Source organism: Pseudoliparis swirei, chromosome 9 (genome assembly GCF_029220125.1).
Source record: "Pseudoliparis swirei isolate HS2019 ecotype Mariana Trench chromosome 9, NWPU_hadal_v1, whole genome shotgun sequence".
NCBI lineage: Eukaryota > Metazoa > Chordata > Actinopteri > Perciformes > Liparidae > Pseudoliparis > Pseudoliparis swirei.
The window spans coordinates 24,815,767-24,887,855 of NC_079396.1; the positions used below are offsets into that span (position 1 = coordinate 24,815,767).

The following is a 72,089-nucleotide window of genomic DNA, read 5'->3' on the forward strand; positions in this document are numbered from 1 at the left end:
AGATGATCCTTTTCCACAATGAGAGCATTGGAATCATTTATCATGAGAATTTCTATTTCCTCCGCTTTGGAGACCAGACGTGCTAATGCACGTTTCCTGAGCTTCATCTGTTCATCAAGTTTATTTTCTAGGGCCTTTGTGGTCAACTTGATCCTTCTTTTAATGTCTAGCTCGACATTGCCTTCCATCCTGGTTTCATCCAAATCAGACATTTCAATTGGCTATTATTGTTAGACAAGTCTCTTATTATAGCAAGCTCTTGCAAACTTCTGAAATCCAGATCGACAGTCCTTTAACCTCAAAACATGTGAATGCTTTCCAGAAAAGATTCAGGGCTGTCTTTATTTCCAGAATAAACTCGAGCTTCTTCGTGGCTAGATATGACAAGCTAGCAATAGCACTTTTTCAAATGTCCTGTGTGGCCAATGTCTCGTAGCACATCTTATTTGTTCATTCAATGTTGTTCTTTGTGTACTCATCCATCATCGTAGAAGCCGACCGCATATCCGGTCTGCTGCACAGCGTTGTAGACGGCGCTAGCTAATCCTGTAGCTGGTTAGCTTCCTTCGTTAGCAGCACGGCGTTGTCACCGCCGCAGCTCGCTAGCTCCCGTCGTCCGCAGCACCGCCTTGTCATCGGCGCTTGCTGCCCTTTAGCTGGTTAGCTTCCTTCGTCGGCAACACGATGATCTTCTCTCGCCCTCGGCGACTGTTTTCTACTTAATGTAGCGGCTAAACTCCCTTCGTGTCATCGGTAGATGTTTCTTGACATTTCCATTAGTTTTACCACTCTTAAACGGAAAGAACGAGTCTACGCGTGTAATGTATTTCAACAACGGTAGAAAACAGTGAGTTCGCTCCGTTCTTTTTACTGAATTCTGGCACGTGAAACAAGTCCGCCCGTTGATATCAATGCGCGAGCTCAATACGTCACAACTCACCTGATTATTCTAAACAATGCAAATTATAACATACAATTATGCAATCACTATAACGAACAAATCTAAATATGAATCTAAATAATATAGTATCTAAATCTGAGTCTAAATTACAATTACAATTACAATATGGAAAATGGCACCAACAAGGCCTATCACAGCTCCGCATTGGGAACAAAGGGGGGTTCATTATCTAAAAGACATTTTTAACGAGACTGGCTTGTTATCTTTTACTGACTTACAAAACGCATTCAGTCTACCACGTTCCTCATTTTTCTTTTACCTTCAATTAAGACCAGCACTCAAGGCATATGGTGTCCCCTGGCAGGGAGCTTTGCCCATCCATCCTATCCGGAAATTATTTACAATGCAGCCAAAAACCAGCGGTATGGTCTCTAAGCTCTATCAGTTTTTGGTGACACCTGGCCGCCTCAGCCTTCCTATTGAGAGGGTCTGGGAACGTGATTGCCCAGACTTGGTCACTGATTTTGACTGGCATGATGTATGGTCTAACATCTCAGAAGTATCACGCAATCCAGACCATCAGCAAATTCACTCCAATTTCATTCATAGGACGTATCTCACCCCTGTGAAAATGCATCACATGAAAATAATTACCAGTCCTTTATGCACTTTCTGCCCACTAAACACTCAAGGTACACATCTTCACATGTTCTGGGATTGCTCCCCTGTTTGTCAGTTTTGGAACAATATTGCATCCAAGTTATCTGTCTTGATTAATGTGACTGTGCCTGTCACTCTCAGTGTTTTGATTCTAAATGTTTTTGATTCAGACTTTCAGCTCTCTAAAATCCAAATGCGTGTTGCATTTGCTGGACTTACAGCTGCTAAGAGAATGATTGCAACCCGTTGGAAACCACCTCATGACTTGTCTGTTCGAACATGGATGCTTTCCTTTTTGGATGTTGTATATATGGAGATCTCTACAGCTCGCATAAATGGAGCATCAGAAAAGACTTTGGACACTTGGGTCAACATTGCTGACTCTTTGAAAAATATGCTGTAGATGTGTGCTATCGCCCCTTACTTCTAATTGAACATGTCCTTGGTCCCTATCAATGTTATTTGTCTGTCTGTCTGTCTCTTGTGTTGTGTGTATATTTATGTGTCGTCCCCCTCTCTTTCCTCTCTGCTTTATGGTTCTGAGAGACTCCTTTGGTCTCAGCATATTGTTTGTAATTTGAAAGGGCACCATGTGTTGGTGTTCCGCCATCCTGTGTGATTATGCAAAATATAAACATTTGATCGCAAAAAAAAGTAAACCTAAATGTAAGCAGGTAAAACCTGTTAACAACTACTGATATATTATATTACTCACCTCATTGGCTGTAATGCTGGCTGTCTGAAGCCACCCTAAAATAGGCCTAACGCCACTGCAGCAGACGCTCTGCTGAAAGCACCTTATTTCTGGTTATCACTTTCAAATCTATTGTCCAGTATCATCCAGGAGGGGGCGCCAGAACCCCCCACTGGGTTGAGGAAGAGCTCTCTCTCTCTCTCTCTCACACACACACACACACACACACACACACACACACACACACACACACCTAGACACCCACACACACACACACTCACATCTACACACACATACACACTAACATCTTCACACACATACACACACTTACACTTACCTCTACACACACATACACACACTTACCTATACGCACTTATATCTACACACACATACACACACATACCTCTACACTCACATACACACACTTACATCTACACACACCTACACGCACTTACATCAACTCACACATACACACACATACCTCTACTCACTTACACACACTGACATCTTCACACACATACACACACGTACACTTACCTCTACACACACATACACACACTTACCTCTACACTTACCTACACACACTTACTTACACACACACACACACTCACACCTAGACACACACACACTTAGACACACACACACACACACAAGTCAAGAATGCACAATGAGGCAGGAGGCCAGGCCCAGGTCCGGGCCAAGGGCCGGGAGCCAGAACCGGCTCCAGACACAGCCAGGTCCGATGGACCCTGTGAGGCGAGAAGGCACAAAGACTCCGGGGAGGAAGCAGTTAGTAATGTGTGATGGAGAGATGTAAATTCATCCATAAGGAGAGAGAGAAGAGGAGAGAGGTGCTCAGTGTATCCTAGACGTCCCCCAGGAGCCGATCAGCCTCTAGCAGCATCTCTAGGTCTGGACCAGGTGAACCTGACTCAGCACTAACTAGAAGACCATCAAGAGGAAAGTCTTCAGGCTCCATGAGGGGACTGTGTCTGCCTCCAGGACTGAAGGTGGAGCTGGTTCCATCAAAGAGGAGGAGCTTGATACCTGAAGGCTCTGGCTCCCATCCTACTTTTTAAGACTCTAGGAACCACGAGTAGCCTCGCATTTAGTCATTACTTTACTTTCTTACTTACAGTGTGACATATCTCCCTGTGTGTGTTTAAAAAAAGATTAATAATAAATGAATAGTTAACACAGGTCATTTGGATCGTGGAGGTCTGGATCGTGGTCCATGCCGACTACCAACTATTCATACACTCTGTCAGATTCATTGATTGTGTTGTTACTGTGTTTTAATTTGTGTGTCATGATTCCTTCTGGTCACATGACATCTATTGTTCTCTCCATCCTGGAGAGGGATCCTCCTCTGTTGCTCTCCTGAAGGTTTCTTCCCTTTTTTTCCTATGAACGGGTTTTTGGGGAGTTTTTCCTGATCCGATGTGAGGTCAAAGGTCAGGGATGTCTGTGTACAGATTGTAAAGCCCTCTGAGGGAACATTTTAATTTGTGAAAATGGGCTGAACAAATAAACTGAATTGAATTATAGAAGTCAGACATGGCCTCAAAAACTGAACTACCACAGAGACGTGTAAATTAATTAAAACTCATACAGCTTCTCATCTTTTCCTGGTCCGATAATAATCCGAGTGCCGTGCAGCATTTACAGATTGAGGATTATAGATGTAATCCTGTTATAATCTGTGTTTCTCAGAGTGAGCACTTTCTTTCCAGACAAATTATTGTGGATAACTTTGAGCAAGAACATTTATGGAACAAAAAAGCACAAAAATCGTGAAGATTTTTATTATTATTATTATTATTATTATATTGAAGCCACCCTCCATTTCTAAATGGGTTTTGCTTTTGGTTCAATCCCTTGGATTGTTTGAGCTTCATGTGCATGATGTGAAAACCACAAACCACCGAGGAAACACTTCAGGGAGCTCAGAGACATCTTGTGATCCGGATGACATCACTTTGTTTTGTAGTCTTTGAAGAAAAAAATATATTTGCATGTTTAAACATTCTGGCTTTTTTATTTCATGGATAAACATTTGAGACACAAATTACCATTTAAAGCAGAGTATTTTATTATTATTTTTAGACCATCACAAAACTTCAGCTTCAGCTATGTCAAAAATACTGTGTTTATAATAATGTGTTTTAACATAAACTTAACTTTAAGCATGTAAATAAAGTACATTGAGGCTTTACATAAAGACACAATAAAAAAATAGATAATAATAGATAAAGACGAGTCAAAACAATAAAAACATTAAGCCAGGTACATCAGAATATTATAGTTAAATCATGAAGGAGTAATACTTTTACAATACCACCTCTTACGGAGGTCTCCACCGTCATGTCTCCCCGCGGTCTCTCTGGTGTGAACCGCTCAGCACTGTGCGTCCCTATCAAAACAACCCGGGATTTACCACAGAGAGGCACTTCTGATTGGCCAGTTCAGGGTCAGCTGACCGGAGCCATAGCCGGAAGTTGTGGAAGCAGCGATATCGACGTTGCAAGTATTTTGTCTTTAAACAGTTTCACATTGTCAATAATAACTAGCAAAAATTAACAGAAATAAAAGCCAAAAAAATTAAATAAAGAAACGTAAAGAAATAATCTAAACAAAATACATACACTATATATATATATATATAAAGGAATTTGTTTTTAAATAAATCTCTATTTATATTTAAATATATATAAAAAAATATAGATTTACGTATATACATACAAATATATATCATATAGGTTTAAGACTTGCAGCAACACAAGCAAGAACACTTCTTCAACCTTATCATGAACATCAACTCTGCTAACATCAATGTCTCATTTATTTCTGATAACCTCAACAATGCAATTGTGATTTCTTTTTAAATCACGGAGAAGAGGGAATCTTTTATAGAAAACTGAACGCTAATTTGTTTTTCCAGTATGAACAGCTGAGTGTCGTTTCAGATTGCCTGCTTGTCTGAATGTTTTACCACAAACTGAACAACTGAATAGTTTCTCACCTGTATGAACAATTGAGTGTCGTTTCAGAGTGCCTGCTAGTCTGAATGTTTTACCACAAACTGAACAACTGAATAGTTTCTCTCCTGTATGAACAGTTGAGTGTCGTTTTAGATCGCCTGCTTGTCTGAATGTTTTACCACAAACTGAACAACTGAATAGTTTCTCACCTCCTGTATGAACAGTTGAGTGTCGTTTCAGATAGCGTGCTCGGCTGAATGTTTTACCACAAACTGAACAACTGAATAGTTTCTCTTTCGTATGAACAGTTGAGTGTTGTTTCACATGGGATGCTTGTCTGAATGTTTTACCACAAACTGAACAACTGAATAGTTTCTCTCCTCCTGTATGAACAGTTGAGTGTTGTTTCAGAGGTTGCACTTGTCTGAATGTTTTACCACAAACTGAAGAACTGGTCACTCCTGTTTTGGCTCCAGAGTGTCTCTTCGGATGTCTCTTTTGGCCAAAGCTTCCAGCATATTGAGAAGAGCTAATTGATGCGTTTCCAGTCCCACAGTCCATGTCACCTACAGGGACTTCATTGTTTTCCAAAGGGTTTAAACGTGACTGAGGTTCCTGAGTCTCCTTCCAATCGTCACTGTTATCAGTCTCACATTCAGAGGATTGTGACGTCTCATCAGCAGTTGGTTGTAAAGGACTATCTGGATCTGATCTGGATCTGACTTCCTCTCCGTTTGCTTCTGTTTTCAAATGTTCTGCCTCTCTTTTGTCAGTTTTTATGGACTTTGAGAGCTGAGCTTCCTCATCATCATATTGACTCTTTACAGGGGTGAATGAGAACTTGATTCCAGCCTCCTCCAGCTTTTGAAGCTGCTCTCCCTCCTGACTGATCCTGAGTTCATCCTGCTCCTCTTTAATGTGTGGAGGCTCTGGGTCCTCCTGCTCCTCTTTAATGTGTGGAGGCTCTGGGTCCTCCTGCTCCTCTTTAATGTGTGGAGGCTCTGGGTCCTCCTGCTCCTCTTTAATGTGTGGAGGCTCTGGGTCCTCCTGGTCCTCTTTAATGTGTGGAGGCTCTGGGTCCTCCTGCTCCTCTTTAATGTGTGGAGGCTCTGGGTTCTCCTGGTCCTCCTGGTCCTCTTTAATGTTTGGAGGCTCTGGGTCCTCCTGCTCCTCTTTAATGTGTGGAGGCTCTGGGTTCTCCTGGTCCTCCTGCTCCTCTTTAATGTGTGGAGGTTCTGGGTTCTCCTGGTCCTCCTCTTTAATGTTTGGGGGCTCTGGGTTCTCCTGGTCCTCCTGCTCCTCTTTAATGTGTGGAGGTTCTGGGTCTTCCTGGTCCAGACTGGAGCTCCAGTCCTGCTGTTCAGGGGGAACCTCTTGTTTCATCACCAACTGCTGCTGGACGTCTGTGGAGAATAATAAAATACATTTATACATCTTAAGAATCTCATATTGAACTCTAATATTCAATAGGTTTATTAATGAATGAGGTCAGAGTTTTGAGGGAGAACATGAAAAAATCAGAAGTGAAATCATCTGAAAGTACAATATGTACCTCTGAGGTGTCGTACAGTAAAACGTTCATGTACCTCTGAGGTGTAGTGTTAGCGTCTATCAAAATTGGAGGTGTGGTAAAGTACGACCTTCTCTCGTTCTCTCCTTTCCAACGGGAGAATTTATTCTCTGATCACGAGTCAAATACAAGTTCGATGCGATAGCAATCACAGCGGAGTCCTCTCCGGTCGGCACTAGTTGAAAACCCAAAACAACTCGGCCTCCCTTTCCACGTACGGGCCTCCATGCCCCCACATGTGAAGTCATCCTGACCTCGGATCTGCTGCACCCCCCCACACCCCTTTCTCACAGGAGGGGGCCCTCGTCCCCCTCTCTCATTGTAACAACGTGATAACAAGTGTGTGTTGCGTTTGTGTGAGGCGAGTACCTAGCTTTGAGAGGCGGTCATAATATTTATTATCAGACACATATTCCACCTGCTATGTGATGTTATTCTGAATTTGCAGGAGCTTGAACACAATCGTCCCTTCAATAATTCAGTTTTATATCATCAATCCCCCTTTTTACATAATTCATTATGTAACTAAACACTAATATAAATCTAGAGGAATGGGTTCTATCAATACATAACTGTTACATCACATGTCATTTAGCAGACGCTTTTATCCAGAGAGACTTACAATAAGTGAATTCAACCACGAGTACAAACTCAGAACTAAGAATCAAGAAAGTAACATTTCTTCAAGAAGCCAAACTACAAAAAAACATAAGTAATACCATGAGTAATCTTTCTACCATTGGAATGCGTTCGTCATATTTAAGTTTAATTTACATACATAATTTGTATGTTTTGAAATTCTGATTGTGACGTCATTATTAAATAACCCAGAATATGATGATGGGTTCTCTTGAACACTGGAAGTGATTCATAGGATCAATGTTTTGGGGGAAATTGAGGCGCCATAACTCCTCAAATACACTCAGGAAGGACCAGCCTCACGTGGTGAACGGAAATGAAGATAAATGAAGTCGGGAGTGTTTCGTCTCTCCTGCTCTTGCTTGTTATTGAGAGAATTAACAGACCTTGAAGAGACTAATCTTTTCATCATTAAAGAAAGTTGTTTGTGGTCCTTCAGAAACATGAATCAGACCAAAGGACCAGCATTGCTGCACTCAACGCTGGTTCCTCTTCCCCCTGAAGAGCTCCTCCAGTTCAACCCTTTCATCACAGCTTCTGGAGCTAAATCAAAGAACGAGAAGAGAGGCTGCAGAACACAGATCAATACGTCAGTTTGACCACTTTACATGTCATTTAGCAGACGCCTTTATCCAAAGCGACTTACAATAAGTGCATTTCAACCTAGAGTACAAACTAAGAACAACAAGAATACAGAAAGTAACATTTCCTCAACATAGTCGAACTTCAAAAGTACCACAATAAGAGCTATTTAAGTGCCACTGAAGTGCTAATCTGTGTTTTAATCCAGATAGTCGGAAAAGATGTGTTTTTAGTTTCCGGCGGAAGCTGTAGAGACTTTCTGCTGTCCTGATGTCAGTGGGGAGCTCGTTCCACCAATCAGGAGCCAGGACAGCAAACAGTCTGGATGTAGAGTGATTAGCTCGAGGTGCAGGAGTCACAAGTCGGTTGGCTGTTGCCGAGCGGAGCGAACGTGCGGTGTGACCATATCCCGGATGAAGACGGGGCCCGATCCGTTCAGAGCACGGTCCGCCAGAACCAGTGTTTTGAAGCGGATGCGGCTCCACCGGTAACCAGTGAAGAGAGCGGAGGAGCGGAGTGGTGTGGGTGAACTTCAGGAGACTGAAGACCAGCAGCTGCATTCTGGATGAGCTGCAGAGGTCGGATGGCCTCAGCAGGTAGAGCTGCCAGGAGGGAGTTGCAGTAGTCGAGGCGTGAAATGACCAGAGCCTGGACCAGAACCTGTGCCGCCTTCTGAGTAAGAAGAGGACGTGTTCTCCTGATGTTGTGCAGCATGTACCTACAGGAACGCGTCGTCGCAGCGATGTTGGCCGTCAGGGAGAGTTGACTGTCTAGTGTCACCCCGAGGTTCCTGGCAGTCAGGGTAGGGGCCAACACAGAGCTGTTGAAGGTGGTAGTCAGGTCATGGGTGCGGGAGCCTTTCCCTGGAAGGAATAGTAGCTCGGTCTTGTCAGGGTTGATTTTCAGGTGGTGAGCAGACATCCACTGAGAGATGTCGGTCAGACAGGCAGAGATTCGTGCCGCCACCTGTGTTTCGGACGGTGGAAACGAGAAGATCAGTTGGGTGTCATCGGCATAGCTATGGTAGGAGAAGCCGTGCGAACGAATGACAGAGCCGAGAGAATTTGTGTACAGAGAAGAGGAGGGGACCCAGGACGGAGCCTTGAGGAACCCCAGTAGTGAGAGGACAAGGATCAGACACAGATCCTCTCCAAGTTACCCGGTAAGTGCGGTCGTTAAGGTAGGAAGAGAAAAGAGCGAGTGCAGTGCCTGAGATCCCCAGGTCCTGAAGAGAAGAGATAAGGATCTGGTGGTTCACGGTGTCAAATGCTGCAGAAAGGTCTAGAAGGACAGAGGAGAGAGAGGCTGCTCTAGCAGTGTGAAGCTGCTCAGAGACAGCAAGGAGGGCCGTCTCTGTCGAGTGGCCGGCCTTGAATCCAGACTGGTGAGGGTCAAGAAGGTTGTTACTGTGGAGATAGGAGGACACTTGGCTAAAGATAGCTCGCTCCAGAGTTTTGGAGAGAAAAGGAAGAAGAGACCGGTCTGTAGTTGCTGACTTCAGACGGGTCGAGCGTGGGTTTCTTCAGGAGAGGGTTGACTCTCGCCTCCTTCAGAGAGTTGGGGAAACAGCCAGTTGAGAGGGAGCCGTTAATAAGATGGGTGAGGAAGGTTAGAAGGTCAGGGGCAATAGCCTGGAGAATGGGAGACGGGGTCAAGGGCGCAGGTGGTCGGTCGAGCGGAGGTCACCAAGCTAAGAACTTGATTGGGAGACAAGGGGGTGAAAGAGGAAAGAGAGGGATGAAGAAGTTGGTGTTGGTGAAGTGATAGAAGATGGATTAGTAAAGGAGGAGCGTATGTCGTCTATCTTGTTTGTAAAGTAGTCGACAAAGTGGCTCGGCAAAAGGGTGGAAGGAGGAGGGGGACAGGGGGGATCAAGGAGGTTGGAAAAGATAGAGAAGAGTTTTTTGGGGTTAGAGAAGGAAGACTGAATTTTGGTCAGGTAGAAAGAGCTTTTGGCTGCAGAGATAGAGGCAGAGAAAGAAGAGAGAAGAGATTGATAGAAGAGCATGTCTTCCGCTTGATTCGATTTGCGCCATTCCCTTTATGGGAGTTTGATCACTTTACAGCAGTTTGACCACTTTACGGCAGTTTGATCACTTTACGGCAGTTACTTCGTTTTACGGCAGTTTGATAACTTTACAGCAGTTGGAACACTTTACGGACGGTTTGCTCCTCCAGAAGTTGTTCTGGCCGTTTTGAAGACCGTCCCAAGAGATCTCCAGGTGCAGATCCCGTCACCAGTTTGACTCGAGGACCGTGAGGTGTTTAAAGTTCCTCCCTGATGAATGAGATCAGAGGAGAGCTGGAAACCAATCAGATCCACCAAAAGTCTCGCTCACTGCAGCTGACGAGCTGGAAACGGACCAAATGTGACTTGAAGCCGTGAAACGAGCACGAAGACCGGGAACAATCGTGAAGCGGCACCAACCTGATGTGTGTAGCTCATGTTCTCCTAAACGAGAAACGATGTCCTCATACGCTGCTGTCAACGTGTCCAACAGCCCAAACGCCTCGTCGACGACCTCGTCCACGTGCTGCTTCACCAACGGCCTCAGCATTTCTCCTGGAGACAACTGTGTGTCACTTATTTAACAGTCTCAGAAATGAATAAGAAGCTAGGAAAATGTCTTATATCAGAAACAGAGTGGAAACATTAACAATATAAGCAATAAATATGAAGCTAAATAAGTGTAGTGTAACAGTAATATCAGTACAGAGTGGAAATATTTAACAAGTCTAAGCAATTAATATCAGGCTAAATAAATGTGAATTTGCAGGAGCTTGAACACAACAGTCCCTTCAATAAGTCAGTTTTATATTAGCAGTAGTACAGTAACAAGTACAATATGTACCTCTGAGGTAACGAGTACCTTTGTGATGTATCATAGTAAAAAGGTATGGACGTGTTTACGTACTGCAGTACCTGGAACTCTACCTCAGTACATGATGTGAATACTTCCTCCAGAACTGGTTCCATCAGTTTAACCTTCCTCTTGTGTAAGGGTCGGCACCGAACCGTTTTAGGTTTTAAATGCATAAAAGAACCACATAAATTTGTTTATTTGCATCAAGGCTTTTTGACTTTGTCAGGAACCTCTATTTCAACAAAATAAAAACATTTTGTTTCACTAAATTATAAAATGCTCTGGTTGAAATTATGACCATTGTGTTGTTAGGGTCGGTTTCGACCCGGTTATAAAAATAAGATTATAAATCAATAATTAGAGCCAAAACTGAAATCATAAGTGCACTGTCAGCCAACACAGTGACAGCCAGCTCCTCTCCCAATCATGTGAGCTTTAGGGGATTCTCATTTTGCATTGTTATCTACAGAATCTACAGATTTACACAGGCAAAGCTGAGTGGCATCCCCGAGAAAAACCAAGGAAAACGTGTGGTCCTCGATATGACTACTGGACTGCAGGGTCACAATATCACTTGTGACAATTTCTTTACCAGCCATGACTCAGGCCACCTGATTCTAAAAGAAAGGTGTGAGGTCTGCCCAAGCAGTAAGGACAGAAAGACACACGTATTGTGCTTCAACTGCAAGAAATATCTCTGCAAAGAACACACTAAAAGTGTCACTTTTTGCCACACATGCATCTAAACACACACATACAAGTTCTTGCACACAGAGACTTTTACTCTGATTTAGTTTGTATTCGTTTTGGAACTAGTTATTGATTTCTATTGGTTTGATTTGCTTGATTGGTTGTTTGTTTGACCTTGCAAATCTATTTTTTGTGTTATGACTTATTCTGCTTTTCATTTTGTGTTTGTATTAAAGTTCTATTGCTGAAAAAATACTTTAGCCTTTTTCTTGAAGTAAATATATATGGGTCGAAATTGACCCCAACACCATAGATGTTACTATAGTTAATAATATTTAAATTCAAAAATAAATAAAGCAAATATATTTCAGAGATGTGTTCTAATACCCCTCAGTAATAGTCAGGTAACACAACAACCCTTTATTTATTTATATGATTCTCTTGAGTTTCATTTTACCATTTTTAAAATTGAAATACGGTATACTGGCCCAGAGGCCCACTCCAAAAATATTTAAACCAATATTTTCATGAATAAGGAAGCCTAACAAGGTAACCAAGAGATGAGAAACAAATTGGATGATAGATAATTGTTGTTAGTGTATTTTACAGCTGATTTAAGACACGGGTCAAAACCGACCAGTTAACATAAGAGATGGTAACAGAAAGCTAGCACAGGAGGACGGTTAAAGTGATTAAGACCAGGGCTCTCAAGTTTTGAAGACAGGCAAGAGTGACATTTCCATCAGCAGCAGCAGCAGCTGATTGGCTATTGTGTAGCCCATTTCTTTGTTTTGATTGGCTGATAAGTGGCTCCTCACAGCAGAACTCCAGGGGAGCGCTTGATTCCTCCACGGTGAGGGCAGCGCGGCCAGCTCATGTTTGCGCGCTGCAGCACATTAAAACATTAAATAGCCGAGAGTTTTTCAGCGTGAGAAATACGATGTGTGGCGGGAGTGCGTGACTTAAGACCGAAATGCGTGAGTCTCACGCTCAATGCGTGACACTTGAGAGCCCTGAATTGTACATCATTAAGTGTTTGACCATTAACTAATAATAAACAAAACTGTATTCAAAACAAAGACATATTAACGCAAACATGTTAATATAAATGGTAACAGGGTATAACTCACGGATGAAGCCGATTTAGTGGACCTTAAGGCGTGGATTGCGCAGATTGTCAACAGATTACACTCCGTGAGCTCGTGTGCCAAAAGCGGACTTCCTGAATGTCACTTCTTCTTCTTCTTTTTGTTTTAGGCGGCTGGCATCCAAACTGGTGCATTACCGCCACCTACTGCCTTTCTTTGCGAACTAGAAATAGCAAGCCCTTTATCCCCTCAAAAATAAAATAAAATAAAATAAATTAAATTAAAATAAACTAAACTAAGAAGGGAGCCCTGTCAACTTCAGTGCCCTAAATTCTTCTATTCAACCCTGTCTCCTTCAGATACTGCAGCACCCTTCCTGCCCCCAAGGATAATGCATCCCTCAATTGCACCCCTCCTACTGCCAGCCTCCTCTTCAACCTGCCTCGCTCGTTTCCAAATTTCTGGCAATGCCACATGATATGATCCACCGTTTCTGCTGTCTTGCAGGACTCGCACAGTCCAGTTGGGTGTTTTTTAATTAAGTGCATTGTTTTGTTTAGCTTTGTATGTCCAATCCTGAGTCTACTCAATATGTTTTCTTCTCTAGTGCTAAATATTGTTGTCCTCCCCTTGTTAACATCCTTCTGAATAGTATACAGATGTCTTCCTGTGCCTCCTGCCTCCCAACTGTGCTGCCATTCCTTCATAATGTTTACCTTTATTATTGATTTAGCTTCTGATTTGCTAAATAAAATATCCTTCTTGTTCTGACATTCCAATGCTTGCTTTGCTAGTTTGTCTGCTGCTTCATTTCCCTTTACCCCTCTATGTGCCGGCACCCACATGAATGCTACCAAAATACCCATATGCTTAAGACGGAAAAGTGCTTCGTGTATTTCATTGATTAAGTCCTGCCTGCTGTTAGATGCGAGTGATTGTAATGACATTAATGTTGAACTGGAATCCGAACAAATGATGACCTTACTTATCTGAACCTCCTCCACCCACTGTAGTGCTGCTAGAATGGCCAATGTCTCGACTGTATACACCGACAGATGGTCTGACGATCTCCGTTTTACTTCATAACGAAAAGATGGGATGGTGACCGCAAAACCGGTTCTACCTGGACGAGGATCTTTCGATCCATCCGTGAATGCCGGAGTAAATGATTTATATGTCGTCTTTAGCCTATCCTCCACCATTCCTGCAATATTGTCAATGTTTTTAAGTGCTTGGGTTTTGTTCAGAGTGAGAAAAAATTGATCAACTAATACTGAGGAAAATAACCAAGGAGGTGTTACCGATAGCGACACGGTAGCAGTGGATTTGATCTGATTCAACCCCATCTCCCTTGCAAATTGTCCACTACTCCACGCAAAGCAGCCCCGTTTGTCCCTTTGGCTTTCCCAACACGGCATGAGCCCCTTTGTGGTTGGCTGCTTGTCCACGGAATGCCCTTCAGATTGGCCCAATAGCTCAACATTAACTGTTTACGTCTCAAATGCAGCGGCATCTCACCCACCTCCACCTGGAGAGCAGACACAGGACTTGTTCTCAAAGCCCCACAACAAAGTCTCAGAGCCTGAGATTGCACCACATCCAACTTTTTTAGTGACGTTTTTGCCGCAGTTCCAAACGCTATACACCCAGAATCAAAAACTGATCTCATCAGCGCAATATAAATATTCTTCATTGCAGGCCTGCTGGCTCCCCATTCCGACCCGGTTAGACACCTCATCACATTTAAAATAGTTTTACATTTCCTAACTATCATCTGAATCTGCTCATTCCATGTTAGCTTATCATCGAACCACACCCCTAGAAACCTCAAAACCTTCACTTGTTCAATAATTTGCCCATATAGCTTTAGCTGAGTAACCACTCCTCTCTTCCTAGTAAAGCAGATTGTTTTAGTTTTCCCCACAGAAAACTTGAATCCCCATGCATAAGACCATCTTTCTACTTCATTCACGGCCTCTTGTACCTTCCCTTTAATATGGTTTATGTTCTTCCCCCTCTTCCACAACGCTCCATCATCTGCGAATAGGGATCGTCCAATATCACTCTGAACTCGAAGGAACACATCATTTATCATGATGGAGAACAGTATTGGACTGATTACACGACCATGAGGTGTACCATTCTCCACCGGTATCTTCTCGATAGTGCTGTCCCAATTCTGACTTGGATAACTCTGTCAAGTAAAAAGTCTTTAATCCAATTGTATACTCTGCCCCTATTCCATAATATTCAACTTAATCATCAACCCTTCCTTCCAAACCATGTCATATGCCTTTTCCACATCAAAAAACACCGCCATCACTGACTCCTTATTTACCTGGGCTTTTTAGATTTCTGTCTCTAAACAAATAATTGGGTCCATAGTTCCTCTACCTTTCCGAAATCCACTTTGATGAGGTGTTATCATTCCCCTGGTCTCCATATAATAGCTTAATCTCTCGGTTATCATTCTCTCCATAATTTTACCGACATGAGAGGTTAGTGCTATGGGTCTATAATTTGTTGGATTTGATGAATCTTTGCCCGGTTTCCTGATTGGAATAATCACAGCTTCTTTCCATGATCTAGGAAGTCTCCGCATTTCCCAAATTTTATTATAAAATGATACCAATTTCGTCATTGCTAACCTACCTAAATGCTTCAGCATTATATAACATATTTCATCCTTCCCTGGTGATGTCAATCCGGCTCTTTCTATCACCCTTTTAACCTCTTCCAAAGTAAATGGGGCATCCATTGAACTATTAGTATTGTCTCTTCTTTCCAGAGCACCAGGATGAGCCGACCGTGTCCTTTCCCTCCCTAATTTACCCTCTCCTGTAAGGTTGCCAGAGCTGTGGATTTCTGTTAACGCTTTTGCCATCATCTCTGCCCTCTCCCCATCTGTCGCTGCCGATTCCTCCCTTTCCTCAGTACTGGATACTGCCATACTTTTCTGATTCCTCTCATGCTTCTGATCATCCCCAAATCTCTCCCACAGGTGTTGATCTCCCAATTCTACTCAGTAATTCCTCCAGCTTTCCTTTTGCTTTCCGAATGGTTCCCGTATTTTGCCTGCGCTTGTTTGTACTGGATCAGATTCTGGAAGTTATGTGTTCTTTTTAACAGCTTAAGAGCTTTGTTTCTTTCTTTCACTACTCTCCCACATTCCTCAGTCCACCAGGGGACCCCTTTCCTTTCATCCTTCCTTTACTTTTAGCTATTGCTTGTTTTGCTGCTTCCAGTATTGTAAATGTCATTTTTATATCAACCTCGTCAACATCTTCATTTAAGTCTATTTTATCCATTTCTTGCTCGCATATATATTTGAAAAGTTCCCATTTTGCCCTATTAAACACCCACTTACCTATCAACTCTCCTGTTCCTTACTCCTTTGTAATGCTATTTTACACTTTATTGGAAAATGATCACTGCCCACTGACGTTTCCTCTTCTACCTCCCACTCATATCCCTGCTAAACTCCTCGATACAATGGTTAAGTCTAAGCCGACATGTTCCCTGTGTGCACATCTAGTCCCTCTGCCATCGTTTAAACAAACCAAATTGTGTTCCTCTAGTAATTCTTCCATTACCTCCCCATTGAGATCTGTTCTTGCTCCACCCCATAATGTACTATGTGCATTAAAATCTCCACATACCACCACCTTGTTGCCACCTATCCTTTCAATTTGTGCCAATCTATTCACCTCTAATTTTTTACAGGGATTATAAAAATGTACAACTATGACCTCTCCTTCCCTTGCCCAGATCTCCACAGTTACATATTCGAGCTCGGTCCCTATCTTCACCTCTCTAAATGTGACGTCTTCACTAATAAATGTGGCACATCCTCCTCCCTGACCACCCTCCCTATCACACCTAACACACGCATATCCAGCTAGTCTGAAGTCCAAATTTGGTTTTAACCATGTTTCCTGTATGCATATGACATCTGGCTTACGAGGCATATCCCCAACATATTTTTTGAATTCTTGTCCATTTGCCAACAAACTCCGAGCATTCCATTGTAGAATTAACATGATGATGATTAATCCTGTGAGCATGATTCTTTGGTTAACTGCCCCTGTTTCCTAAGCTCTTCCTGTACCGCCATCCCAGTTATTCCGTGAATATTTAAGTATCTTGCTGCACTTTTTACTATTATTTCAATTTTCTCAGATCTCCTTTGCCTGGAATGTGCAGTTAACCACTTCTGCCATGAAAACACAAAGTTCTCTTATTTACTGCCATTATATTCTCATCTCCCCTTTGACTCTTAGTCGATAGTTGTTCACTTGGCTGTTGAGCCGGTTCCTTCCTTACTACATCTACCCTCTTTCCCCCACTTTCCTCTGAGCCCTTTGCTGCTTCTGCATACGATATATTCATTTTCACTTTCAGCTGCTGCACTACCACTGCCTTCTTTCTCACTTCACACCCACCATAGGCCACACTGTGTGCACCTCCACAATTTGCACATTTGAGCTCTGTCCCAGCCTCACATTTCCCATAGTCATATTCCCCTCCACATTTTCCACATCTTTGCTTCCCTTTACACGCTGCCGCAATATGGCCATACTTTTGGCATTTGAAACACCTCAAAGGTGGTGGGACATATGCTCTTACTCTATACCTTAAATACCCCACCGTAACTGAGTCAGGCAACACCCTTTCTTCAAAATCTAGCAGCACTGACAAACTGTCCCCCCTTTCTCCACCTCGTCTTGCCTGCAGACGTTTAATCCCTATAACTTTACCCCCTTTAATACTTGCTCTCAGTTCCTCCACGTTCTCTTCCACTGGGATACCGTATATCACGCCTCTAACAAAGGGCCCATCATTCAGCTTCTTCACGCTCTCAACCACTATATTGCACACTTTTTTCAGCTTCATTGCTTTCCCTCTCTGCCCCTCGTCCTTGCACTGGATCAACAATCCGCCATCAGCCAGCACCTTCGCCATCACAATCTCGCCAACTTTCTCCTTCAACCCGTGTGTCAGCGCCACCGGGCTTATTTTCCGAATGTCATTTCCGTCCTTGAATCTCACAATTATTTTGAACCCCTCCTTCTCTGCAATCCTCTCCTCATCCTCCTGCTTTTCTCTCTCCCGTCCCCACTACTACCAGATCTACTGCTACGACTCCTGGCTCGTTTCTTATTCCCCACTTCAGTCCAGCTATTATAATCCATATCCTCACTCCCACCCTCTCCATCACTATCGCCTCCCATCCTTAGTCCAGTCACAGGTCAGTGTATGTACACTCCGCTGAAACTAATCCTCCAAACTTTCTGTCATTTGTCACGCTTCCACGCATCTGCCGCGTGTTTTCCCGTGGCCACATCAGAGAGCTGATTGGCTCTTAGATCTGACAACAAGCACCACGTGTTGTCGAACATTGTTATTTACCGTTTGTTTGGCTGTAATACTGACGCTGGATAGTTGGCTGTTGGTCTCATGTAGTGCAACGAAGTGGCCCATTAGCCAATCAGAACGCTTGTACTGTTGTTGCCATACAATAATTCATCTTTATTCATAAAGAAAATGTAAGCTAGCTGTGTAATCCTGCCCAGAGGAAACGCAGGTCGAGGACAGCTTCACTAGTGTATTGCTGCTTATGCTTCAACTCACACAAAACATTGTTGGCAATGGGTGCACTTTTTTTGGTTTGAGCAGCTGCCCCCCAAAATGTTTGTGCACGTACCTACACACATGTGTAAGCAATAACCGATTTGTATGGTCTCTAAGCTCTATCAGTTTTTGGTGACACCTGGCCGCCTCAGCCTTCCTATTGAGAGGGTCTGGGAACGTGATTGCCCAGACTTGGTCACTGATTTTGACTGGCATGATGTATGGTCTAACATCTCAGAAGTATCACGCAATCCAGACCATCAGCAAATTCACTCCAATTTCATTCATAGGACGTATCTCACCCCTGTGAAAATGCATCACATGAAAATAATTACCAGTCCTTTATGCACTTTCTGCCCACTAAACACTCAAGGTACACATCTTCACATGTTCTGGGATTGCTCCCCTGTTTGTCAGTTTTGGAACAATATTGCATCCAAGTTATCTGTCTTGATTAATGTGACTGTGCCTGTCACTCTCAGTGTTTTGATTCTAAATGTTTTTGATTCAGACTTTCAGCTCTCTAAAATCCAAATGCGTGTTGCATTTGCTGGACTTACAGCTGCTAAGAGAATGATTGCAACCCGTTGGAAACCACCTCATGACTTGTCTGTTCGAACATGGATGCTTTCCTTTTTGGATGTTGTATATATGGAGATCTCTACAGCTCGCATAAATGGAGCATCAGAAAAGACTTTGGACACTTGGGTCAACATTGCTGACTCTTTGAAAAATATGCTGTAGATGTGTGCTATCGCCCCTTACTTCTAATTGAACATGTCCTTGGTCCCTATCAATGTTATTTGTCTGTCTGTCTGTCTCTTGTGTTGTGTGTATATTTATGTGTCGTCCCCCCCCCCCTCTTTCCTCTCTGCTTTATGGTTCTGAGAGACTCCTTTGGACTCAGCATATTGTTTGTAATTTGAAAGGGCACCATGTGTTGGTGTTCCGCCATCCTGTGTGATTATGCGAAATAAAAACATTTGATCGCAAAAAAAAGTAAACCTAAATGTAAGCAGGTAAAACCTGTTAACAACTACTGATATATTATATTACTCACCTCATTGGCTGTAATGCTGGCTGTCTGAAGCCCCCCTAAAATAGGCCTAACGCCACTGCAGCAGACGCTCTGCTGAAAGCACCTTATTTCTGGTTATCACTTTCAAATCTATTGTCCAGTATCATCCAGGAGGGGGCGCCAGAACCCCCCCACTGGGTTGAGGAAGAGCTCTCTCTCTCTCTCTCTCACACACACACACACACACACACACACACACACACACACACACACACCTAGACACCCCCCCCACACACACACACACTCACATCTACACACACATACACACTAACATCTTCACACACATACACACACTTACCTCTACACACACATACACACACTTACCTCTACACACTTATATCTACACACATACACACACATACCTCTACACACACATACACACACTTACATCTACACACACCTACATGCACTTACATCTACTCACACATACACACATACCTCTACACTCACTTACACACACTTACATCTTCACACACATACACACACGTACACTTACCTCTACACACACATACACACTTACCTCTACACTTACCTACACACACTTACTTACACACACACACACACTCACACCTAGACACACACACACTTACACTTAGACACACACACACACAAGTCAAGAATGCACAATGAGGCAGGAGGCCAGGCCCAGGTCCGGGAGCCAGAACCGGCTCCAGACACAGCCAGGTCCGATGGACCCTGTGAGGCGAGAAGGCACAAAGACTCCGGGGAGGAAGCAGTTAGTAATGTGTGATGGAGAGATGTAAATTCATCCATAAGGAGAGAGAGAAGAGGAGAGAGGTGCTCAGTGTATCCTAGACGTCCCCCAGGAGCCGATCAGAGTGAGAAAGACAATAAGGCAGGCAAAGAGGACATACTGGAGGAAGTTTTGTGAGACAGTTGGAAATACAACACCAGTAGGAGAAATATAATTAAAGCTGCAAGCAGCGATAAAGGGGTCCTTTTCCCGCCGTCGGGGTGCTGGCGGACGCCTCCCCCTCGGCCGAGCGCCCCCGGGCGTTCGGGCTTTTGACCGTTTCACACCTGATTTTACTTTGCTGTCGGTGGCGCTTTGACTCCAGTGAAAAAACTTGTTGATATCCTCAGGCCTTGAATTCTGAAGCATGAGAAGTTTGGAGTAGATTTGAGCGAGTCCAGGGTTGAGCAGGGCGCTGGAAAAAAACAAAACATGCATCATGTTTTTGGAAGTCTAGACCTTGTCATGTAAATTACAGGGAATGTGATTCAACGTGTCCTAGCTCCACAGGAAGCATCATCGAGGTCTTAGGTCTATTCTGGTATATTTTGAGAGCGATCTGAATAATCGGGAGGAGCAGTGTATAAAAGTAAAAACATGTAACTTCCTAGTGCCACTAGTTGGCGCTAAGTCCAGATCAAAAATTATCATATGGATGTCTTCAGGGTCATTATGTCATGATGTATGAGAAATATGGAGCAGATTCCATTATGTATGGCTGAGTCACAACAACGTCAATTTTCATGGCGAATGGCGTTTCTTTCCACAAAAAAAAATTAGCATATGGAAAAATTATCATATGGATGTCTTCAGGGTCATTATGTCATGATGTATGAGAAATATGGAGCAGATTCCATTATGTATGGCTGAGTTACAACAACGTCAATTTTCATGGCGAATGGCGTTTCTTTACGCAAAAAAAAATTAGCATAAAAAAAATTAGCATATGGATGTCTTCAGGGTCATTATGTCATGATGTATGAAAATATGGAGCAGATTCCATAATGTATGGCTGAGTTACAACAACGCAATTTTCATGGCGTTTTTTTTCCCAAAAAAAAAAATTAGCATATGGATGTCTTCAGGGTCATTATGTCATGATGTATGAGAAATATGGAGCAGATTCCATTATGTATGGCTGAGTTACAACAACGTCAATTTTCATGGCGAATGGCGTTTTTTTCCGCAAAAAAAAAATTAGCATATGGAAAAAATTAGCATATGGATGTCTTCAGGGTCATTATGTCATGATGTATGAAAATTGGAGCAGATTCCATTATGTATGGCTGAGTTAAACCGCAATTTTCATGGCGAATGGCTTTGTTTCTCCAAAAAAAATTAGCCTATGGCAAGATTAGCATATGGATGTCTTCGGGGTCATTATGTCATGATGTATGAGACATATGGAGCAGATTCCATTTTTATGGCTGAGTTACAACAACGTAAATTTTTCATGGCCAATGGCGTTTCTTTCCAGTTAGCATATGGAAAAATTAGCATATGGAATGTATCGGGTTTAATCTCTAGGAGGGTTAACTGTTGTAAAACCCCCAAAAAACATAAAAAAGGCATATTTTGAGGATTGATTATAGCGCCCCCAATGTTCAAACGTTATGAAAAATTAAGGTAGGTTAAAGGTGTCCCAAAGGGTACCAGTTTGGTGACGATAGTCCAAGTGACTTGGAAGTCAGGTGTCTTTACAACTAGGGGCACACCCCTTGGGTGTTCATTGGTCCATATCTTCTCGCAATGACATATTAACTATCTTCAAGATTTATGATGGCATTGAATCAATAATGAACCACAACAAGTTGTGTATGATTCGGACGGGGTTTGGAAAAGTTAGAAAAACAGTTTTAAAGAAATTCAAAATGGCGGAAAATCTTTGGCGGAGCTTAGGGTCTGAGAGGCTTTTTGTAGAGCTGGTCTATTTGACCTCTGGACCAAATCTCAAGTCAATCGGTCATCGGGGGAAAAAAACTATTGCTACTGAAAAAGAAAGTTTGTAGGGGGCGCTATAGAGCCATTTCTTTATGTACTAATACGAAAACTCAATAATATAAAAATTTTTACCAGTCTGCTTCTGCATGTGGAATTTAAGTCTGCTGGGGCGTAGGGGGGCGGACAGTCGGCTTTTAACACGACCAAGAATAATAATAATTAAAGCTGCAAGCAGCGATGACGGTCCTCTTCCTGCTTCCCGCGGGGGGCTGGCGGGCCGGCCCTCGGCCGAGGCGCCCCGGGGTTCGGGCGTTGACCCTTTCACGCGACACTGATTTTACTTTGCTAGTCGGTGGCGCTTTGACTCTGAGTGAAAAAGGCTTTTTATATCCTCAGGCCTTGAATTCTCGAAGCATGAGAAGTTTGGAGCAGATTTGAGCGAGTCCAGGGTTAGCAGCAGGGGCGCTGTGACAATGTGAACATATACATGCATCATGTGTATCCATGTGAAGTCTAGACCTTGTCATGTAAATTACATGTGAATGTGATTCAACGTCGCCGAGCTCCACAGGAAGCATCATCGAGGTCTTAGGTCTATTCTGGTATATTTTGGGAGGGATCTGAAAAATCTGCGGGGGGCAGTGTATAAAAGTAAAAAAAATGTTACTTCCTTGTGCCACTAGTTGGCGCTAAGTCCAGAAAAAAAATTTGCATATGGATGTCTTCAGGGTCATTATGTCATGATGTATGAGAAATATGGAGCAGATTCCATTATGTATGGCTGAGTTACAACAACGTCAATTTTCATGGCGAATGGCGTTTCTTTCCAGAAAATTAGCATATGGAAAAATTAGCATATGGATGTCTTCAGGGTCATTATGTCATGATGTATGAGAAAAATGGAGCAGATTCCATTATGTATGGCTGAGTTACAACAACGTCAATTTTCATGGCGAATGGCGTTTCTTTCCAGAAAAAAAATTAGCATATGGAAAAATTAGCATATGGATGTCTTCAGGGTCATTATGTCATGATGTATGAGAAATATGGAGCAGATTCCAAAGTATGGCTGAGTTACAAAGCGTCAATTTTCATGGCGAATGGCGTTTCTTTCCCGAAAAAAAAATTAGCATATGGAAAAAATTTGCATATGGATGTCTTCAGGGTCATTATGTCATGATGTATGGGAAAAATGGAGCAGATTCCATTATGTATGGCTGAGTTACAACAACGTCAATTTTCATGGCGAATGGCGTTTCTTTGGGGCCCAAACGCCCAAAATTTAATATTATTGAAATCTTTTAAGGATTTCAAGACAAAGGTCTCAAGACCATATAGGCCAAGTTTGAATGTATCGTTTAAGCTCTAGGGTAGTTAAGCCCTAAAATCATGAAAAGGCATATTTTGAGGGGTTGATTATAGCGCCCCCAATGTTCAAACGTTATGAAAAAAAATTTAAAGGGAGGTTAAAGGTGTCCTTGTGGAAAAGGCTACCAATTTGGTGATGATAGTCCAAGTGATTTGGGAAATTAGGTGTCTTTACAAATAAGGCCCCACCCTTGGATGTTCATTGGTCCATATCTTCTGAAAAAAATGACATATCAACAATCTTTCAAAGATTTTATGGCATTGAACCCAAAAATGAACCACAACAAGTCGTGTATGATTCGGGCAGCGTTTAAAGGGGTTAAAAAAAAGTTTTTTAAAAATTCAAAATGGCGGAAAATCTAAGTAGGCAGCTTAGGGCTAAAAGGATTTTTTAGAGCAGGTCAATTCTGACCTGTGGACCAAATCTCAAGTCATCGGTCATCGGGGAAAAATTTTGTTTTAAAACGAATTTTCTAGGGGCGCTAAGAGCCATTTCTTTTTACACTACGAAACCTCAATAATATAAAAAATTTTCCCCGGGCTGGTTGTACATGTGAAATTTTACTCTGCTGGGGCGCAGGGGCCCGTCGACGTTTTAAAAACACGGAAGAATAATAATAATTAAAGCTGCAAGCAGCGATGAAAGGGGCCTCTTCCTGCCGCACGCGGGGTGCTGGCGGACGCCCCCCTCCCCGGGGACGGCGTTGGGCGTTTGACCGTTACGCGACACTGATTTTACTTTGCGTCGGTGGGCGCTCAGTGAAAAAGGCTTTTTATATCCTCAGGCCTTGAATTCTACGGGGAAAAAGTTTGGAGCAGATTTGGGGGTCCAGGGTTAGCAGCAGGGGGCGCTGTGACAATGTGAACATATACATGCATCATGTGTATCCATGTGAAGTCTAGACCTTGTCCCTAAATTACATGTGAATGTGATTCAACGTGTCGCCCGAGCTCCACAGGAAGCATCATCGGGGCTTAGGTCTATTCTGGTATATTTTGGGGCGATCTGAATAATCTCGGGGCAGTGTATAAAAGTAAAAACATGTAACTTCCTAGTGCCACTAGTTGGCGCTAAGTCCAAAAAAAAATTAGCATATGGATGTCTTCGGGGTCACTATGTCATGATGTATAGAAATATGGAGCAGATTCCATTATGTATGGCTGAGTTACAACAACGCAATTTTCATGGCGAATGGCGTTTTTTCCAAAAAAAGAAATTAGCATAGGGAAAAAATTAGCATATGGATGTCTTCAGGATCATTATGTCATGATGTATGAGAAATATGGAGCAGATTCCATTATGTATGGCTGAGTTACAACAATGTCAATTTTCATGGCGAATGGCGTTTCTTTCCAGAAAAAAAAATTAGCATATGGAAATATTAGCATATGGATGTCTTCAGGGTCATTATGTCATGATGTATGAAAATATGGAGCAGATTCCATTATGTATGGCTGAGTTACAACAACGTCAATTTTCATGGCGAATGGCGTTTCTTTCCAAAAAAAAAATTAGCATATGGAAAAATTAGCATATGGATGTCATCAGGGTCATTATGTCATGATGTATGAGAAATATGGAGCAGATTCCATTATGTATGGCTGAGTTACAACACCGTCAATTTTCCTGGCGAGTGGCGTTTCTTTCCCGGTCCGCAAACGCATAGTTTAATATTTTGAAATCTTTCAAAGATTTTCAAGACAAAGGTCTCAGACCATACTGGCCAAGTTTGGAATGAATCGGGTTTAAGCACTAGGAGGAGTTAACGGTTTACAACCCCCAAAAAAATGAAAAAGGCCAAAAGGCATATTTTGAGGATTGATTGTAGCGCCCCCAATGTTCAAATATTATGAAAAAATCTCGTAGGTTAAGGTGTCTTTGTGGACATAGGCTACAAATTTGGTGAGGATAGTCCAAGTGATTTGGAAGTTAGGTGTCTTTACATATTGGCCACACCCTTGGATGTTCATTGGTCCATATCTTCTCTACGCAATGACATATTAACTATCTTTCGAAGATTTATGATGACATTGAATCAATAATGAACCACAACAAGTTGTGTATGATTCGGACCAAGCGTTTAGGAGAAGTTGGAAAAAAACTGTTTTTAAAGAAATTCAAAATGGCGGAAAATCTAAGTAGGCGGAGCTTAGGGGTCTGAGAGGCTTTTTTGTAGAGCAGGTCAATTCTGACCTGTGGACCAAATCTCAAGTCAATCGGTCATCGGGGGAAGAAAACTATTGCTACTGAAAAACGAAGTTTGTAGGGGGCGCTAGAGAGCCATTTCTTTATGTACTAATACGAAAACTCAATAATATGAAAATTTTCACCAGTCTGCTTCTGCATGTGGAATTTAAGTCTGCTGGGGCGTGGTGCGGACAGTCGCTTGTTTCGGAAATAAAATAATAATAATAACTCTTACAATAATAGGTTCCTTCGAAAGTCTAGGACCCTAATTAAAGCTGCAAGCAGCGATGACGGTCCTCTTCCTGCCGCACGCCGGGTGCTGGCGACGCCCCCTCGGCCGGGGCGCACGCCCGGCGTTCGGCGTTTGACCTTTTCACCCCGACACTGATTTTCCTTTGCTAGTCGGTGGCGCCTTGACCCCAGTGAAAAAGGCTTGTTGATATCCTCAGACCTTGAATTCTAGCATGAGAAGTTTGGAGCAGATTTGAGCGAGTCCAGGGTTGCCAGCAGGGGGCGCTGTGACAATTTGAACATATACATGCATCACGTGTATCCATGTGAAGTCTAGACCTTGTCATGTAAATTACACGCGAATGTGATTCAACGTGTCCTCGAGCTCCACAGGAAGCATCATCGAGGTCTTAGGTCTATTCTGGTATATTTTGAGGCGATCTGAATAATCTGAGGAGCAGTGTATAAAGTAAAAAACATGTAACTTCCTAGTGGCACTAGTTGGCGCTAAGTCCAGAAATAAAATTAGCATATGGATGTCTTCAGGGTCATTATGTCATGATGTATGAGAAATATGGAGCAGATTCTTTTATGTATGGCTGAGTTACAACAACGTCAGTTTTCATGGCGAATGGCGTTTCTTTCCCGAAAAAAAATTAGCATATGGAAAAATTAGCATATGGATGTCTTCAGGGTCATTATGTCATGATGTATGGGAAATATGGAGCAGATTCCATTATGTATGGCTGAGTTACAACAACGTCAATTTTCATGGCGAATGGCTTTTTTTCCGCACAAAAAATTAGCATATGGAAAAATTAGCATATGGATGTCTTCAGGGTCATTATGTCATGATGTATGAGAAATATGGAGCAGATTCCATTATGTATGGCTGAGTTACAACAACGTCAATTTTCATGGCGAATGGCGTTTCTTTCCAGAAAAAAATTAGCATATGGAAAAATTAGCATATGGATGTCTTCAGGGTCATTATGTCATGATGTATGAGAAATATGGAGCGGATTCCATTATGTATGGCTGAGTTACAACAACGCAATTTTCATGGCGAATCGTTTCTTTCCGAAAAAAATTAGCATATGGAAAAATTAGCATATGGATGTCTTCAGGGTCATTATGTCATGATGTATGAGAAATATGGAGCAGATTCCATTATGTATGGCTGAGTTACAACAACGTCAATTTTCATGGCGAATGGCGTTTCTTTGCCGGTCCGCAAACGCACAAAGTTTAATATTATTGAAATCTTTTTAAAGGGCCCTTTCAAGACAAAGGTCTCAAGACCATATAGGCCAAGTTTGGAATGTATCGGGTTTAAGCTCTAGGAGGTTAACTGTTTTACAACCCTAAAACATGAAAAAGGCCAAAAAAGGGCCCGCCCCCTTGAGCAGCATGCACGGTGCCACACTGATTGCCAGCCACTTCACAGGGTCGCTCACTATTAAAATCGATATGTAGTACTTTGCAGACTTACCTGGCTGACTGCCGTCTACCGCTGCCACTCACCTCGACCTTGCACTGCGGGATTAGAAAATTCCGGCAGAAACGAAACTTAACAAACATTAGTGGGCGTGTTCTTAATATTACTCCAATACGATTTACTCTGTTTTTTTTACTCCCATTCTAGTGGTCATCGGAAATAATTACACTCTGAACTGAATAAAAATTACTCTTTTAGAGGAAAAAAATATTAACTCTGGAAAAATTACTCTCATTTTTCCTGTGTGTGTGCGCGGCAGCGAGCAAACATTTCACGGTAGTTTCGCAAGGACGGCTTCTCATTGGCGGATGAACGTGAATCTTGGGCGCAAAATGTGCGCCCTGGCCAATGACATCGTTTCTTACTTCACGTGACTGGACTATTCGGCAAATCAGAGACCGGTAAGTTCCCTCAGCCAGAGAGCTCCACGGAGCTACGGGAGCAGGCTGCTAACGGAGCTGTTAGCTGGAGGCTCAGTGAGTAATGCGCTGTTTAGTTTCTCCTGTCTGTTGTTCCAAAGTCCTGGGACTGAAACTCTCTGGACTACAACGGGGTGAGGGATCTAAAGAGCTGCAGACAAATGTAAAGCACGAATCGTGAAGCTAACCCTGTTTGCAGAGCAGAGCAGCAGAAGGAGACCGAACTGGCATCGAAAACACAACGAAGAAGTTCTGAAAAACAGACACATTCCCTCCAGAATAATGGAAACAGGCTGGTTACAGACATGATTGACTTTAACCAGAGAGTTATGGAGAAGTTTGCCAACTTTAAAGAGAGGAGGCTACTTTTCTTTATAGTAGTGGGTCTACTCTGTCAAACACCCAATGTAACATGTGATCTCTTTCTGACTCTATTCTGCTCTGAACCTCTTTCATGTGAGGGTGAAACTCTTTTATTTTGTAAACCTCTGAAACCCAACCCAATGTTCCTTAAAGCTGCTCTGAACCTCTCATGCCCAAAGTCACAGTGTGTTGATAGTTGTTGTTGGACAGTGTTGAGCACGCTGTGTTCTTGAAATAAAGCTTTGTTTTTTACAATATTCTACTCAAAACCTCTTTTCTTCTCATTGCTGAGTGCTATTTAAACCGCGTCGCCCAACTGCAACCCCCCCCCAAAAAATTTCACCAGCCGCCACTGTTCACAACGCATGCAAATCTTTGGCCCGGATCAGAGGACCCCAACCCAATGGAAAAAGTTTCTCTCAGAAGGAACAAATAAGGAAGCACTTGCCGAATTCCTGTATGTTGCATGGAAAAATGCAGACCTTACAACAGTGGGCAAAAACCTCTGCTTGTACATAGCACATACAAACCAATGTCACTGTGTGACTTAAGGAGGGTGTACAGTCTGATCGTGTTGTTGAAGACCTGCAGTGTGATCATGAAGAATGTGACACAAGGGTGTTTTTACATGCACAACATGCTGCACGGGAGCGTAAAGCTGTCATCATCAAGAGCTCTGACGCTGATGTGGCAGTCATTGCTGTAAGTGTGCAGACAGATTTCCCATGCAGTTTATATGTTTTCACAGGGACTGGCAACAGGACACGTATCATTGACATTACCAAGGTGTCATCAGCTCTCGGAACCAGTGTGTGTTCAGCCTTGATCGGAATTCACACATTCTCTGGGTGTGACTCCACAAGTGCCTTTTATGGCAAAGGGGGAAAAAAAGACATTTTCTGTTGCATGTGAGAAAGGTGAGTACCTAAAGGCTTTTAAAAGTGTCGGTACTCACTTTAACTTGGAGCAGTCAACATTTGCACTTCTTTGCCAGTATGTGTGCCACTTATATGATCAGCCAGCTGCCGATAATGTAAATGAAGCTAGGTACAAGGCTTTCTGTATGGCATCATCAGCCTTGCCAGAAATATGCATTCCCCCAACTACTGATGCCCTCCAACAGCACTGCAAAAGGGCAAACTACCAGGCTGCAATAATGAGGTCCTGTCGCAAACAAAAAATAAGTGCTCCATCACCTGCTGGATATGGTTGGCAAACAGAGGATGGGACCTTGCACATCACCTGGATGACCAGAAATCCGGCCCCTGACAGTGTTTTGCATGTCATACACTGCGGCTGCAAAGGTGCCTGTGAGACAGGAAGATGTTCCTGTTTTTCTGCAGGATTGTGTTGCACAGACTTATGTCGTTGCTGTAATTGTGCCAACACCAAAGACACCGAGCAACTGGAAGACAACCGTCCTGACACTGACAGTGAGGACTAAGCGTCCTTAATGTTATTTCTTTTGTAGTTTTGTACAGTTTTATATATCAGTCATATTTTTCATAAAGATTGTTTCTATTGTTCATCAGTGTTGTTTTCATTTGTGGACGAATGAATGAATGAACGAACGAACAAATGGTCATTGGTATAAGTACAATTTCTGCCTTTTACTGCCAAAAGACTGTACTTCCTACTGAGGTAGGAAGTACAGTCTTTGCCTTGATTTCTTCAGTGTGTGCTGGGTGTTCACAGTCCATGTTAGATCGTCAGTAAGGTGTATTCCCAGGTATGTCAAACTTGATCTAAATGACTTAACATAAGCATAACATGATCGTATATTTGCCTCATTGTTCATATTGGACGCGGCTATGTATACAGCACTATTTAGAATCCATTTAGCCCACTTTTAAGGGTGTTTTCGTCTTTATCGCCAACGTTGAATGCAACCACGGGAGCCGCCATCTTGCCATTCTGTTGACAAAAAGCAGCTACCTCATTGGTGAAGACCGATCACGTGTCGAACCGTGCCACCACTGGCGACCAAGATCCGATGACGCTCTGGAGAAACTAGTTCGGCATAAAACATAGTCGCATCGAGAATCGAAGGCAAATTCAGCGACGGACTTTTTTTGGTAGGTTAGCACAACTCGTTCTTTTTTATGAGCTAACGATTGTGTAGATGCGCGACTGTGGAGCGGGTTGAAACGAAAACAGTGTTCACCTTACGGCCTATCAGTACATGATGTGAATACTTCCTCCAGAACTGGTTCCATCAGGTTAAAGTGATAAAGAAACAAAGAGAACCAACCTGCTCGTTGTAACTTCTGGGTTGAAAATGGCGTCCAGTAGTTTCCGTTGGCGCTCGCGCTCCTCTATTAAACTACAACGTTCCTCCTCGGACTTCGACGTTTCACATGTTCACGAACTCACGGAAAACCGTTGACTCCACTCGGGTCCGTCTACTTCCAGCTCGCGCTGCTATCAACGATAAGCCCCGTTGCATGCTGAGAAACCTCTTCTTCTTCTTCTTCTTCTTCTTCTTCTTCTTCTTCTTCTTCTTCTTCTTGTTTTTAGGCGGCTGGCATCCAAACTGGTGCATTACCGCCACCTACTGCCTTTCTTTGTGAACTAGAAATAGCAAGCCCTTTATCCCCTCAAAAAGAAAAGAAAAGAAATAAAAGTTAAATTAAAATAAACTAAACTAAGAAGGGAGCCCCGTCAACTTCAGTGCCCTAAATTCTTCTCTTCAACCCTGTCTCCTTCAGATACTGCAGCACCCTTCCTGCCCCCAAGGATAATGCATCCCTCAATTGCACCCCTCCTACTGCCAGCCTCCTCTTCAACCTGCCTCGCTCGTTTCCAAATGTCTGGCAATGCCACATGATATGATCCACCGTTTCTGCTGTCTTGCAGGACTCGCACAGTCCGGTTGGGTGTTTTTTAATTAAGTGCATTGTTTTGTTTAGCTTTGTATGTCCAATCCTGAGTCTACTCAATATGTTTTCTTCTCTAGTGCTAAATATTGTTGTCCTCCCCTTGTTAACATCCTTCTGAATAGTATACAGATGTCTTCCTGTGCCTCCTGCCTCCCAACTGTGCTGCCATTCCTTAATAATATTTACCTTTATTATTGATTTAGCTTCTGATTTGCTAAATAAAATATCCTTCTTGTTCTGACATTCCAATGCTTGCTTTGCTCGTTTGTCTGCTGCTTCATTTCCCTTTACCCCTCTATGTGCCGGCACCCACATGAATGCTACCAAAATACCCATATGCTTAAGACGGAAAAGTGCTTTGTGTATTTCATTGATTAAGTCCTGCCTGCTGTTAGATGTGAGTGATTGTAATGACATTAATGTTGAACTGGAATCCGAACAAATGATGATCTTACTTATCTGAACCTCCTCCACCCACTGTAGTGCTGCTAGAATGGCCAATGTCTCGACTGTATACACCGACAGATGGTCTGACGATCTCCGTTTTACTTCATAACGAAAAGATGGGATGGTGACCGCAAAACCGGTTCTACCTGGACGAGGATCTTTCGATCCATCCGTGAATGCCGGAGTAAATGATTTATATGTCGTCTTTAGCCTATCCTCCACCATTCCTGCAATATTGTCAATGTTTTTAAGTGCTTGGGTTTTGTTCAGAGTGAGAAAAAATTGATCAACTAATACTGAGGAAAATAACCAAGGAGGTGTTACCGATAGCGACACGGTAGCAGTGAATTTTATCTTATTCAACCCCATCTCCCTTGCAAATTGTCCACTACTCCACGCAAAGCAGCCCCGTTTGTCCCTTTGGCTTTCCCAACACGGCATGAGCCCCTTTGTGGTTGGCTGCTTGTCCACGGAATGCCCTTCAGATTGGCCCAATAGCTCAACATTAACTGTTTACGTCTCAAATGCAGCGGCATCTCACCCACCTCCACCTGGAGAGCAGACACAGGACTTGTTCTCAAAGCCCCACAACAAAGTCTCAGAGCCTGAGATTGCACCACATCCAACTTTTTTAGTGAAGTTTTTTTCGCAGTTCCAAACGCTATACACCCATAATCAAAACTGATCTCATCAGCAATATAAATATTCTTCATTGCAGGCCTGCTGGCTCCCATTCCGACCGGTTAGACACCTCATCACATTTAAAATATTTTTACATTTCCTAACTATCATCTGAATCTGCTCATTCCATGTTAGCTTATCATCGAACCACACCCCTAGAAACCTAAAAACCTTCACTTGTTCAATAATTTGCCCATACAGCTTTAGCTGAGTAACCACTCCTCTCTTCCTAGTAAAGCAGATTGTTTCAGTTTTCCCCACAGAAAACTTGAATCCCCATGCATAAGACCATCTTTCTACTTCATTCACGGCCTCTTGTACCTTCCCTTTAATATGGTTTATGTTCTTCCCCTCTTCACAACGCTCCATCATCTGCGAATAGGATCGTCCAATATCACTCTGAACTCGAAGGAACACATCATTTATCATGATGGAGAACAGTATTGGACTGATTACACTACCCTGAGGTGTACCATTCTCCACGGGTATCTCCTCGATAGTGCTGTCCCAATTCTGACTTGGATAACTCTGTCAAGTAAAAAGTCTTTAATCCAATTGTATACTCTGCCCCCTATTCCCATAATATTCAACTTAATCATCAACCCTTCCTTCCAAACCATGTCATATGCCTTTTCCACATCAAAAAACACCGCCATCACTGACTCCTTATTTACCTGGGCTTTTTAGATTTCTGTCTCTAAACAAATAATTGGGTCCATAGTTCCTCTACCTTTCCGAAATCCACTTTGATGAGGTGTTATCATTCCCCTGGTCTCCATATAATAGCTTAATCTCTCGGTTATCATTCTCTCCATAATTTTACCGACATGAGAGGTTAGTGCTATGGGTCTATAATTTGTTGGATTTGATGAATCTTTGCCCGGTTTCCTGATTGGAATAATCACAGCTTCTTTCCATGATCTAGGAAGTCTCCCCATTTCCCAAATTTTATTATAAAATGATACCAATTTCGTAATTGCTAACCTACCTAAATGCTTCAGCATTATATAACATATTTCATCCTTCCCTGGTGATGTCAATCCGGCTCTTTCTATCCCCCTTTTAACCTCTTCCAAAGTAAATGGGGCATCCATTGAACTATTAGTATTGTCTCTTCTTTCCAGAGCACCAGGATGAGCCGACCGTGTCCTTTCCCTCCCTAATTTACCCTCTCCTGTAAGGTTGCCAGAGCTGTGGATTTCTGTTAACGCTTTTGCCATCATCTCTGCCTCTCCCCATCTGTCGCTGCCGTTTCCTCCCTTTCTTCAGTACTGGATACTGCCATACTTTTCTGATTCCTCTCATGCTTCTGATCATCCCCAAATCTCTCCCACAGGTGTTGATCTCCCAATTCTACTACAGTAATTCCTCCAGCTTTCCTTTTTGCTTTCCGAATGGTTCCCGTACTCTTGCCTGCGCTTGCTTGTACTGGATCAGATTCTGGAAGTTATGTGTTCTTTTTAACAGCTTAAGAACTTTGTTTCTTTCTTTCACTACTCCCACATTCCTCTGTCCACCAGGGACCCCTTTCTTTTCATCCTTCCTTTACTTTTAGCTATTGCTTGTTTTGCTGCTTCCAGTATTGTAAATGTCATTTTTATATCAACCTCGTCAACATCTTCATTTAAGTCTATTTTATCCATTTCTTGCTCGCATATATATTTGAAAAGTTCCCATTTTGCCCTATTAAACACCCACTTACCTATCACCTCTCCCCGTTCCTTACTCCTTTGTAATGCTATTTTACACTTTATTGGAAAATGATCACTGCCCACTGACGTTTCCTCTTCTACCTCCCACTCGCATATCCCTGCTAAACTCCTCGATACAATGGTTAAGTCTAGCCGACATGTTCCCTGTGTGCACATCTAGTCCCTCTGCCATCGTTTAAACAAACCAAATTGTGTTCCTCTAGTAATTCTTCCATTACCTCCCCATTGAGATCTGTTCTTGCTCCACCCCATAATGTACTATGTGCATTAAAATCTCCACATACCACCACCTTGTTGCCACCTATCCTTTCAATTTGTGCCAATCTATTCACCTCTAATTTTTTACAGGGATTATAAAAATGTACAACTATGACCTCTCCTTCCCTTGCCCAGATCTCCACAGTTACATATTCGAGCTCGGTCCCTATCTTCACTTCTCTAAATGTGACGTCTTCACTAATAAATGTGGCACATCCTCCTCCCTGACCACCCTCCCTATCACACCTAACACACGCATATCCAGCTAGTCTGAAGTCCAAATTTGGTTTGAACCATGTTTCCTGTATGCATATGACATCTGGCTTACGAGGCATATCTCCAACATATTTTTTGAATTCTTGTCCATTTGCCAACAAACTCCGAGCATTCCATTGTAGAATTAACATGATGATTAATCCTGTGAGCATGATTATTTGGTTAACTGCCCCTGTTTCCTAAGCTCTTCCTGTACCGCCATCCCAGTTATTCCGTGAATATTTAAGTATCTTGCTGCACTTTTTACTATTATTTCAATTTTCTCAGATCTCCCTTTTGCCTGGAATGTGCAGTTAACCACTTCTGCCATGAAAACACAAAGTTCTCCTTATTTACTGCCATTATATTCTCATCTTCCCTTTGACTCTTAGTCGATAGTTGCTCACTTGGCTGTTGAGCCGGTTCCTTCCTTATTACATCTCCCCCCCCTCTTTCCCTCTGAGCCCTCTTTGCTGCTTCTGCATACGATATATTCATTTTCACTTTCAGCTGCTGCACTACCACTGCCTTCTTTCTCACTTCACACCCACCAGAGGCCACACTGTGTGCACCTCCGCAATTTGCACATTTGAGCTCTGTCCCAGCCTCACATTTCCCAGAGTCATGTTCCCCTCCACATTTTCCACATCTTTGCTTCCCTTTACATGCTGCCGCAATATGGCCATACTTTTGGCATTTGAAACACCTCAAAGGTGGTGGGACATATGCACTTACTCTATACCTTAGATACCCCACAGTAACTGAATCAGGCAACACACTTTCTTCAAAATCTAGCAGCACTGACAAACTGTCCACCCTTTCTCCACCTCGTCTTGCCTGCAGACGTTTAATCCCTATAACTTTACCCCTTTCATACTTGCTCTCAGTTCCTCCACGTTCTCTTCCACTGGGATACCGTATATCACGCCTCTAACAAAGGGCCCATCATTCAGCTTCTTCACGCTCTCAACCACTATGTTGCACACTTTTTCAGCTTCATTGCTTTCCCTCTCTGCCCCTCGTCCTTGCACTGGATCAACAATCCGCCATCAGCCAGCACCTTCGCCATCACAATCTCGCCAACTTTCTCCTTCAACCCGCGAGTCAGCGCCACGGGCTTATTTTCGAATGTCATTCCCGTCCTTGAATCTCACAATTATCTTGAACCCCTCCTTCTCTGCAATCCTCTCCCTCATCCTCCTGCTTTTCTCTCTCCCGTCCCCACTACTACCAGATCTACTGCTACGACTCCTGGCTCGTTTCTTATTCCCCACTTCAGTCCAGCTATTATAATCCATATCCTCACTCCCACCCTCTCCATCACTATCGCCTCCCATCCTTAGTCCAGTCACAGGTCAGTGTATGTACACTCCGCTGAAACTAATCCTCCAAACTTTCTGTCGTTTGTCACGCTTCCACGCCAGCTACTCCTGCGATCGACTGCTCTGGTCTGGTCCGTTCCTCCTCGTAACGTCCCGCCCGGTCTTTCCCTCGTCTTTCACTGTTTTGTTATGTTTTTTGCAAGTGTGGCCGTTTGTGTTGCGATCGCGGTGTCTGCCTGTTGTGTGTTTTTGAGATCGTCAAGAGATGATTCAAATATATTAGTGATGGTGAGATGAAGCCTCATGAGGCATCGAACCACTTCAGCCAATTGGTTCGAGAAAGGGTTCATTTCTCGAAGCTTCATGTGCTCACGAAACCACCTACTGGCCAAGTGCATAATCACAGGCAGCTGTATCTGAACCACATAATGTGATGCATTGAATTGTTGCGTCTGTTATGGCTGTTGGGAATGACTATGAATTAAAAAGATTCATGACCAAATCATTTCTGTACATAAATTATCACAGATGTGCATCATAAAATATTGTTTTAATGTATTCTGTGTGTGTAAATGTTCCCAAAATGGTAGTATCATATGATATGACAGGTTGTGTAATAATGTTATTATGTCACTTTAAGAAAATGGCATGGGCTTAAGCAGGCAGAGGACAGTGAACGTGTGTGTGTGGAACTAGGAAGAGCTGACTGAATATGCTTGTGTAACTTGGACAGTGATGTACAGGACAAGGGACATTTTATTCATTTTTATTCAGAAATAACAGTTTCTCAACAGTTCCATCTTATCACCTATCCTTCTCTCCTCACTCTCCTAACTCTCCAAACTATCTCTCTCTCTAAATTCTTCAAACTCTCAACCAACAACCCACATTTTGAATGGAGCCTGAGGGGTTTATATTGCTGTCAAACCTCCCGGCTATATCTGAACCACTTCCCGAAGCAGTCACGTGGTACAGCCGGGCAGCGAGGCTTCGGACGTCATCATGTTTGGCTCCTCCCCTAAATGAAGCAAGCCTCGATACGCGCGGAGACGCCTCCATTACTCGACACACGCTTCGAAGCGTCGGCACATCTCGAGTCGTAACAACACTAAAATATATCTTTTGGCGATCTTAGAAACACGCAACAGGTATCTTTTGTTTCATTGCTTCTTTGGCGCCATTGGGTTTTGACACTTCCGGTCGTCCTGTCGTATGTTTTGCCCGTATAGTATAACTAGTGGTAATTGGTATACATTCTGTTTTGGTATGTTTAGGAGCTGATGTATGGATGTCGTCAGCAGCTATGTGTTTTTCCTTTGTGTTAACTTTAGAATTTCCGCTGAGTCATTAACTCACGCAGTTATTTATTTTGTCCACTGGGGGGCGCTGTTTTACCCTTTTTGCCAATCTATATATAACGTAGTCCTGTTAGAGATAAGACTTTTGTATTTATGAGGGAGCTGATGTATGGATTTGGTCAGCAGGAATAAAACCTGGAAAATAAACCTGCGGACTCGACTTCTTCCTTGGCCAGTACAAGTCCGTTACCCTAGCTGTGTAATCCTGCCCAGAGGAAACGCAGGTCGAGGACAGCTTCACTAGTGGATTGCTGCTTATGCTTCAACTCTGTCACAAAACATGTTTGACTGGGTGCACTTTTTTTAGTTGGAGCAGCTCTGACTTGACGCCCCTTGTGGTGATCCAGGTGCACCACACGTGTTTCCTTAATTTAAAAGAAGAAGATTCAAAAATCTCTCACGTGCATTGTTTTCCTTCTCTCCATTGTTCTCCTTGAAGTCCCGGCTGCAGGTCTTTTCTCTTCAGTAAACAGGTATAGTTTTGAGGAGCTTGATACCTGAAGGCTCTGGCTCCCATCCTACTTTTTAAGACTCTAGGAACCACGAGTAGCCTCGCATTTAGTCATAACTTTACTTTCTTACTTACAGTGTGACATATCTCCTTGTGTGTTTAAAAAAAGATTAATAATAAATGAATAGTTAACACAGGTCATTTGGATCGTGGAGGTCTGGATCGTGGTCCATGCCGACTACCAACTATTCATACACTCTGTCAGATTCATTGATTGTGTTGTTACTGTGTTTTAATTTGTGTAATGATTCCTTCTGGTCACATGACTTCTATTGTTCTGTCCATCCTGGAGAGGGATCCTCCTCTGTTGCTCTCCTGAAGGTTTCTTCCCTTTTTTTCCATGTGAATTTTTTTTGAATAGTATTTCCTGATCCGATGTGAGGTCAAAGGTCAGGGATGTCTGTGTACAGATTGTAAAGCACTCTGAGGCAAATTTTTAATTTGTGAAAATGGGCTGAACAAATAAACTGAATTTAATTGAATTCTAGAACTCAGACATGGCCTCAAAGACTGAACTACTATGGAGGATTTAAAATTACTTAAGTATAAATAAATAAATGCATGAATAATTATAGGAATAAATAAATAAATGCTGAATTTTTTTTCTAAATAAATACAGGAATAAATAAATGCTTAAATAAATGTATAAATAAATACAGGAATACATAAATAAATAAATAAATGCATGAATAAATATTGTGGTGATCCAGGTGCACCACACATGTTTCCTTAATTTAAAAGAAGAACATTCAAAAATCTCTCACGTGCATTGTTTTCCTTCTTTCCATTGTTCTCCTTGAAGCCCCGGCTGCAGGTCTTTTCTCTTCAGTAAAGTTTTGGACCGGTCCTGGTCCTGGTCACATGATCCTTCCCGGTCCGTGTTGTAAATCACCGACGTGACGTCACCGCGTGTCTTCTCTCTCCAGCCGCTCGCGTCACGATGAAGCGATGCTCTCACGTTGACGCAGAGCGACCCGCCCCCCTCTGATCCTCGTCTGCGGCCCATCCTTCTCCTCCGTCGCTTGAATCTCGAGCTGTCTGATCGTCTCCGTGACGACACACTTTCTTTTGAAGACTCGTGAATTATGCATGTGTTCAAACTTTGGCTGAACTTTTGATGACTCGTGAAGATCCTCAACAGCTGCGACACTGCAGTTCAACCACGGCCCACGTTTCTGATTCCCTCTCTCTCTCCTTCTCCCTCTCTCTCTCTCTCCCTCTCTCTCCCTCTCCCAGGCCAGACCCAGGCTCAGTGCACCCCCGTGCCCTTGCCGGCCCTGGGCACCCAGAGGATCATCCAGGGCAACGGCACCACGGTGGGCACGGTCATCTCCCTGCAGTGCCCGGCCAAACACACGCTGGTGGGGAGGCAGCTGATGTGTGTCATGGACACCAACAGCACCCACTGGGTGGGGGGCACCTACTGTAAACGTGAGCAGCAGCACATACACACACACTTCGTAACCAAAATGTGTGTGTGGGCAGATGAAATGTTCCAAATGCTTTTACTGGGAAAATTACGGCGGCTGGAAAAACTTCCTCTGAGCCGTCTGTCTGCTCATAATTCTGAAGAGATTGGATGAATATGAAACATTATGTGTGTGTGCATTAGAGTTGCTATGGGCTTAAGACACTGACGCTAGGATTTTGCTCGCAATAATAATGAATTATTCTGAATTCTATTATGGTGTATCAAACTGGAGGTCCCGTGCTCGATATAAAATGAGAATCTGAATCCGATAGATACGTTTAACAATATTTAATGGCAAGAAGTCGAAGCAGTAAATTGAAGCTACGATCGTAGGGCCGACCGGAATATTACGCCACAGACTAACAGCAAAGTAGCTGATAGGGAACTGTCTTGTAAGCTTCCGACCGTCTAGAGAACGAACTCACCCTTTCCACCCGTATTTATTAGTAACGGCATCCACACCTCTTAATCCTAAATGTTAGTTCCATTGGTCAGTTCAGCATGCTACACTCTAGTTGGCTTACGGCCAGGTCATAAACAGGTAATAAAACAAGTCATAAAATAGCCGGGTCAAACGTCATGATCCCGCGACCAATATTACTTCCGGTCAGCTGTGTGATGAAAGTTCCCTTTCACAATAAAAGTCCCACATGTCACTCTCCTGCTTCAAGCAACGTCACGGACTTCAACCGGCTTCCAACTCATGTGTCAACATTGAAACAATAAACTAACTTTCATTCTCATGCGGCATACATATAATCATAAACACACATACAATTATAAACATTACTTCTGCCATTGACATATACATAGAGTAGACATTACCCCTATGCTTCATAACACATCAACAACAATATCAATATCCTCCCTAATATGTCCTATGATAATATCTTGCTATATGTATTAATTTAAAGCACAAATGTTCCCTATGTACATGTGCAAAGTCAAAATGACCTATTACAACTTAACAATTCTGACACACATTCGAGAGGAAAAATGATTTCTCACTTGAGGACGAAGCTCATTAAAAGGAGGATATTAACGCAAATGGAGGTGGAGAGGAATCGTGTCTCGTCTCAAAAAGTGAGAACAGGACCCTAATTATGTTTCAGGCTCAATCATCATGAAAAGACGCCGTCTGGTGTGAAACTGACAGACATTTAAATAACTGAATTTATGTTTTGTTTCCCGTGACTTCTATCTGCGAAGCCTCAGGAGTCCGATGAGGAATTGTTGAACGTAGATTTTTGCAGCATGTCAAATGAATGTGTTGCATGGCGAGTAAATGCAGTGGATGAGTCAGTCGCCGGTCTCCTCCTCAGCGCCGTCTCCCTTTGAGGACTACGGTTTCCGCGTGGCCGTGCTGGCGTCCATCGTGAGCTTGGCCGTCATCTTCTTCATGTCCGTGGCCTTCATCACCTGCTGTTTGCTCGACTGCATCAGAGGACAAGAGGAAAAACCAGGAGAGGTGAACTTCAATAATAATCTGTTACTTTCAGTAGAAGTCCTTCACTTCACATCATGAAAGGCGCCCTGTGGAGAAACTATAAAGTTATGCTTATGGTCATTGATCCTCAGCCAAATGCATGTTGAGCATCCCGGAGCTCTAACAAGATGCTCTTACTGTTTTTGGAGCTCTTGGTTTGTGAAGTGGGCGGAGCCTGGAGGCTGAAAAAAATACATTTTAGGCAATCAAAAAGGTTTCGGTTAACGTTGGTGAACTGAAAACACACTGTGAAAGGGTTAAAGTTGAAAGAAGAAAACAACTCCCAGGTACCTGTCAATCACGAGGTAGCCCCGCCCTAATGCATACACCGCTTTATGATCGAGTTTTCTCTAAAAGAACCATCATCTATTCAATTAACATCACGCGGTATGGAAGAAGACTTGAAACTAGAGATTGAGAGCATGACCTCCTTTTCTCTGAGACTTCTATACAACCGGAGGAGTCCAGAGAAGTTTAAAGCACTTTGGATGAGTTGTCCGGTGTGAGGCGATTGGCCGGACGACCACGGCACCGCCTGCTTGCATGAATGTGCATCTTCTCACGGGAGCAGTTCCAGAGTGGAGCACAAATACCTCAATGTTGTATTAATGTTCTCACTTTCCATCACTTGGAGCTTTAAAACATGAAGAAGATGCATTCCCGGACTGAAACACTGACCTGCAGGTTTAAATGTGTCTATTTCTTCAACAGGGAGTCCGAAATGTGGCAGTGGGAGGAGCAGGCCCAACATCAGGGGGACGACAGGTCTCGCTACGGCCATAAAGGCAGGAACAACAACAACAACAACAACAACAACAACAACAACCCCCAGGACAAAGCGCAGTCCCTGCGGGACGCCGGGACCCCGGCCGTGTGCGACAACACGCGATCCTGCAGGTGAGACTCCGGCTGGCTTTTACTGAAACTGTAAAAAAAAAAGCCCCCCCCCCCAAAAGGAGGGTAAAACATTGAAGACACAACTTCCTGTCTCGTCATCCACAGATGTCATCAGCTCGGCCCCGCCGCCCCGCGTCAGACGCTCCCCGGCTACGACTACAACCGGCCTCTCTTACCCAGAAGCCCGGGGTCCGCGGAGGCCTCCTCGGGTCCGCCCGAATACAACGGACCTCCTCGGTCCCGTCAGACTACGAACCCGGGCCTGCCCCGGGTCTCGGCGGCGGGGGGGAGGCCGCACGGAGGACGGCACGGCGGCTTGCCGGGAGTGAAGCCGCCCACCGCGGATGAGGCGAGCGCGAGGAGCGCGAGGCCCGCCCAAGACTCTTCCATCCGGATTATCTCAGTGTGAGGACGAACGAACATCGGTCAAGAACTTGTTTCCGGGCCAGAACGTGTCGGTCCGCACCGCGAGGACTACGGGGAGAAATAACTGAGCGTCGCTGATCTCGTCGTCCTGATGGAATCTGCAGTTGTGCTCAGTGTGGAGGCTCTAGAGCAGAGGCGGCCGACACGGGGCCCGCGGCCACCTGGTCGACCCGCGGGGACCACTGAGTCGCCCGCAAGGCGCGTTCTAAAAATAGAACAAGTCGACATTGAGCGACAAAACAACAACAACAACAAAAAAACGGCCAGCGTTTCTGAGATTGGAGTGAGACAAGGAGGAAAGGTGATGTTGTGATCTTGGCAATTAAACATCTTTGATGTGACGTGTCGAAATCTCTAAAGCGTCTTCAGCGCAGTGCTCACTCAGAAAGTGGGCGGGGCTTCCCAGTGCTCACTCGGAAAAGGGGCGTGGCTGCCCAGTGCTCACTCAGAAAGGGCGCTTATCAGAATGTGATGTGGCTCTGTCGCTTTGCTTCATTCAGTGGATGATAACACAGGAGACAGCATTTCAGGGTCATGGTGATATTTTATGATCATTTGGACTCTATCAGTGAGATAAAGATGAACTAGTTCAGTGTCAAATATAACAGTCAATGGAAAAAATATAATAATAGTATATATTAATGCAAAGAATAGAGAGATGTCGATAGCTTTTTATTGTATTTCTAATTCGCTCATTCACACTCGCTCAATGGAGACAGTTTCTATGTTTCCCTTTGATTTGCTTCAAGTTAACCTAAATTTAAGCAGGTAAAACCTGTTAACAACTACTGATATATTATATTATATATATATATATGTATGTATGCAGGCACGTGCACAGATAGACCCCTAGTGGTGCTCAAGCACCAGCCCTTTTGCCCTGGATGAGAAAAGTGCCCTTTTTGCTGGAGCCCCTTTTTTTTCATTCATCAGTATTAAAGAATAAAAATGACTGTCATCAATTCCCCCCAAATGTGTTTTGATATCCGACGGGGCATTTATTTGAGTTCTTGTGAGAATTTCACCCCGACATGCTCCGCGCCGCTCACGAGCCACCGCCTCCCTCCTCCTCCTCCACTCAGTGCTCGCGCAGTGCTCCTCATGCCACGCTAAATGGCTGCACCTCCTTCTCCTCTGACCCGCAGCATCAGACACACAGGTCATGACGGTGTTTGTCCCCTGACGTTGTTTGGTGATAAATTAACCACGTCGACATTAGCGCTGCTAAAAACATGAGGTTGCAACTGGTCCGAAAAAAATAACCAAAAAACTCACGAAATCCGTGGTTTCATAGCCTTGTCCAGCTGTTTACTGACGTCATGTGAACAGATAGAGGGAGAGATATCCAGGCAGGCATCTTATTTGTGTTGTATAAATGCTATTGAGACTATTTCGAAAGTATGTTGAACTTATTAATTCATTTTATAAATGTCACAATAATTCACAGCTAGAAAATTGCAGCTAAACTATGATTGCTATCCTTGTACCACATTGTTTTATGTGGTATGTTTCTCTTTGTTTTGTCTGTTCCAGTTTTACGAAGGTCAATCTTGTATGAGCATTGCAGAGGGTGAAAAGAGTAAATGCAAGAAAAATAAACTATGATTGCTATCCTTGTACCATATTGTTTTATGTGGTATGTTTCTCTTTGTTTTGTCTGTTCCAGTTTTACAAAGATCAATCTTGTATGAGCATTGCACAGGGTGAAAAGAGTAAACGCAAGAGAAACTAGAACGGGCACTCGGTAGAGCGCATACCTTCGCCTTGGCATGAGAGTGTGGGGAGCTTGATGTCATGTGAACATTTTGGCATTAGTTGCATGCCAATTGGATAAAAATTGGTAAAAAGAAGATGTTGACCTTTTCATGACCTTGACCTTTGACCCGATCGATCCCAAAATCTAATCAAATGGTCCCCGGATAATAACCAATCATCCCACCAAATTTTATGCGATTCGGTTTAATACTTTTTGAGTTATGCAAATAACACACAAACACACACACACATACAAATAAATACACAGCGATCAAAACATAACCTTCCGCATTTTCAATGCGAAGGTAAACAACACTTGTAATAACTACTTACTAACCCAGAGTGAGGTCATGCCGGGAAATATCAGACTGAGGCTTTTTAACGCTTTTACAGAGGTTTGATATTTCCCGGCATGACCGAGCGGTCGAGGTTAGTAAGTTGTTTATTATATGGCATTTTTCGCTCTTATCATTCGCTCAAACTTGGATTCATCTGTCCATAACACCTTTTTCCAATCTTCCTCTGTCCAATGCCTGTGTTCTTTTGCCCATACCAATCTTTTCTTTTTATTGGCCAGTCTCAGATATGGCTTTTTCTTTGCCACTCTGCCTAGAAGGCCAGCATCCCGGAGTCGCCTCTTCACTGTCGACGTTGACACTGGCGTTTTGCGGGTACCATTTAAAGAAGCTGCCAGTTGAGGACCTGTGAGGCGTCTATTTCTCAAACTAGAGACTCTAATGTACTTGTCTTCTTGCTGAGTTGTGCACCGGGGCCTCCCACTTCTCTTTCTGCTCTGGTTAGAGCCCGTTTGTGCTGTTCTCTGAAGGGAGTAGTACACACCGCTGTTGGAAATTTTCAGTTTCTTTGCAATTTCTCGCATGGAATAGCCTTCATTTTTAAGAACAAGAATAGACTGGCGAATTTCACATGAAAGTTCTTTTTTTCTGGCCATTTTGAGAGTCTTATCGAACCCACAAATGTGATTCTCCAGATAATCAACTAGCTCAAAGGAAGGCCAGTTTTATAGCTTCTCTCATCAGCAAAACAGTTTTCAGCTGTGCTAACATAATTGCACAAGGGTTTTCTAATCATCCATTAGTCTTCTAAGAAGATTAGCAAACACAATGTACCATTAGAACACTGGATTGATAGTTGCTGGAAATGGGCCTCTATACACCTATGTAGATATTTCATTAGAAACCAGACGTTTCCACCGAGAATAGTCATTTACCACATTAACAATGTAGAGAGTGTATTTCTGATTGATTTAATGTTATCTTCATTGAAAAAAACAATGCTTTTCTTTGAAAAATAAGGACATTTCTAAGTGATCCCAAACTTTTGAACGGTAGTGTATGTATGTATGTAGAGGCACATTCTGTAACTACCTGGACTGACTGTTCACTCCGTGCATCACTTACTTTGAGCTCACCTCATTGGCTGTCATCCAGGGAGAAAGCCAGCGTGGCAGACTCCCCAAGGTCCTAGTGCCAGCGGACTGATAGGCTGGATTGTACCTTGAAGGGGGAGCTCACCTCATTGGCTGTAATGCTGGCTGTCTGAAGCCCCCCTAAAATAGGCCTAACGCCACTGCAGCAGACGCTCTGCTGAAAGCACCTTATTTCTGGTTATCACTTTCAAATCTATTGTCCAGTTTCATCCAGGAGGGGGCGCCAGAACCCCCCCACTGGGTTGAGGAAGAGCTCTCTCTCTCTCACACACACACACACACACACACACACACACACACCTAGACACCCCCCCACACACACACACTCACATCTTCACACACATACACACACTTACACTTACCTCTACACACACATACACACACTTACCTCTACACTCAACTACAAACACTTACATCCACACACACATACGCATTTACATCGACACACTTACACACACTTGTCTACACACACATACACACTTACATCTTCACACACATACACACACTTACATCTACACACACATACACACACTTACCTCTACACTCACTTACACACACTTACATCTTCACACACATACACACACTTACCTCTACACTTACCTACACACTTATATCTTCACACACATACACACACTTACCTCTACACTTACCTACACACACTTAATTACACAAACACACACACTCACACCTAGACACACACACACACACTTAGACACACACTCACACCTAGACACACACACACACTCACACCTAGACACACACACACACACACACACACACACAAGTCAAGAATGCACAATGAGGCAGGAGGCCAGGCCCAGGTCCGGGCCAAGGGCCGGGAGCCAGAACCGGCTCCAGACACAGCCAGGTCCGATGGACCCTGTGAGGCGAGAAGGCACAAAGACTCCGGGGAGGAAGCAGTTAGTAATGTGTGATGGAGATGTAAATTCATCCATAAGGGAGAGAGAGAGGAGAGGTGCTCAGTGTATCCTAGACGTCCCCCAGGAGCCGATCAGCCTCTAGCAGCATCTCTAGGTCTGGACCAGGTGAACCTGACTCAGCACTAACTAGAAGACCATCAAGAGGAAAGACTTCAGGCTCCATGAGGGGACTGTGTCTGCCTCCAGGACTGAAGGTGGAGCTGGTTCCATCAAAGAGGAGGAGCTTGATACCTGAAGGCTCTGGCTCCCATCCTACTTTTTATGACTCTAGGAACCACGAGTAGCCTCGCATTTAGTCATTACTTTACTTTCTTACTTACAGTGTGACATATCTCCCTGTGTGTGTTTAAAAAAAGATTAATAATAAATGAATAGTTAACACAGGTCATTTGGATCGTGGAGGTCTGGATCGTGGTCCATGCCGACTACCAACTAGTCATACACTCTGTCAGATTCATTGATTGTGTTGTTACTGTGTTTTAATTTGTGTGTCATGATTCCTTCTGGTCACATGACATCTATTGTTCTCTCCATCCTGGAGAGGGATCCTCCTCTGTTGCTCTCCTGAAGGTTTCTTCCCTTTTTTCCATGTGAATTTTTTTTAAATAGTATTTCCTGATCCGATGTGAGGTCAAAGGTCAGGGATGTCTGTGTACAGATTGTAAAGCACTCTGAGGCACATTTTTAATTTGTGAAAATGGGCTGAACAAATAATCTGAATTGAATTCTAGAACTCAGACATGGCCTCAAAGTCTGAACTACTACAGAGACGTGTAAATTAATTAAAACTCATACAGCTTCTCATCTTTTCCTGGTCCGATAATAATCCGAGTGCCGTGCAGCATTTACAGATTGAGGATTATAGATGTAATCCTGTTATAATCTGTGTTTCTCAGAGTGAGCACTTTCTTTCCAGACAAATTATTGTGGATAACTTTGAGCAATTACATTTATGGAACAAAAAAGCACAAAAATCATGTATTTTTATTATTATTATATTGAAGCCACCCTCCATTTCTAAATGGGTTTTGCTTTTGGTTCAATCACTTGGATTGTTTGAGCTTCATGTGCATGATGTGAAAACCACAAACCACCGAGGAAACACTTCAGGGAGCTCAGAGACATCTTGTGATCCGGATGACATCACTTTGTTTTGTAGTCTTTGAAGAAAAACAAATATTTGCATTTTTAAACATTCTGGCTTTTTTAATACATGGATAAACATTTGAGACACAAATTACCATTTAAAGCAGAGTATTTTATTATTATTTTTAGACCATCACAAAACTTCAGCAAAAATACTGTGTTTATAATAATGTGTTTATCATAAACTTAACTTTAAGCATGTAAATAAAGTACATTGAGGCTTTACAAAAAGACACAATACAAAAACAAATAACAATAGATAAAGACGAGTCAAAACAATAAAAAAATTAAGCCAGGTACATCAGTATATTATAGTTAAATCATGAAGGAGTAATACTTTTACAATACCACCTCTTATGGAGGTCTCCACCGTCATGTCTCCCCGCGGTCTCTCTGGTGTGAACCGCTCAGCACTGTGCGTCCCTATCAAAACAACCCGGGATTTACCACAGAGGCACTTCTGATTGGCCAGTTCAGGGTCAGCTGACCGGAGCCATAGCCGGAAGTTGTGGAAGCAGCGATATCGACGTTGCAAGTATTTTGTCTTTAAACAGTTTCACATTGTCAATAATAACTAGCAAAAATTAACAGAAATAAAAGTCAAAAAAATTAAATCAAGAAACGTAAAGAAATAATCTAAACAAAATACATACACTATATATATATAAAGGAATTTGTTTTTAAATAAATCTCTATTTATATTTAAATAAATATATATAGAAATCTATAAAACAATATAGATTTACGTATATACATATAAATATATATCATATAGGTTTAAGACTTGCAGCAACACAAGCAAGAACACTTCTTCAACCTTATCATGAACATCAACTCTGCTAACAACATCAACAACAACAATGTCTCATTGATTTCTGATGACCTCAACAATGCAATTGTGATTTCTTTTTAAATCACGGAGAAGAGGGAATCTTTTATAGAAAACTGAACGCTAATTTGTTTTTCCAGTATGAACAGCTGAGTGTCGTTTTAGACTGCATGCATGTCTGAATGTTTTACCACAAACTGAACAACTGAATAGTTTCTCTCAGGGCTCCAGACTGCGACCAAATGGTCGCATTTTGCGCCTAAAATTAGACACAGTGCGAGTAAATTTTTCATCAACTCGCGCATGTGCGACCAGTAAATTAGCAGATTTTGTTGTTGTTGTTATGAAATATTTTTCTTGCTGACAAACTTGTTCTACACTTCAGCCCACTATAGTTAGCGGTAATGCCTGAATGACTGGTTTGCTAACCGACATTAACTCCAGAAGAAGGAGAAAGGAGACGAAAACCGAAGAAGAAGGCTGGCCTGTGTGTGAGCGGGGAGGGAAGGCGCACCGCAACGGAGACAATGCGACCGGCGAGGACCGCAGAGGTCAGAGGGGATCCTCAGGTACCGAGCGGCGTCCCCGTCCCCCGAGTTGAATCTCTGGGTCGACTCAGCCGACTCTCACATGTCTGCCCCTATAGACTGATGCTCACGGTAAACACATTCGAACGGGAGCGCGCGACGGTTTTGATAAAGTTAGCGGAAGGATTTAAGTGACAACATCCGGTTTTGCAAAGTTAGCGTAAAGAACCACGTGAAACAACATCCGTTTTTCAAAATAAGATGTCGACAAATCATACACGAACATATAAAAGTAAACAATGAACTGATTTTGTATCTTTAGAGATCGTTTCTGAAGTTTAGCTTAAATTATGCTAACATTAAAACATTTTTACTGGACCAAGGAAGAGTTTATAAAAAATAGTCAGACTTTTGTATGTTAAGAAAAGTCCTGTATATAGATTTCCCCAAGAGTTCCAGGAAATGAATGATGCAGATGTGTTCCATACATAACTGAAATCCCCTACAATAGCAATCAAACAATTTTAATGTATCAATTAGGACATTTTTCAAAGTAAAAGTCCTAAATGTTTAAAGAAATCGATAATTTCTTTAATGTTTGAGTTGCTTTATATATGTATTTCCTCATAGTCCTCATAGCAATAATGCTACACAATAAATAGAATGCTTCAATCAATACCGTGATCGGTATTATCGGATCGGCAGATACTGATTTCAATGATCGGTATTATCGGTGATCGGCAGATACTGATTTCAGTGATCGGTGATCGGCACCAAAAACCTGATCGGTGCATCTCTAGAAACCAACAAATGTTTTGATTGGCCACATCGAAGTGCAACATGCACATGCTCAAGGTATGTTTTCTCTTCAAATATGTTTAAACTCAATACAGTAACTTCTGAAGAGTTCTCTGTTGTGAATGTTTTGCAGTTCATGTAGGCAAACAGGCATAAGATTGTATATTGTCAAATTATTTATCAGTAATACAGTAGAAATGATGGGAAAACTTTGCAAGTCGATTTATAGTGTGCGCAGGGTTTTTCCTGCATAGAGAAAATTTGGGCGCACGCCTAAGCCGTTTTCCCGAGCGCTTAAGGCAAAAAAAAGTCCGCGATGAAAAAAAAAAAAACCTGTGTTCATCACGTGCATGTCAGCGAATATGTTCTCAATAGTATGTTTGAAGAACCGTCGTTCTGTTTTGATCAATAGTAATCGAGTTCAGTGTTTTCCCGAGGTTTAGAGCTTCAGGGGGGCGGGACTAGTGCCGCTAGCCATGTTGGTGCCCTAAGCTTAATTTAACACTGAGGGGTGCTCACCTGTGTGCGCACATCACGGCTGAGCGAGGCGCATCGGCTCTGCGCATGGAGCCGAGAAGAGTTGTTAAGGGGTGCTAGCGCGAGTGTGCGCGCATCACGGCAGAGCTGGCCAGCTGATCACTCACTCAACAGCTCGACTGCATGAACAGATGGTGCGTGCGCTGAAAAAACTTTGGGAGCACAAGACCCATTTTGACCCAGGAAAAACCCTGTATGCGCCCCTAAATTTTCTGCTTGCGCCCCTAACATTTTAAGTTAGGGGCCACTGTGCTCCGAGTTAAAAAAGTTAGTCTGGAGCCCTGTCTCTCTTGTATGAACAATTGAGTGTTGTTTCAGACTGCCTGCTTGACTGAATGTTTTACCACAAACTGAACAACTGAATAGTTTCTCACCTGTATGAACAGTTGAGTGTCGTTTTAGATTGCCTGCTTGTCTAAATGTTTTACCACAAACTGAACAACTGAACAGTTTCTCACCTGTATGAACAGCTGAGTGTCGTTTTAGATTGCCTGCTTGTCTAAATGTTTTACCACAAACTGAACAACTGAACAGTTCCTCTCCAGTATGAACAGCTGAGTGTCGTTTTAGATTGCATGCTTGTCTGAATGTTTTACCACAAACTGAACTGAACAGTTCCTCTCCAGTATGAACAGCTGAGTGTCGTTTTAGATTGCATGCTTGTCTGAATGTTTTACCACAAACTGAACAACTGAACAGTTCCTCTCCAGTATGAACAGCTGAGTGTCGTTTTAGATTGCATGCTTGTCTGAATGTTTTACCACAAACTGAACAACTGAACAGTTCCTCTCCAGTATGAACAGCTGAGTGTCGTTTTAGATTGCATGCTTGTCTGAATGTTTTACCACAAACTGAACAACTGAATAGTTTCTTTCCTGTATGAACAGTTGAGTGTCGTTTCAGAGGTTGCAGTTGTCTGAATGTTTTACCACAAACTGAACAACTGAATAGTTTCTCCCCTGTGTGGACAGTTGAGTGTTGTTTCAGATAGCGTGCCCGGCTGAATGTTTGAACACAAAATGAACAACTGAATAGTTTCTCTCCAGTATGAACAGTTGAGTGTAGTTTCAGATTGCGTGCTCGGCTGAATGTTTTACCACAAACTGAACAACTGAATAGTTTCACTCTCGTATGAACAGTTGAGTGTTGTTTCAGAGGTTGCAGTTGTCTGAATGTTTTACCACAAACTGAAGAACTGGTCACTCCTGTTGTGGCTCCAGAGTGTTTCTTCGGATGTCTCTTTTGGCCAAAGCTTCCAGCATATTGAGAAGAGCTAATTGATGCGTTTCCAGTACCACAGTCCATGTCACCTACAGGGACTTCATTGTTTTCCAAAGGGTTTAAACGTGACTGAGGTTCCTGAGTCTCCTTCCAATCGTCACTGTTATCAGTCTCACATTCAGAGGATTGTGACGTCTCATCAGCAGTTTGTTGTAAAGGACTATCTGCATCTGATCTGGATCTGACTTCCTCTCCGTCTGCTTCTGTTTTCAAATGTTCTGCCTCTCTTTTGTCGGTTTTTATTGACTTTGAGAGCTGAGCTTCCTCATCATCATATTGACTCTTTACAGGGGTGAATGAGAACTTGATTCCAGCCTCCTCCAGCTTTTGAAGCTGCTCTCACTCCTGACTGATCCTGAGTTCATCCTGCTCCTCTTTAATGTGTGGAGGCTCCTGGTCCTCCTGCTCCTCTTTAATGTGTGGAGGCTCTGGGTCCTCCTGGTCCTCTTTAATATGTGGAGGTTCTGGAGGCTCTGGGTCTTCCTGGTCCAGACTGGAGCTCCAGTCCTGCTGTTCAGGGGGAACCTCTTGTTTCATCACCAACTGCCGCTGGACGTCTGTGGAGAATAATAAAATACATTTATACATCTTAAGAATCTCATATTGAACTCTAATATTCAATAGGTTTATTAATGAATGAGGTCAAGGTTTTGAGGGAGAACATGACAAAAATAAACTCAAGTGAAATCATCTTAAAGTACAATATGTACCTCTGAGGTGTCGTACAGTAAAACGTTCATGTACTTCTGAGGTGTAGTGTTAGCGTCTATCAAAATTGGAGGTGTGGTAAAGTACGACCTTCTCTCGTTCTCTCCTTTCCAACGGGAGAATTTATTCTCTGATCACGAGTCAAATACAAGTTCGATGCGATAGCAATCACAGCGGAGTCCTCTCCGGTCGGCACTAGTTGAAAACCCAAAACAACTCGGCCTCCCTTTCCACGTACAGGCCTTCATGCCCCCACATGTGAAGTCATCCTGACCAAGGATCTGCTGCACCCCCCCACACCCCTTTCTCACAGGAGGGGGGCCTCGTCCCCCTCTCTCATTGTAACAACGTGATAACAAGTGTGTGTTGCGTTTGTGTGAGGCGAGTACCTAGCTTTGAGAGTCATAATATTTATCATCAGACACATATTCCACCTGCTATGTGATGTTATTCTGAATTTGCAGGAGCTTGAACACAATCGTCCCTTCAATAATTCAGTTTTATATCATCAATCCCCCTTTTTACATAATTCATTATGTAACTAAACACTAATATAAATCTAGCAGAATGGGCTCAACAATACATAACTGTTACATCACATGTCATTTAGCAGACGCTTTTATCCAGAGAGACTTACAATAAGTGAATTCAACCACGAGGACAAAGTCAGAACTAAGAGAATCAAAAAAGTAACATTTCTTCAAGAAGCCAAACTACAAAAAGACATAAGTAACACCATGATGAGTAATACGGTATTACTCATCATGGTATTACACCATGTGTAATTCCATGATGAGTAATACCATGGGTTATACCATGAGTAACACCATGACTAATACAGTATTACTCATCATGGTATTACTTATGGTATTATACCATGTGTAATACCATGGGTTATACCATGAGGGTTAGGGTACCAATACGAGTAAATACATAGTAATCATCACTGTACTAATCCTAGTAAATACAGTTATCATCACTGTCATAGTGGAGTTCTCTGTTGTTAAACAAACTGCATTGAGTATTTATACACAGTTTGTGGTATTTATACTGCGTTCAGGACAGATTTCTACCATTGTAATGCGTTTGTCATATTTAAGTTTAATTTACATACATAATTTGTATGTTTTTAAATTCTGATCGTGACGTCATTATTAAATAACCCAGAATATGATGATGGGTTCTCTTGAACACTGGAAGTGATTCATAGGATCAATGTTTTGGGGGAAATTGAGGCGCCATAACTCCTCAAATACACTCAGGAAGGACCAGCCTCACGTGGTGAACGGAAATGAAGATAAATGAAGTCGGGAGTGTTTCTTCTCTCCTGCTCTTGCTTGTTATTGAGAGAATTAACAGACCTTGAAGAGACTAATCTTTTCATCATTAAAGAAAGTTGTTTGTGGTCCTTCAGAAACATGAATCAGACCAAAGGACCAGCATTGCTGCACTCAACGCTGGTTCCTCTTCCCCCTGAAGAGCTCCTCCAGTTCAACCCTTTCATCACAGCTTCTGGAGCTAAATCAAAGAACGAGAAGAGAGGCTGCAGAACACAGATCAATACGTCAGTTTGACCACTTTACATTACATGTCATGTAGCAGACGCTTTTATCCAAAGCGACTTCAATAAGTGCATTCAACCTAGAGTACAAACTAAGAACAACAAGAATACAGAAAGTAACATTTCCTCAACATAGTCGAACTTCAAAAGTACCACAATAAGAGCTATTTAAGTGCCACTGAAGTGCTAATCTGTGTTTTAATCCAGATAGTCGGAAAAGATGTGTTTTCAGTCTCCGGCGGAAGATGTAGAGACTTTCTGCTGTCCTGATGTCAGTGGGGAGCTCGTTCCACCAATCAGGAGCCAGGACAGCAAACAGTCTGGATGTAGAGTGATTAGCTCGAGGTGCAGGAGTCACAAGTCGGTTGGCTGTTGCCGAGCGGAGCGAACGTGCCGGGGTGTACGGTGTGACCACATCCCGGATGTAGACGGGGCCCGATCCGTTCAGAGCACGGTACGCCAGGACCAGTGTTTTGAAGCGGCTGCTGCTCCACCGGTAACCAGTGAAAAGAGCGGAGGAGCGGAGTGGTGTGGGTGAATTTCGGGAGACTGAAGACCAGCAGCTGCATTCTGGATGAGCTGCAGAGGTCGGATGGCCTCAGCAGGTAGAGCTGCCAGGAGGGAGTTGCAGTAGTCGAGGCGTGAAATGACCAGAGCCTGGACCAGAACCTGTGCCGCCTTCTGAGTAAGAAGAGGACGTGTTCTCCTGATGTTGTGCAGCATGTACCTACAGGAACGCAGCGTCGCAGCGATGTTGGCTGTCAGGGAGAGTTGACCGTCTAGTGTCACCCCGAGGTTCCTGGCAGTCAGGGTAGGGGCCAACACAGAGCTGTTGAAGGTGGTAGTCAGGTCATGGGTGGGGGAGCCTTTCCCTGGAAGGAATAGTAGCTCGGTCTTGTCAGGGTTGATTTTCAGGTGGTGAGCAGACATCCACTGAGAGATGTCGGTCAGACAGGCAGAGATTCGTGCCGCCACCTGTGTTTCGGACGGTGGAACCGGGAAGATCAGTTGGGTGTCATCGGCATAGCTATGGTAGGAGAAGCCGTGCGAACGAATGACAGAGCCGAGATAATTTGTGTACAGAGAGAGGAGGGGACCCAGGACGGAGCCTTGAGGAACCCCAGTAGTGAGAGGACAAGGATCAGACACAGATCCTCTCCAAGTTACCCGGTAGGTGCGGTCGTTAAGGTAGGAAGAGAAAAGAGTGAGTGCAGTGCCTGAGATCCCCAGGTCCTGAAGAGAAGAGATCAGGATCTGGTGGTTCACGGTGTCAAATGCTGCAGAAAGGTCTAGAAGGACAGAGGCTGCTCTAGCAGTGTGAAGCTGCTCAGAGACAGCAAGGAGGGCCGTCTCTGTCGAGTGGCCGGCCTTGAATCCAGACTGGTGAGGGTCAAGAAGGTTGTTACTGTGGAGATAGGAGGACACTTGGTTAAAGATAGCTCGCTCCAGAGTTTTGGAGAGAAAAGGAAGAAGAGAGACCGGTCTGTAGTTGCTGACTTCAGACGGGTCGAGCGTGGGTTTCTTCAGGAGAGGGTTGACTCTCGCCTCCTTCAGAGAGTTGGGGAAACAGCCAGTTGAGAGGGAGCCGTTAATAAGATGGGTGAGAAAGGTTAGAAGGTCAGGGGCAATAGCCTGGAGAATGGGAGACGGGACGGGGTCAAGGGCGCAGGTGGTCGGTCGAGCGGAGGTCACCAAGCTAAGAACTTGATTGGGAGACAAGGGGGTGAAAGAGGAAAGAGAGGGGGATGAAGAAGTTGGTGTTGGTGAAGTGACAGAAGATTGATTGGTAAAGGAGGAGCGTATGTCGTCTATATTGTTTGTAAAGTAGTCGACAAAGTGGCTCGGCAAAAGGGTGGAAGGAGGAGGGGGACAGGGGGGATCAAGGAGGTTGGAAAAGATAGAGAAGAGTTTTTTGGGGTTAGAGAAGGAAGACTGAATTTTGGTCAGGTAGAAAGAGCTTTTGGCTGCAGAGATAGAGGCAGAGAAAGAAGAGAGAAGAGATTGATAGAAGAGCATGTCTTCCGCTTGATTCGATTTGCGTCATTCCCTTTATGGGAGTTTGATCACTTTACGGCAGTTACTTCGTTTTACGGCAGTTTGATAACTTTACAGCAGTTGGAACACTTTACGGCAGTTTGATCACATTATGGCAGTTGGATCACTTTACGGCAGTTATTTCGTTTTACGGCAGTTGGAACACTTTACGGCAGTTATTTCGTTTTACGGCAGTTTGATCACTTTACGGCAGTTATTTCGTTTTACGGCAGTTGGAACACTTTACGGCCGGTTTGCTCCTCCAGAAGTTGTTCTGGCCGTTCTGAAGACCGTCCCAAGAGATCTCCAGGTGCAGATCCCGTCACCAGTTTGACTCGAGGACCGTGAGGTGTTTAAAGTTCCTCCCTGATGAATGAGATCAGAGGAGAGCTGGAAACCAATCAGATCCACCAAAAGTCTCGCTCACTGCAGCTGACGAGCTGGAAACGGACCAAATGTGACTTGAAGCCGTGAAACGAGCACGAAGACCGGGAACAATCGTGAAGCGGCACCAACCTGATGTGTGTAGCTCATGTTCTCCTAAACGAGAAACGATGTCCTCATACGCTGCTGTCAACGTGTCCAACAGCCCAAACGCCTCGTCGACGACCTCGTCCACGTGCTGCTTCACCAACGGCCTCAGCATTTCTCCTGGAGACAACTGTGTGTCACTTATTTAACAGTCTCAGAAATGAATAAGAAGCTAGAAAAATGTCTTATATCAGAAACAGAGTGGAAACATTAACAAAATAAGCATTAAATATAAAGCTAAATAAGTGTAGTGTAACAGTAATATCAGTACAGAGTGGAAATATTTAACAAGTCTAAGCAATTAATATCAGGCTAAATAAATGTGAATTTGCAGGAGCTTGAACACAACAGTCCCTTCAATAAGTCAGTTTTATATTAGCAGTAGTACAGTAACAAGTACAATATGTACCTCTGAGGTAACGAGTACCTTTGTGATGTATCAGAGTAAAAAGGTATGGACGTGTTTACGTACTGCAGTACCTGGAACTCTACCTCAGTACATGATGTGAATACTTCCTCCAGAACTGGTTCCATCAGGTTAAAGTGATAAAGAAACAAAGAGAACCAACCTGCTCGTTGTAACTTCTGGGTTGAAAATGGCGTCCAGTAGTTTCCGTTGGCGCTCGCGCTCCTCTATTAAACTACAACGTTCCTAACTCACAGAAAACCGTTGACTCCACTCGGGTCTGTCTACTTACAGCTCGCGCTGCTGTCAGCGCCCCGTTGCATGCTGGGAAACCAACGGCTGGCCGTGGCCACATCAGAGAGCTGATTGGCTCTTAGATTTGACAACAAGCACCACGTGTTTTCGAACATTGTTATTTACCGTTTGTTTGGCTGTAATACTGACGCTGGATAGTTGGCTGTTGGTCTCATGTCGTGCAACGAAGTGGCCCATTAGCCAATCAGAACGCTTGTACCTTTGTTGCCATATAATAATTCATCTTTATTCATAAAGAAAATGTAAGCAAGTGTAACAGAGTTCAAAGTGCACTTTATTATTTCTTGTTTTTAATATATTGTGTTCCGTTTTGTTTGTTTTTCAACGGTTGAGTGTGTGTGAATTTTATTTGAATTAAATTTTATATAGTAGCATTATTTAAAAAATATGTTTTCTGCCGAGGTCTGAGTTTCGCCTCTTCTGTTCCTCTCGAGCTTCCGTAGCCCCTCTTTCCCTCGTCTTTCACTGTTTTGTTATGTTTTTTGCAAGTGTGGCCGTTTGTGTTGCGATCGCGGTGTCTGCCTGTTGTGTGTTTTTGAGATCGTCAAGAGATGATTCAAATATATCTTTTGGCGATCTTAGAAACACGCAACAGGTATCTTTTGTTTCATTGCTTCTTTGGCGCCATTGGGGTTTGACACTTCCGGCCGTCCTGTCGTATGTTTTGCCCGTATAGTATAACTAGTGGTAATTGGTATACATTCTGTTTTGGTATGTTTAGGAGCTGATGTATGGATGTCGTCAGCAGCTCTGTGTTTTTCTTTTGTGTTAACTTTAGAATTTCCACTGAGTCACTAACTCACGCAGTTATTTATTGTGTCCACTGGGGGGCGCTGTTTGCCCTTTTTGCCAATCTATATATAACGTAGTCCTGTTAGAGATAAGAGTTTTGTATTTATGAGGGAGCTGATGTATGGATGTGGTCAGCAGGAATAAAACCTGGAAAATAAACCTGTGGACTCGACTTCTTCCTTGGCCAGTACAAGTCCGTTACCCTAGCTGTGTAATCCTGCCCAGAGGAAACGCAGGTCGAGGACAGCTTCACTAGTGGATTGCTGCTTATGCTTCAACTCTGTCACAAAACATGTTTGGCAATGGGTGCACTTTTTTTAGTTGGAGCAGCTCTGACTTGACGCCCCTTGTGGTGATCCAGGTGCACCACACGTGTTTCCTTAATTTAAAAGAAGAAGATTCAAAAATCTCTCACGTGCATTGTTTTCCTTCTCCATTGTTCTCCTTGAAGTCCCGGCTGCAGGTCTTTTCTCTTCAGTAAACAGGTATAGTTTTGAGGAGCTTGATACCTGAAGGCTCTGGTTCCCATCCTACTTTTTAAGACTAGGAACCACGAGTAGCCTCGCATTCAGTCATAACTTTACTTTCTTACTTACAGTGTGACATATCTCCTTGTGTGTTTAAAAAAAGATTAATAATAAATGAATAGTTAACACAGGTCATTTGGATCATGGAGGTCTGGATCGTGGTCCATGCCGACTACCAACTAGTCATACACTCTGTCATATTCATTGGTTGTGTTGTTACTGTGTTTTAATTTGTGTGTTATGATTCCTTCTGGTCACATGACATCTATTGTTCTGTCCATCCTGGAGAGGGATCCTCCTCTGTTGCTCTCCTGAAGGTTTCTTCCCTTTTTTTCCATGTTAATTTTTTTTGAATAGTATTTCCTGATCTGATGTGAGGTCAAAGGTCAGGGATGTCTGTGTACAGATTGTAAAGCACTCTGAGGCAAATTTTTAATTTGTGAAAATGGGCTAAACAAATAAACTGAATTGAATTGAATTCTAGAACTCAGACATGGCCTCAAAGTCTGAACTACTATGGAGGATTTAAAATTACTTAAGTATAAATAAATGAATAAATGCATGAATTAATATTGTGGTGATCCAGGTGCACCACACGTGTTTCCTTAATCTAAAAGAAGAACATTCAAAAATCTCTCACGTGCATTGTTTTCCTTCTTTCCATTGTTCTCCTTGAAGCCCCGGCTGCAGGTCTTTTCTCTTCAGTAAAGTTTTGGACCGGTCCTGGTCCTGGTCCTGGTCACATGATCCTTCCCGGTCCGTGTTGTAAATCACCGACGTGACGTCACCGCGTGTCTTCTCTCTCCAGCCGCTCGCGTCACGATGAAGCGATGCTCTCACGTTGACGCAGAGCGACCCGCCCCCCTCTGATCCTCGTCTGCGGCCCATCCTTCTCCTCCGTCGCTTGAATCTCGAGCTGTCTGATCGTCTCCGTGACGACACACTTTCTTTTGAAGACTCGTGAATTATGCATGTGTTCAAACTTTGGCTGAACTTTTGATGACTCGTGAAGATCCTCAACAGCTGCGACACTGCAGTTCAACCACGGCCCACGTTTCTGATTCTCTCTCTCTCCTTCTCCCTCTCTCTCTCTCTCTCCTCTCCCAGGCCAGACCCAGGCTCAGTGCACCCCCGTGCCCTTGCCGGCCCTGGGCACCCAGAGGATCATCCAGGGCAACGGCACCACGGTGGGCACGGTCATCTCCCTGCAGTGCCCGGCCAAACACACGCTGGTGGGGAGGCAGCTGATGTGTGTCATGGACACCAACAGCACCCACTGGGTGGGGGGCACCGACTGTAAACGTGAGCAGCAGTTAATATAGAAAAAACGAACCCCCAAAAAATACACATACACACACTTCGTAACCGAAATGTGTGTGTGGGCAGATGAAATGTTCCAAATGCTTTTACTGGGAAAATTACGGCGGCTGGAAAAACTTCCTCTGAGCCGTCTGTCTGCTCATAATTCTGAAGAGATTGGATGAATATGAAACATTATGTGTGTGTGCATTAGAGTTGCTATGGGCTTAAGACACTGACGCTAGGATGTTGCTCGCAATAATAATGAATTATTCTGAATTCTATTATGGTGTATCAAACTGAAGGTCCCGTGCTCGATATAAAATGAGAATCTGAATCCGATAGATACGTTTAACAATATTTAATGGCAAGAAGTCTAAGCAGTAAATTGAAGCTACGATCGTAGGGCCGACCGGAATATTACGCCACAGACTAACAGCAAAGTAGCTGATAGGGAACTGTCTTGTAACCTTCCGACCGTCTAGAGAACGAACTCACCCTTTCCACCCGTATTTATTAGTAAGTAAGTAAGTAAGTAAAAGTTTATTTATATAGCGCCCTTCGCAGTACGAATACACAGAGTGCTTTACAATAAAAACAGTAAAAACAGTACAACATCATCAATATCATCATGTTAAGCATAGCAGCAAGGTGCAGAAGCCAGTGCTACATTACAAATTGCGGGTGCATTACCTCCAGTACACAAGACTTTTGAGCAGTCACAAACGCAGTAGAAGAAACCAACAAACAATAAATTAAACATAGAGAGCAGAAAACCGATAACACACAGAAACCTAACCCAGAAATGCCTGTTTGTAGAGATGTGTTTTAGCTGATTTCTGAAGCTATTTTCGGACTGAGCTGCTCTCAACACCTGCGGAAGTGTGTTCCACAGGCGTGGGGCCACTGCAGCAAAGGACCGATCGCTTTTGTTTTTAATCGTGTGCGCGGCACTGCCAGGAGCCCCTGGTCAGCTGACCGTAAGGACCGCTGGGGTGTGCTGTATGATGAGGTCATGTATATAACTGGGGGCGAGGCCGTGTATGGACTTAAAGGTAAAGAGAAGTACTTTGTACTGGATCCTGTACTGGATTGGTAACCAGTGTAGGGCAGCCAGTATAGGAGTAATGTGACACGATTTCTTTGACCTGGTGAGTAATCTGGCAGCTGCATTTTGAACCAGTTGGAGGCGGTTTATGGATGCCTGGTTTAGACAGGTGAACAGTGAGTTGCAATAATCCAGTCTGGAGGATACAAAGGCATGTATAGCCATTTCCATCTCAGAGTGGGCGATGATGGAACGCAATTTCGCGATGTTTCGCAGGTGGAAAAAGCAATTGCGACTCAGAGTCATGACGTGTTTATCCAGCAGTATTGCCTGGTCAAAATGAATACCGAGGTTTTTGATGGTTGGGTGGACATTATTTTTGAGAGGGCCCAGATGTTCTAGTACCCTGGCTGTGGTGCCATCGGAGGCGATGACCAACACCTCGGTCTTGGTTGCATTTAACTGCAGGAGGTTGTTAGCCATCCAACCCCCGATGGCGGCTAAACACTCCATCAGGATGCTGAGGGACTGCATATGCTCCGTTTAAAGAGCAAAGCAGCTGGATGTCGTCAGCATAAAGGTGGTATGTGATGCCAGAGAATGTTCTGATCAGCTGACCCAATGGGATCAGGTATAGGGCAAAGAGTAACGGGCCAGCACCGAGCCTTGTGGTACCCGCAGTGCAGAGGGGCGGAGTCGGATTTATATGGACCAGCTGACACTGAGAAATGTCTCTCACTGATGTAAGAGGCAAACCATTTTAGTGCTAGACCTGACACCCCAACCCAGTTCTTTAGCCTATCTAGGAGAATACTATGGTCGACTGTGTCAAAAGCTGCACTCAGGTCTAGCAGGACCAGAACAGAACTTTTGCCACAGTCGGAGGCCATCATGATGTCATTAGATACTCCAAGAAGGGCAGACTCGGAGTGTTTCTTACGGAAACCGGATTGAAACTTGTCACCAATGTTGTGTGTGGCCAGGTAGAGGTTAAGTTGGTTAGCTACAACTTTCTCCAGTACCTTTGAAATAAAAGGTAGCTTAGATATGGGCCTGTAGTTTAGGGGAGGAGGGGTCCAGGTTGGGCTTTTGAGGAGAGGTTGGACAGCCGCCTGCTTAAAATAAGAAGGCACCACACCCGTGACCAGAGACATGTTTATAATTTTGACCAGACTGGGGGCAACAGAAGAGATAGCTTCTTTTAGCAGGGAGGTGGGCAGGATGTCTAGGGGACTAGAGGAGGTCTTCATGGCATTTACTACCTCCAACACCTCCTCCAGCTCAACAGGTGAGAAGTTGCTCATTGATGGTACGGAACCTGGACTGGGGACCGGGGGGCAGGGGGAGGGGGTGATGTTGGCTCTAACATCTGCAATCTTGTAACGGCATCCACACCTCTTAATCCTAAAAGTTAGTTCCATTGGTCAGTTCAGCATGCTACACTCTAGTTGGCTTACGGCCAGGTCATAAACAGGTAATAAAACAGGTCATAAAATAGCCGGGTCAAACGTCAATTACTTCCGGTCGGCTGCGTGATGAAAGTTCCCTTTCACAATAAAAGTCCCACATGTCACTCTCCTGCTTCAAGCAACGTCACGGACTTCAACCGGCTTCCAACTCATGTGTCAACATTGAAACAATAAACTAACTTTCATTCTCATGCGGCATACATATAATCATAAACACACATACAATTATAAACATTACTTCTGCCATTGACATATACATAGAGTAGACATTACCCCTATGCTTCATAACACATCAACAACAATATCAATATTCTCCCTAATATGTCCTATGATAATATCTTGCTATATTGTTGTGGCTGGATTTCTTCCCTTTTGGTCCATTCTGACTAATCTCTTAACCTGATGCATATAAACTTGTATCTCTCTCTCCTATCTGACTGCTGGTGAGACGCCACAGAATACTCACCCTCTGGACCTCAGTAATCAAACACCCACAGGACACAGAGAGTTTGGATCAGAGTTCAATTTACGTAGATTTATTTGAAACCAACAGTTTCACAAATAAACCTGGTCTGGGTCCGGTATTAAAGACAACGACCTCCCTCCACATCTGTCTTTCCCAAGCCCCGAACAAACACAAACACATATTATTTATACATCAGCCTCAATGCAGGTGCCGCCTCTGTCCACTCCCTCATTACATATCAGTTCTCGTCACTCAGAGTGACCTCAGTGTGACCTCAGTGTGACCCCGGTCCCAGTCCACACTGGTTACTTTAAGGAATGTGGAGGTTTCTTGCTGACGTCTCCCCCCTTGTTACTTCTCTTATCGTTATTGTGTCTGAGCCTCCTGGTCCTCTCTGCAGTCTCCTCTCTACCGGTTCAGACTGGAGCAGCACAAGGCCGCTGGGTCTATCTCTGTCTGGCGTTGTTGACCCTTGTCTGAGGGAGAGCGCTGTGTGTGTGTGTGTGTGTGCCCTCTCAATCATCTTTGTAGATGTCATTTAAGCCTAATATAACACAATGTAAAAGTTTAATACACCCTTTGTATATATGTTGTGGAAAGACATAATTTGAAACATTTTACCCACCACAATATGTATTAATTTAAAGCACAAATGTTCCCTATGTACCTGTGCAAAGTCAAAATGACCTATTACAACTTAACAATTCTGACACACATTCGAGAGGAAAAATGATTTCTCACTTGAGGACGAAGCTCATTAAAAGGAGGATATTAACGCAAATGGAGGTGGAGAGGAATCGTGTCTCGTCTCAAAAAGTGAGAACAGGACCCTAATTATGTTTCAGGCTCAATCATCATGAAAAGACGCCGTCTGGTGTGAAACTGACAGACATTTAAATAACTGAATTTATGTTTTGTTTCCCGTGACTTCTATCTGCGAAGCCTCAGGAGTCCGATGAGGAATTGTTGAACGTAGATTTGTGCAGCATGTCAAATGAATGTGTTGCATGGCGAGTAAATGCAGTGGATGAGTCAGTCGCCGGTCTCCTCCTCAGCGCCGTCTCCCTTTGAGGACTACGGTTTCCGCGTGGCCGTGCTGGCGTCCATCGTGAGCTTGGCCGTCATCTTCTTCATGTCCGTGGCCTTCATCACCTGCTGTTTGCTCGACTGCATCAGAGAGGACAAGAGGAAAAACCACGAGAGGTGAACTTCAATAATAATCTGTAACTTTCAGTAGAAGTCCTTCACTTCAGATCATGAAAGGTGCCCTGTGGAGAAACTATAAAGTTATGCTTATGGTCATTGATCCTCAGCCAAATGCATGTTGAGCGTCCCGGAGCTCTAACAAGATGCTCTTACTGTTTTTGGAGCTTTTGGTTTGTGAAGTGGGCGGAGCCTGGAGGCTGAAAAAAAGACATTTTAGGCAATCAAAAAGGTTTCGGTTAACGTTGGTGAACTGAAAACACACTGTGAAAGGGTTAAAGTTGAAAGAAGAAAACAACTCCCAGGTACCTGTCAATCACGAGGTAGCCCCGCCCTAATGCATACACCGCTTTATGATCGAGTTTTCTCTAAAAGAACCATCATCTATTCAATTAACATCATGCGGTATGGAAGAAGACTTGAAACTAGAGATTGAGAGCATGACCTCCTTTTCGCTGAGACTTCTATACAACCGGAGGAGTCCAGAGAAGTTTAAAGCACTAGTTGTCCGGTGTGAGGCGATTGGCCGGACGACCACGGCACCGCCTGCTTGCATGAATGTGCATCTTCTCACGGGAGCAGTTCCAGAGTGGAGCACAAATACCTCAATGTTGTATTAATGTTCTCACTTTCCATCACTTGGAGCTTTAAAACATGAAGAAGATGCATTCCCGGACTGAAACACTGACCTGCAGGTTTAAATGTGTCTATTTCTTTTAACAGGGAGTCCGAAATGTGGCAGTGGGAGGAGCAGGCCCAACATCAGGGGGACGACAGGTCTCGCGACGGTCATAAAGGCAGGAACAACAACAACAACAACAACAACCCCCAGGACAAAGCGCAGTGCCTGCGGGACACCGGGACCCCGGCCGTGTGCGACAACACGCGATCCTGCAGGTGAGACTCGGCTGGCTTTACTGAAACTGTAAAAAGCCCCAAAAGGAGGGTAAAACATTGAAGACACAACTTCCTGTCTCGTCACACACAGATGTCATCAGCTCGGCCCGCTGCGTCAGACGCTCCCGGCTACGACTACAACCGCCTCTCTTACCCAGAAACCGGGTCCGGAGGCCTCCTCGGTCCGCCAATACAACGGACCTCCTCGGTCCCGTCAGACTACGAACCCGGGCCTGCCCGGGTCTCGGCGGCGGGGAGGCCGCGACGGAGGGCACGGCGGCTTGCGGTGAAGCCGCACCGCGGATGAGGCGAGCGCGAGGAGCGCGAGGCCCAAGACTCTTCCATCCGGATTATCTCAGTGTGAGGACGAACGAACATCGGTCAAGAACTTGTTTCCGGGCCAGAACGTGTCGGTCCGCACCGCGAGGACTACGGGAGAAATAACTGAGCGTCGCTGATCTCGTCGTCCTGATGGAATCTGCAGTTGTGCTCAGTGTGGAGGCTCTAGAGCAGAGGCGGCGACACGGGCCCATGACCACCTGGTCGACCCGCGGGGACCACTGAGTCGCCCGCAAGGCGCGTTCTAAAAATAGAACAAGTCGACATTGAGCGACAAAACAACAACAACAACAAAAAAACGGCCAGCGTTTCTGAGATTGGAGTGAGACAAGGAGGAAAGGTGATGTTGTGATCTTGGCAATAAAACATCTTTGATGTGACGTGTCGAAATCTCTCAAGCGTCTTCAGCGCAGCGCTCACTCAGAAAGGGGGCGGGGCGTCCCAGTGCTCACTCAAAAAGGGGGCGTGGCTGCCCAGTGCTCACTCAGAAAGGGGGCGTGGCTGCCCAGTGCTCACTCAGAAAGGGGGCGTGGCTGCCCAGCGCTCACTCAGAAAGGGCGCTAATCAGAACGTGATGTTGCTCTGTCGCTTTGCTTCATTCAGTGGATGATAACACAGGAGACAGCATTTCAGGGTCATGGTGATATTTTATGCTCATTTGGACTCTATCAGTGAGATAAAGATGAACTAGTTCAGTGTCAAATGTACCAGTCAATGGAGAAAATATAATAATAATATATATTGATGCAAAGAATAGAGAGATGCCGATAGTTTTTTATTGTATTTCTAATTCGCTCATTAACTCTCGCTCAATGGAGACAGTTTCTAAGTTTCCCTTTGATTTGCTTCAAGTAAACCTAAATGTAAGCAGGTAAAACCTGTTAACAACTACTGATATATTATATTCCTCACCTCATTGGCTGTAATGCTGGCTGTCTGAAGCCCCCCTAAAATAGGCCTAACGCCACTGCAGCAGACGCTCTGCTGAAAGCACCTTATTTCTGGTTATCACTTTCAAATCTATTGTCCAGTATCATCCAGGAGGGGGCGCCAGAACCCCCCCACTGGGTTGAGGAAGAGCTCTCTCTCTCTCTCACACACACACACACACACACACACACACACACACACACACCTAGACACCCCCCCCCCACACACACATACACACACTCACATCTACACACACATACACACACTTACCTCTACACTTACCTATACACACTTATATCTACACACACATACGCATTTACATCTACACACACTTACATACACTTACATACACTTACATCTTCACACACCTACATGCACTTACATCTACTCACACATACACACATACCTCTACACAGGGCCGGAGTGGGGCCACTTTTCAGCCCGGGAATTTCAGGCTCAAGACCAGCCCACTTTTTTCATGGTAGTGGAAATTGGATAAATGAAGCAACAGTTCAGCTCTTACTATCCTGTAGTTCTTTTATTAATACCATGGTCCAACAAATAATGTAAAGGTTAAATACAACAATAATAATCCACTTAAGATGAGAAGTTAACAAAAAATATGCATAACATTAAAAAAGGCAGAAGGGCATAGCAGGGGTGTCAGACTCAGATGAGGCAGTAGGCCAGATTTGTTGGAGTGAGACCTCATGGGGGCCGTCATGGTCATGGTCATTGTCATGGTCATGGTCATGGTCATTATCATTGTCATTGTCATGGTCATTATCATTGTCATGGTCATTGTCATGGTCATTATCATTTTTCTGCATGAGTATTATATAGTGGTGATTTACTCCTTTACTACACACACTTCTGAGCAAACAATGCATATTGGTTCATCAAGTACTGTCATATACTGCTCTTTCTAAGAAAATATAACTTTAAATCATATAGTTTCCTCTGTTATCCTCTCTACCTGTCCCTGTATGGCTTCCTCATTGCAAATGTCGGGCTCATCATTTTCAGCAGGACTCTTATCTGCTGCTCCGAAGCTACAAAGAAAAATGAAGTCATATTACTGCATACTTCAATATCAATATTAATAGTATATATCAATATTTGCATAATATTTGCAGTCTATGGATCACCATATTTTAGGTGATATAAAAAGGCTAATATTTTAATTCAATTTAATATTTTGCTTTGGAATAGGTTGACAACGCTGCAATTATATTAATCAAGGCTACAAAGTTAGCCGAATAGTTATGTTGCTAATCATTAGGCTTTTGTCTCTCTTTACCAGTTGCCACTTGTGTTTGTCCTCTTGTAAATAAATCTGTAAGCTTGGCACATTTGGCAGCATCCTCCTCCAATGCCTTTCTTTTTTTCAACCTGGCTTTTCCAGCCCCTCCCGTCCATCCTCCCTGACGCGTATCGTTGCGGTCGGCCGGCCCAGCTATCAGGAGCTGAGAGAACTTTTTGGAAAAGACGGCTAAGGACCGAACCAACTCTATTATTTGGGAGGGGTGAATAATGTGTTTATTAACATAAACTTAACTTTAAGCATGTAAATAAAGTACATTGAGGCTTTACATAAAGACACAATAAAAAAATAGATAAAGACGAGTCAAAACAATAAAAACATTAAGCCAGGTACATCAGAATATTATAGTTAAATCATGAAGGAGTAATACTTTTACAATACCACCTCTTACGGAGGTCTCCACCATCATGTCTCCCCGCGGTCTCTCTGGTGTGAACCGCTCAGCACTGTGCGTCCCTATCAAAACAACCCGGGATTTACCACAGAGAGGCACTTCTGATTGGCCAGTTCAGGGTCAGCTGACCGGAGCCATAGCCGGAAGTTGTGGAAGCAGCGATATCGACGTTGCAAGTATTTTGTCTTTAAACAGTTTCACGTTGTCAATAATAACTAGCAACAATTAACAGACATAAAAGCCCAAAAAATTAAATTAAGAAACGTAAAGAAATAATCTAAACAAAATACATACACTATATATATAAAGGAATTTGTTTTTAAATAAATCTCTATTTATATTTAAATATATATATAGAAATACATATTTATATATAAAAAAATATAGATTTACGTATATACATATAAATATATATCATATAGGTTTAAGACTTGCAGCAACACAAGCAAGAACACTTCTTCAACCTTATCATGAACATCAACTCTGCTAACAACAACAATGTCTCATTTATTTCTGATGACCTCAACAATGCAATTGTGATTTCTTTTTAAATCACGGAGAAGAGGGAATCTTTTATAGAAAACTGAACGCTACTTTGTTTTTCCAGTATGAACAGCTGAGTGTCGTTTTAGACTGCCTGCTTGACTGAATGTTTTACCACAAACTGAACAACTGAATAGTTTCTCTCCAGTATGAACAGTTGAGTGTCGTTTTAGATCGCCTGCTTGACTGAATGTTTTACCACAAACTGAACAACTGAATAGTTTCTCTCCAGTATGAACAGTTGAGTGTCGTTTTAGATCGCCTGCTTGACTGAATGTTTTACCACAAACTGAACAACTGAATAATTTCTCTCCTGTATGAACAGTTGAGTGTCGTTTTAGATAGCCTGCTTGTCTGAATGTTTTACCACAAACTGAACAACTGAATAGTTTCTCTCCTGTATGAACAGTTGAGTGTCGTTTTAGATTGCCTGCTCGGCTGAATGTTTTACCACAAACTGAACAACTGAATAGTTTCTCTCCTCCTGTATGAACAGTTGAGTGTTGTTTCAGAGGTTGCACTTGTCTGAATGTTTTACCACAAACTGAAGAACTGGTCACTCCTGTTGTGGCTCCAGAGTGTCTCTTCGGATGTCTCTTTTGGCCAAAGCTTCCAGCATATTGAGAAGAGCTAATTGATGCGTTTCCAGTCCCACAGTCCATGTCACCTACAGGGACTTCATTGTTTTCCAAAGGCTTTAAACGTGACTGAGGTTCCTGAGTCTCCTTCCAATCGTCACTGTTATCAGTCTCACATTCAGAGGATTGTGACGTCTCATCAGCAGTTGGTTGTAAAGGACTATCTGGATCTGATGTGGATCTGACTTCCTCTCCGTCTGCTTTCAAATGTTCTGCCTCTCTTTTGTCAGTTTTTATGGACTTTGAGAGCTGAGCTTCCTCATCATCATATTGACTCTTTACAGGGGTGAATGAGAACTTGATTCCAGCCTCCTCCAGCTTTTGAAGCTGCTCTCCCTCCTGACTGATCCTGAGTTCATCCTGCTCCTCTTTAATGTGTGGAGGCTCTGGGTCCTCCTGCTCCTCTTTAATGTTTGGAGGCTCTGGGTTCTCCTGCTCCTCTTTAATGTGTGGAGGCTCTGGGTCCTCCTGCTCCTCTTTAATGTGTGGAGGCTCTGGGTTCTCCTGGTCCTCCTGCTCCTCTTTAATGTGTGGAGGCTCTGGGTTCTCCTGGTCCTCCTGCTCCTCTTTAATGTGTGGAGGCTCTGGGTCTTCCTGGTCCAGACTGGAGCTCCAGTCCTGCTGTTCAGGGGGAACCTCTTGTTTCATCACCAACAGCCGCTGGACGTCTGTGGAGAATAATAAAATACATTTATACATCTTAAGAATCTCATATTGAACTCTAATATTCAATAGGTTTATTAATGAATGAGGTCAGGGTTTTGAGGGAGAACATGAAAAAATAAACTCGGAAGTGAAATCATCTGAAAGTACAATATGTACCTCTGAGGTGTCGTACAGTAAAACGTTCATGTACCTCTGAGGTGTCGTGTTCGCGTCTATCAAAATTGGAGGTGTGGTAAAGTACGACCTTCTCTCGTTCTCTCCTTTCCAACGGGAGAATTTATTCTCTGATCACGAGTCAAATACAAGTTCGATGCGATAGCAATCACAGCGGAGTCCTCTCCGGTCGGCACGAGTTGAAAACCCAAAACAACTCGGCCTCCCTTTCCACGTACGGGCCTCCATGCCCCCACATGTGAAGTCATCCTGACCTTGGATCTGCTGCACCCCCCCACACCCCTTTCTCACAGGAGGGGGCCCTTGTCCCCCTCTCTCATTGTAACAACGTGATAACAAGTGTGTGTTGCGTTTATGTGAGGCGAGTACCTAGCTTTGAGAGGCGGTCATAATATTTATTATCAGACACATATTCAGAATCAGAATCAGAAACAGGTTTATTGCCAAAGAATGAATGTTTTCACAAACAAACGAGGAATTTTTTTTGGTGGAAGGTGCAACATTTGGACATGACAAACAACAATCAACGCAAGGAGGGAGGAGGAGTGGGAGGAAGAGGGAGGAGGAGGAAGAGGAAGGAGCGGGAAGAAGGAGAGAGGAAGGTGGAAGAAGAGGTGGTAGTCCTGGGGTGACAGTCAGTCAGTCCCGGGTCCATTGATGAGCCCGACCGCCCGTCGGAAAAAGCTATTGGTGTGGCGGGAGGTCGTGGTCATGATGGACGCAGCCTCCTCCCGAGGGAGGGAGGGACTCGAACAGGAGTGTCCAGGGTGGGAGGGGTCGGCGACAATCTTTCTGGCCTTCAGTGACCTGGAAGTGAACAGGACCTGGAGGAAGGCAGATTGCAGCCGATAACCCTCTCGGCCGAGCGGATGATGCTCTGCAGCCTGCGCTTGTCTTTGGCTGTGGCTGCAGGGTGCCAGACGGTGATGGAGGAGCAGATGATGGACTCAACGATGGCCGTGTAGAACTGTACCATCATCTTCCTGGCAGGTTGAATTTCCTCAGCTGCCTCAGGAAGAACATCCTCTGCTGGGCCTTCTTGGAGATGGAGCCGATGTTCAGCTCCCACTTGAGGTCCTGGGAGATGATGGAGCCCAGGAAGCGGTAGGACTCACAGGCGACGTCGGGGAGTCGCACAGGATGAGAGGGGCGGTTGGGGCTGCATTCCTCCTGAAATCCACAACCATCTCCACTGTCTTCAGAGCGTTGAGCTCCAGGTTGTTCTGGCTGCACCAGGTCACCAGGTGGTCAGTCTCCCACCTGTAGGCGGTCTCGTCCCGCCAGAGATGAGTCCAATGAGGGTGGTGTCATCCATGAACTTTAGGAGCTTGACGGACTGGTGACTGGAGGTGCAGCTGTTGGTGTACAGGAGAACAGCAGAGGGAGAGAACACAGCCTTGGGGGAACCCGTGCTGGTGGTCCGGGAGCCTGAGACGTGTTTCCCCAGCCTCACGTGCTGCTTCCTGTCGGTCAGGAAGTCTGTGATCCACCTGCAGGTGGAGTCGGCACGTGCAGCTGGGAGAGCTTGTCCTGCAACAGGGACGGGATGATGGAATTGAAGGCAGAGCTGAAGTCCACAAACAGGATCCTGGCGTAGGTTCCTCGGGAGTCCAGATGCTGGAGGATGTAGTGAAGGGCCATGTTGACTGCATCGTCTGCAGACCTGTTGGCTCTGTAGGCGAACTGCAGGGGTCCAGGAGTGGGTCGGTGATGGTCTTGAGGTGTGACAGGACCAGCGTTCAAGGACTTCATGACCACAGAGGTCAGGACGGGCCTGTAGTCATTGAGTCCTGTGATCTTGGGTTTTGGGGACGGGATGATGGTGGAGGCCTTGAAGCAGGCTGGACGTGGCATGTCTCCAGGGAGGTGTTGAAGATGTCGGTGAACACCGAGACAGCTGGTCCGCACAGTGCTTCAGGGTGGAGGGGAGACGGAGTCGGGCCCGCTGCTTTGCGGGGTTCTGCTTTAAACAGCCTGTTGACTGCTCTCTCCAGGATGACGAGGGGCGCTGAGTTGATGGAGGGTGCTCCAGAGGTGTGAGCCCTGATGGGCTGGGGAGGGTGGGCTGATGGTCTGTGGCTTGTTGGTGGGGCTGTGGGGATGGTCTCAGGACTGCTCCATTGTCTTTCAAAGCAGTAGAACTCATTTAGCTCGTCTGCCAGAAGCACATTGTTCATGGAGTGGGGTGATTTGGGCTTGTAGTTGGTGATCTGCCTGAGCCCTCTCCAGACAGAAGCAGAGTCGTTTGCTGAGAGCTGCTGTTGCAGTTTCTCAGAGTACAGTCGCTTAGCATCTCTCACCGCCTTGCTAAACCTGTATTTGGACTCTGTGTACAGGTCCTTGTCCCCACTCCTGAATGCCTGGTCCTTCTGCAGTCTTAGCTTCCTGAGCTCCTGTGAACCAGGGTTTGTCGTTGTTATAACTCACCCTGGAGCTGGATGGAATACAGCTGTCCTCACAGAAGCTGATGTAGGAAGTTACAGCCTCTGTGTACTCATCCAGGCTGTTGGTAGCAGTCCTGAAGACATCCCAGTCAGTACAGTCAAAGCACGCCCGTAGATCCTCCAGAGCCTCACTGGTCCACTTCTTGAACTTCCTCACCACAGGTTTGCAGAGCTTTAGTCTCTGCCTGTATGAGGGAATCAGATGAACCATGACGTGGTCAGAGTTTCCCAGTGCAGCTCGAGGGACGGCGTGATAGGCCCTGCTGATTGTTGT

General features: G+C 43.8%; 4 protein-coding genes and 1 pseudogene across 5 annotated transcripts in view; 2 read left to right on the forward strand and 3 right to left on the reverse strand.

The window, feature by feature from the left end:
* The first annotated feature begins 32,974 nt into the window (after positions 1-32,974).
* On the forward strand, positions 32,975-40,559 carry LOC130198903 (sushi domain-containing protein 3-like). The gene is made up of 3 exons (XM_056422006.1): positions 32,975-32,981; positions 38,800-38,994; positions 40,357-40,559. The coding sequence occupies exons 1-3, from the start codon at positions 32,975-32,977 to the stop codon at positions 40,557-40,559; spliced, it is 405 nt and encodes a 134-aa protein (XP_056277981.1).
* Positions 40,560-41,235: 676 nt separating this feature from the next.
* On the forward strand, positions 41,236-42,184 carry LOC130199432 (uncharacterized). Its single transcript, XM_056422918.1, has 2 exons — positions 41,236-41,417; positions 41,523-42,184. The coding sequence occupies exons 1-2, from the start codon at positions 41,242-41,244 to the stop codon at positions 41,824-41,826; spliced, it is 480 nt and encodes a 159-aa protein (XP_056278893.1). The 5' UTR covers positions 41,236-41,241; the 3' UTR covers positions 41,827-42,184.
* A 7,830-nt stretch (positions 42,185-50,014) lies between these two features.
* Positions 50,015-56,593, reverse strand: LOC130199428 (oocyte zinc finger protein XlCOF6.1-like). Its single transcript, XM_056422916.1, has 2 exons — positions 56,511-56,593; positions 50,015-51,664 (listed from the first exon to the last, which is right to left on the reverse strand). The coding sequence occupies exon 2, from the start codon at positions 51,129-51,131 to the stop codon at positions 50,064-50,066; it is 1,068 nt and encodes a 355-aa protein (XP_056278891.1). The 5' UTR covers positions 51,132-51,664; positions 56,511-56,593; the 3' UTR covers positions 50,015-50,063.
* Positions 52,659-56,145, reverse strand: LOC130199429 (uncharacterized; annotated as a pseudogene).
* A 9,541-nt stretch (positions 56,594-66,134) lies between the features above and the next one.
* The window catches only part of LOC130199425 (zinc finger protein 135-like), an 8,283-nt gene continuing 2,328 nt past the window's right edge, over positions 66,135-72,089 (reverse strand). Inside the window, exons 2-3 of one of the 2 annotated variants that reach the window (XR_008832830.1) lie at positions 66,933-69,199; positions 66,664-66,684 (exon numbers count right to left, since the gene is read on the reverse strand). Coding sequence is in view for 1 of the 2 variants with exons in the window: in XM_056422913.1 (XP_056278888.1) it covers positions 67,941-69,199 (1,259 nt within the window). In the remaining variant the exon portion in view is untranslated. Of the gene's footprint in view, positions 69,200-72,089 lie in introns of both variants that reach the window. The other variant, XM_056422913.1, reaches the window with a different exon arrangement.

Excerpts from the sequence above, each read along its gene's own strand:
- LOC130198903 (XM_056422006.1), top strand. Across the intron at positions 38,995-40,356 it reads GGGGGGCACCTACTGTAAAC|CGCCGTCTCCCTTTGAGGAC; the intron begins GTGAGCAGCAGC and ends TCTCCTCCTCAG.
- LOC130199432 (XM_056422918.1), top strand. The coding sequence starts at position 41,242 with ATGTGGCAGTGGGAGGAGCAGGCCCAACATCAGGGGGACGACAGGTCT. Across the intron at positions 41,418-41,522 it reads GACAACACGCGATCCTGCAG|ATGTCATCAGCTCGGCCCCG; the intron begins GTGAGACTCCGG and ends CGTCATCCACAG.
- LOC130199428 (XM_056422916.1), bottom strand. The coding sequence starts at position 51,131 with ATGGACTGTGGTACTGGAAACGCATCAATTAGCTCTTCTCAATATGCT.